At 39.4% G+C, this 70168-nt stretch overlaps 6 protein-coding genes across 10 annotated transcripts in view; all 6 read right to left on the bottom strand.

Annotated features, from left to right (window-relative positions):
• Nucleotides 1-4475: 4475 nt before the first annotated feature.
• etnk1 (ethanolamine kinase 1) lies at nt 4476-18448 on the bottom strand. 2 transcript variants are annotated; one of them, XR_006376777.1, is made up of 9 exons: nt 18153-18448; nt 16445-16704; nt 15448-15588; nt 13657-13799; nt 8766-8849; nt 8520-8680; nt 8084-8143; nt 7608-7681; nt 7288-7357 (listed from the first exon to the last, which is right to left on the bottom strand). XR_006376777.1 is itself a non-coding variant. In XM_044185551.1 (8 exons), exons 1-8 carry the CDS (start codon nt 18297-18299, stop codon nt 7285-7287), a joined length of 1083 nt encoding a protein of 360 aa, XP_044041486.1. In that variant the 5' UTR covers nt 18300-18446; the 3' UTR covers nt 4476-7284. The 2 variants fall into 2 exon arrangements, 1 of the variants encoding a protein (XP_044041486.1); XM_044185551.1 differs by lacking the exon at nt 8084-8143 and having other exon boundaries at nt 4476-7357; nt 18153-18446.
• A 2073-nt stretch (nt 18449-20521) lies between these two features.
• pyroxd1 (pyridine nucleotide-disulphide oxidoreductase domain 1) lies at nt 20522-26909 on the bottom strand. The gene is made up of 13 exons (XM_044186665.1): nt 26562-26909; nt 26342-26422; nt 25990-26109; nt 25306-25434; nt 24766-24839; nt 23861-24057; nt 23633-23730; nt 23357-23459; nt 23134-23246; nt 22556-22678; nt 21768-21905; nt 21493-21582; nt 20522-21039 (listed from the first exon to the last, which is right to left on the bottom strand). The coding sequence occupies exons 1-13, from the start codon at nt 26637-26639 to the stop codon at nt 20881-20883; spliced, it is 1503 nt and encodes a 500-aa protein (XP_044042600.1). The 5' UTR covers nt 26640-26909; the 3' UTR covers nt 20522-20880.
• A 3142-nt stretch (nt 26910-30051) lies between these two features.
• Nucleotides 30052-32752, bottom strand: LOC122871332 (islet amyloid polypeptide). 2 transcript variants are annotated; one of them, XM_044186331.1, is made up of 4 exons: nt 32616-32752; nt 31375-31470; nt 30706-30846; nt 30052-30597 (listed from the first exon to the last, which is right to left on the bottom strand). In XM_044186331.1, exons 2-4 carry the CDS (start codon nt 31452-31454, stop codon nt 30423-30425), a joined length of 396 nt encoding a protein of 131 aa, XP_044042266.1. In that variant the 5' UTR covers nt 31455-31470; nt 32616-32752; the 3' UTR covers nt 30052-30422. The 2 variants fall into 2 exon arrangements, with proteins under 2 accessions (XP_044042266.1, XP_044042267.1); XM_044186332.1 differs by having other exon boundaries at nt 31375-31476; nt 32616-32668.
• A 3386-nt stretch (nt 32753-36138) lies between these two features.
• Nucleotides 36139-48639, bottom strand: LOC122871495 (solute carrier organic anion transporter family member 1C1-like). 2 transcript variants are annotated; one of them, XM_044186681.1, is made up of 16 exons: nt 48492-48639; nt 48080-48232; nt 46888-47032; nt 45074-45215; nt 44805-44937; nt 44575-44702; nt 42624-42770; nt 42243-42341; nt 41386-41619; nt 41063-41227; nt 39858-40053; nt 39527-39692; nt 38586-38770; nt 37923-37987; nt 37616-37733; nt 36139-37418 (listed from the first exon to the last, which is right to left on the bottom strand). In XM_044186681.1, the coding sequence occupies exons 3-16, from the start codon at nt 46987-46989 to the stop codon at nt 36851-36853; spliced, it is 2448 nt and encodes an 815-aa protein (XP_044042616.1). In that variant the 5' UTR covers nt 46990-47032; nt 48080-48232; nt 48492-48639; the 3' UTR covers nt 36139-36850. The 2 variants fall into 2 exon arrangements, with proteins under 2 accessions (XP_044042616.1, XP_044042615.1); XM_044186680.1 differs by having other exon boundaries at nt 46888-47037; nt 48492-48638.
• Nucleotides 48640-51522: 2883 nt separating this feature from the next.
• On the bottom strand, nt 51523-66046 carry LOC122871569 (solute carrier organic anion transporter family member 1C1-like). The gene is made up of 15 exons (XM_044186848.1): nt 65168-66046; nt 64631-64740; nt 63187-63328; nt 62274-62406; nt 61477-61601; nt 61142-61288; nt 60556-60654; nt 59894-60157; nt 58537-58701; nt 57195-57390; nt 56720-56885; nt 55690-55874; nt 55459-55523; nt 55195-55312; nt 51523-54701 (listed from the first exon to the last, which is right to left on the bottom strand). The coding sequence occupies exons 2-15, from the start codon at nt 64679-64681 to the stop codon at nt 54488-54490; spliced, it is 2070 nt and encodes a 689-aa protein (XP_044042783.1). The 5' UTR covers nt 64682-64740; nt 65168-66046; the 3' UTR covers nt 51523-54487.
• A 468-nt stretch (nt 66047-66514) lies between these two features.
• Nucleotides 66515-70168, bottom strand: part of LOC122871567 (mucin-2-like) — an 18202-nt gene continuing 14548 nt past the window's right edge. For both annotated transcript variants that reach the window (XM_044186845.1, XM_044186846.1), the window contains 11 exons: nt 69734-69962; nt 69171-69337; nt 68896-68965; nt 68675-68784; nt 68471-68502; nt 68230-68383; nt 68054-68091; nt 67803-67910; nt 67511-67550; nt 67216-67324; nt 66515-67057 (listed from right to left, as the gene is read on the bottom strand). In XM_044186845.1, the coding sequence (XP_044042780.1) occupies nt 66889-67057; nt 67216-67324; nt 67511-67550; nt 67803-67910; nt 68054-68091; nt 68230-68383; nt 68471-68502; nt 68675-68784; nt 68896-68965; nt 69171-69337; nt 69734-69962 (1226 nt within the window). In that variant the 3' untranslated portion in view covers nt 66515-66888. The remainder of the gene's footprint in view (nt 67058-67215; nt 67325-67510; nt 67551-67802; nt 67911-68053; nt 68092-68229; nt 68384-68470; nt 68503-68674; nt 68785-68895; nt 68966-69170; nt 69338-69733; nt 69963-70168) is intronic.

Below are 70168 nucleotides of genomic sequence, written 5' to 3'. Positions count from 1 at the left end.
AGTTCCTGGTAATAAAAGTTCCTGGGACTTTTGGTCAAAACGGCCTATTTCCAAGTCAAAGCTATAAGCCACTGTTTTTCAAAAAGAAATTCAAGCCAAAATGTGGGAAACTGGAAGGTAATTTCTCACAACTTATTCCTGTTTTTAAGATGTTTCCAGCATCCTCAAAGACTCCTCTATCCTGCCAGAACCATAAATATTCAGTCCAGTGCAGAAGATTTATCCACTTTCCCTATGCAACTTCATTCCTTCAAACAAAGATGGCAGCCAGAGGTGACACACACCTATTTGCCTTTCTTGTTGTTAAAAAGCATCACCAAAACTGTAAGTTTTCTTATCAGGCTTATTTATCTTGTTTTCTATCACGTGTTTGTGAATAATATCGTCTTCATATTTTGGGTGGCAACAGTGATGAGTGGATACAGTAAGGCACACATTCTGATCAGAGAGCCAATGTCGGTGCAAATACACCAATACACCTTCAACCACTCCTGCCTTGCTTCATTATTAAATATTCACATTCTACTGTGCCTCTCCTTCCACTTAAGAGAGACCTGAGAGTCATCAAAATATCCAAAACAACAAAAGAAAAAAGGTTTTCACCTCCTGCAGCGGTGAAATGGTATCCAAGCTAATAGGCTAATTATGACTAAGAAACAAATCAGATATGAGACAAATGGCAGTCTTTTAACAGCTTTGACTGTTTGAGCAAAACAGTAAGTAGTAGCCTATAATGACATGAGGTGGGTGTAGCGGAGGTGTGCCGGTGTGTCGGTGTGTGTATCATTATGTGTGTCAGTTGGGGGTGCAAGAAAGCAGCAGCGAGCGGAGCGGATACAAGCTGCACACAATTAACAGAAACATAAATATCTCGCCGTGCTTAAGCAAGCCATTAATCAGATATAAATAGAGCGAAGGAGCCCTTTGTGATTAATGAGGTGAGACTCGCTGCTAATTACTGTTTCCCTCTCCTCTGGTGATTAGGTTGCAGCTTTGAATAGGATGAACAAGACTGCCCTGAGCCCCCCCCAGACACACACACACACAAACACCTAGCAATTGTTCTGTTTTGCTCTCTGCTCTTCTGTTTGATTGTAGTAGGATACCTGAGTGTGTCCGTGTGTGTTCCTGTCTTTCTCTTATGCTGAGTGGTGTGTTGTGGGCATTTGATTATGGGATGGCCAAGGTGAGACACTGACCTTGTATTTCTTTTCTTCTGATCTGCATATATGATATAAAATGCACAGGATTGACATCATAGGTATCAGTCAATCATAATGCTGGATATCAGTCTGGGTCTTGGGATGACCAATTAGAAGTCACAGGTACAAAGGGCACCCTTGGCCACCCCATAGACACGGCCCTGCTTATAGGACTTGAGCTTCTTATAGTTACAGTGTAGTATAGCATTCTCGAGGCAACACAAAGAAAACATTTCTAATAAGAAACCCATCAGGACCTTACTGTCCCTGTGTACGTCTGTGCAGATTTGGTTATACATGTGCAACTAATTAACAACTGAACTGTATCTTGTCAGGGACTGCAGCATTTTATTTTTTTCAGGAGATTTACCTAAAATAAGCAAACAAAACTCAGCTATCTGTTAAGTTTTAACCAGGGAAACTCAAATCAATCGGATGTTCTGCATCAATTCTGCAAATAGAAAACTTGAAACTGCTTTTTGTAATATTTGTAATATTTAATAAATTATTGGAGGCAGAGCTGGTGGAATAAGATTTTATTATTAGATGATGTTTAGTGGGGTTTTTTAGGCCAGTAAAATAATGGATTGTTTATCTTTGAATATGACAGTTAAGTGTAGTCTATTCATTGAAGCACAAGCAATTAAAGGTCCAGTGTGTACGATTTAGTGGCATCTAGCGGTATAATTGCAGATTGCAACCATTTGAATACTGCTCACATCACCCTCCCCTTCCCAAGCGTGTAGGAGAATCTACGGTGGCTGCGAAACTCGCGAAAAATGTGAACAGCCCTATCTAGAGCCAGTGTTTGGTTTGTCCATCCTGGGCTACTATAGAAATATGGTTGTGCAACACGGCGGCCTCCGTGTAAGGGCACCCGCTCCCTCTGTAGATAAAAACGGCTTATTCTAAGGTAATGAAAACACAACGATTCTTATTTTCAGGTGATTATACACATGAAAACATACTATACAAATATTATATTCAATTTCTGCCAATAGCTCTGCCTAAATGTTACAGACTAGACCTTTAAGTGCAGTCAATTCATTGAAGCACAAGCAATTTATAAATTAGTATTTTGGTATATTTACCAATTAAAGTTTCTCAAATTTTCATATTTGCTTCCATATTTTTGCATATTATAATACAATTATTAATTTGGTGGCTGGTACGACTATGTAAGCAATTTCAAGTAATCTGTACTAGCCAATTTATCTATAAACTGTTTAAATGTGATATTTGGATGTATGAATCTGCATTATAGCCTGGCCAATACAATTTTTGAGGCCAGTACCTATAATGATATATCGGCCCATATTAATTTTCTTTACACAACCCATGACATAAATACAAATTTTTTACAAGGTTCCCTTAAATTAGTTATAGTCGGACTCTAATCTGCATTCTTATTTTTTACATGCATACTGCTTTCTTCTATAAGCCTGATTTGACGTCTTTTTGTGTCCATCGCCTTTCTTGCCATCCAGCTGTCCAAATCCAGCTTGTTAGAGGTTTGCATGATAGAGCGCATGGAGGCAGCAGGTCGGAGTCCCAGCAGGGAGCTGCTGTGGTCCTGGACCCAGCAGAACCCAAGAGTGCAAGTCCAAGTTCAAGGTCACCCTAACCCTGAACTATAACAAGTGTAATGCTATTTCTTCAAATATTGTAGACAACTAGCTTACCTACTACAAATGTATGGCTACTTTGGCCTTAGAGGTCAGCTAGGCTAGCTATTAGGCATATGGCTAGATACCGTAAGTTGGTAGCAAGAGCATAGTTGGCTTCACAATGGCTTCAAAGTCACTTAGTGCCATGCCACTGTTTACTGGGGTTTTTTATAATGCTTTAAACCCAAAGAGAGGCTAGGGGAAAGAAATCAGGCTCTCTTCATTGAGGTTTAACTCAGCCAAAGAGATTGTTCTGCCTGCAGAGAAATGAGATTGTTCTGCCTGCCTGAAATGTTTGTTGCTAAAATTCCACTCCACGGGGACTTTGCCTTATGAGTTTGGTGAAATGACAACTCTGATGGATGTGCATCACAGCTGTGTCAGCACTTCTCCCCTTCTCCCAGGCCTCAGCCTCTGACTACCGACAAGGCTTACTTCCCCGCTCCCCGTCACACACACTCTGAGCTCTGGTGATATACAAGTGTAATCCATTACTACACACTTACACCAATTGTCTTCAGTTGGAAGTGGCTGCTATGACCTTTTTATGGGAAATGAAAATAAGTGGAGGCGCAGAACAGCCAATATTGGATTCTGTTGTTAATTAATGTGTGTATTATCCCGGTGGATGAAGCCGAGGGGAGGAAGTTAATTGAATTACAGTCAGCGAGTTGGATAATGCACTGTTGTAATTGTTCGACTGTATAAGACAGTGCTCACATTAGGAAGAAGAAAGGCAGGCATGATTTGCTTCTAGAGAATGGTAAGAAATTACTTGTTTAGTTTTGGGGTGTGAGGTATGAATGGGTTTCTAATTTAACTTGTGGGATGGCAAACTGTAAACATGACACAAGCCTGTCTTTGCACTCTTTATTTATATACAACATTTTTGCAGCACACAGACAAACTAACGCATCACTCTATCCCATCTTATTGTAGTTTTCTCTGACTAATAGGCCTAACGAATAATGTTTTGTCTGACATCAGGCTCGAGCCCCCTAGAGCTCACCTAGTCACTTTTTGAATTCTTTCCATATTGCCTTTATTCAGACTTATTTTTTACATCCAGGCTGCATAACCAAATTTGGTCCTCCACAATGCCCCAGGGCTCAATGTTGCAAAGCAGTCTAAGCCTATTTCAATGTGATGTTTTCTTCAGCAAATTCAGTATTTTCTTATTTGCTTTGAATAGAGAGGTTTAATACAAGACATATTAATGAGCTGCCTTTATTTTAAATATAGAAATCTATGTTAATAAGCATTAATATCACAAATAATAAATGTCGAATAGGATTATTTTTGTACCATGTGGTGAGTTTTCTGCCAGGTCTGTACACATTCTAATTTCTTTCTATGGGATGTGCTGCCATCTTGTGGTCATCTTTGGTACAGCAAAATACAAATCATCATACAATGTATTCTCAGTCCCAATTGTTTTCCCAATTGTTTTCCCAATTCTGTCTGGTATTTAATGAAATTGTCTCTCTGCCAAAAAAAAAAAAGAAGGATCACTTGGATTTTAACTATGATTTGAACTGGTAAACGTAGCAGCAAAGACAGAGAACTCTTAGTTTAACACCTAGAGACACAAGATGAAAAGACGACACAGGGTATATAGACTTTATTTTTCAAAGCATGTTTACAGTATTGAAAAAGTCATTTTTTAAATGTTTTACCCTAGGCAACTATTCACTTTAATGCGACTTTTAGAAAACAAAAAAATAAAAAGAACTCCCGCTATGTACATTCATTCACATTTGAGAACAAGCAAAGATATTATCAAATTTGTTTACTGTACATATAAACATATGCTAAAGTGGCCAGAGAGATTTAACGACAGACTTTATACAATGTTAAATACAAACGCACACCTGTAAAATGTAGAGGTTCATATTATTAGTACTAAGATGACATATGTATGATGTACAGTGAAAATGTATTCATTTTCACATGGATGGGGAAATAAAGCCTGTAGCAAATATTTCAGCAGTAAAATTTGTAACATTTTGAAATTTCTGATTATGTGGCAGTCGAATTCGACAAACTGCATGATTTTCTGCATGTTATGTGTAAGCGTGGTCTGACAGTGTACTAACCGGACACCCAACAGAAAACAATCTTACACAGACTCTTAACATGTTCCCCCAACACAATTCAACCGGTAACTTAATCAGAACCATTCAGCATCAAATATACTTTTGTGGAAGATTTTCACATATAAGCCAACGTACATACATTTCAAACATTAGGCCTGACTCAAACTACTTCTTAATTCACCAGCATGAAAGACACGCAACACTGAATTAAAGACAGAAGTGAAGTAACAGGCCTCACCTTCAAACTTCAAAACTACTCCTTAGCTACCTACTACTGTGCGGGAGTGTTAACATGGAGTGGACAATCCAGTCTTGTCTCTGGTCTCTTCATGGAGCTTTGCAAACTTGTTACAGCAGAGACCATGTGGGCAAACATGTCATTTGCAAACTGTTTTGGAGTAAACAATAAAACTAGTTTCACCACATTTTACATGTGACGTTCATGTTTAAATTGCTCAGGAGGCTGAAAATCAAGTGCTCTTCTGAAACTATAAATTGTGTCATTCTTTTCTCAATATGCTGTATTTGCCCAAGAGTCATCTGTTGCTGCATCAGCAAACATCCCCACACTCAAAGACCTCAGCTTCAACATTTCCATTTAAATAAGTATAAAAAGTCTATATAACTGTTATTCTAATTCTCTTTGTGCTACATGGAAAATGATACTGTGTGCATTATGTACAAGCAAAAAACAATTGTCAGCACTTTGGTGAAGACTTGTTAAAAGTAACGAAGAGATGAACTTGCTTTAGTTTTTAAACATTAACATGAAGGTCAAAGGATGAATATCAAGACATTACTGACAGCAGATGGTGCTCTTGCTCCTCAGGTCCCACTAACAGCTGACTTTCATTACATTATTATTATTTTTTTTAAACTAAACAAAGATGTGTCTTACTTAGCCAAGTTGGGACAACCAACTCCACTTTCGACAAAATTCCACTTTTCTACAGACCTTCATTTCAACATTGGGCGCTAAAAATGATGAATGCCAACAGTGGCTCAGCAATCCGACAGTCCGCAAGGCACACACAATTACACTTATCTTAATAACACACATGTGAATGAAAACTGGTCTATAAGTATATAAAATGGCCAGTCATTAGTTCATTGGGTATGAACAGCAGTGTTTTGTAATATTAAAGATGATTCCAAAACTTTCCCTGACATGGAGCAGACAATGTAAAGTCGATGTCACAGTGAATTAAGCCCCCAACACTGCTGACTTACCATGTGAACTACAACCAAATTTCCTGTCTACCATTATGAACATGGAATGTTCAAATTACAGTGAGTTGCAAGCTTCTCCCCAGTTAATATGTAGACAAAAACCAAGTGTCAAAACAAACATGAAATGTACATTACAGTGAAAATCTCCCTCAAGTCAAAAAACTGCTAAGTACAGTATAACTATTTAACTCAAGGGAGAGGTTAGATGTAAACACAAAATGCTCTCCTACAGCTCGATGTTTCTACCTTCAGTCTAGAAAGCCAAAACACACAAGCCGTCACCAAACTACACGGCAACAATGACTACATGACTATTCCAGCGCACCACCCATGCTGGAGAAAGTATGGGTGAAAACAAGAGTCACAAGGCAGGCCACAGATTTTTTTTTGCAAGGGATTAAGGGACAGCACTGGCCTTTCCTTGTTTGCATTTCTTTTTTGTTTTCTTTTTTTTTTTCATCTTGGTTCCTCGGCAAACAAAGCAGGCTTTGTATTGCTTCCATGTGGTTATAAATTTGGTTGTTAGCTGGGCTGGCTCTCGAAGGTTTTTCCCCATGAATGTACATATGAGGAAGGTATCTCCTGGCAATCAGATTAGTGTTTGGGCCACCTGTCAGTCATGTAGGTGGTTACTATGTATCGGTTGTGAAGGAGGTGACATTCCACCTACGTCGTATTTATAGTGATTTGAGCTATAAGAAAAGCTGCTTACAAATACAATACACTGATATCATGTTAATATCCTAATTGATATTAGAATAACTGAAATGACCACAATAAATTTAGCTATGTGGGCTTCACATTATAACAGGTCTTAGGTCTCTACGTCACACCCACCCACAGTACAAATGCTTTGGGTTACCTCCTGGTTAAAGGTGTGACAGCAGATGATAGATAAGATTGTGGTCCATTAAATCTATAGAGATAAAGGACATGTAGGGGGACCTGTAGGCACTGAACAGGACACTCTCAGTTTGGCTCTTCCCTACATACACCCCAAGAGGGCGCTCTACAGTCATCATGTGAGGCGCAGAGGAGGTTGGAAGGGAGGAAGAGCAGGAGGAAGAGAAGATGAGGGGGTGGGGTCTTTTATTTGGGTAAGTTCAGCACAGACACCTCCGGTTTCATTTTGAAGTACTGGTTGAAGCGCAGAACTGCATATCTGAGAGTAGAGACACACAGAGAGAAGAGCAGAGTCAGTGATAAGATAAAAATGTACATGACATGTTAGCTAGATTGATACCAGTGCAAAAATATCAGACTTAAACACACTGTGCACTGAGATGACAAATAAAATCAATCTGGATGCTTCACATTTTGTTCTTAAACATATGATTACATAACTGAAATCTGCTGGGCAGAGCAAAATAACATAGCTCATGATAAAGTGAGTCATTTCAAGATGGACATACCCTAAGAAATCAAAGTCGATGGTGGAGAACTTGGCCTGAATCAGAGCCCAGAGACCCCAGAAGAAATGAGATGCCTAGACACAGAGGAGAAAGAGAACAACACAGAGAAACAAAGGATTAGCATGTACTCACTGTCTAAAAGTAAATGTAATTTCTAATTATCTAATACAGCTCACTCAAGCATGTATAAAGCCAGCAGAAGCCTGAAATAGCTGACACAGAAACACAATTGCCTCACTTGCCCAGCCTCCACACTGCCCCCATTTCCTCTTGACAGTAAACAAGACAAAGTGGCTCAGGGGAGAGCGCTGAGCCTCACAGGGGTTACCAGTTGTCATTAAGAGGGCTTTGCATATGGTGGCAAGCACATCACAAATATCTTTCTCTCATATTCAGAGCAGGTAGCGCAGGTTTATAGTCCACATCGCTCCGTACTCTGTTTAACCCACATCACACTATAATCCATGTTTGCTGACCCAAACACCTGGCAGCAGGCCTGGAAAATCCACTCAGAACCCCAGGACGCTTACTGTGCTCTACAAGTGAGAAAAGTAAATTCTTTAGTTTTGACTGATATTGGGAAAGCGCATGGTACAGCAGTTGTAGAGAAGGAATGACTAAGACAGTCATGGGCACATACTTGTCCTTGACCATATAGTGTATGTCAAGGCTAATATATAACTTAATTATTAACAATATCTTCCTTTCTCAAAATCATACGTGGCAACTGATAACAAGATCAGCAAAAATAACCAGGAGAACCCTTTAACCCATTATCATGCAGCCATATCAGAACACGTCACCATCTTGGTCTTGAAAACTCGAGACTTGACCATAAAGACTAGTCTGGTGCAGATATGCTCTACTATAATCTAATGTGGTTCATAGTGCATGTGCAATACAAATGCTTACCAGGGCAAATCGGTTGACTTGGACATAAAGAATCTCCACCTCGCTGTCAGTCACTTCACTGCTCTGGTCTTTGTGCTCCTTATAGGCCTCCAGGTAGGAGCGGATCCACTGCAGCTGAAAGGACCGATCGGGGTAGTGACTATAATCCACCTCATTCAGGCCTACAACACATAAAACACACAAGTGAAACACTCATTTTATACACACATCTTTTTATACATACCAAGTAGTACAAGTTATACTTACCAGCAAACTCATTGAAATGGTTCCCAATGTCGTAGGCTTGGTAATTGTACCCAGCATACTCGTAGTCAATGAACTTTACATTGCCTGGAAAGAGAAGCAACATTGTTTAGACAGAGATACAGGTAGCAGACATAAAATGATTATGCTGTGTTTTCCCTTTGGCTACTCAGAATGTCAAGGCTTTGCATTTCATACTGTAACTTTCTTCCTGTCTGACTGGACTGGCTGGCTAGTTAGCCGATAGTGGGGCAGGGAGTAAGAGCTTGCATTTTGAGTATATTAGACTGTAGAGGGAAACTTTAGCACAGAAAATGAAATAAAGGGAATTAATAGACACATTTAGCCATAGGAAATATGTTTCTGAAAATAACTGCTAACAAACACTTCCTACACATGCACTATAATGCTGTTTAGGACAAATACAATCATGCTGTTAAGATTTCAATATATATACAGAAATAAGCTATTGTTGAGTAAATGTGGGAAATTTTAGGGCTTTTATGTTGTCTTTGCCATTTTGCACATCTTCATGGAGGTTGAGCTGTCAATCTCCAATGATAATGATACAGATTAGATGTACCAGTAACTGAGTAATCAGCCTTTTTCTACTAGACCACAGAATAGGCAGCCGGGATTCATTAGCAGAGATGAAAACGTGCAAAATCCTGACGCAACACATGGAACACATACAAAAATCTAGGGGGGAAAAAATGAGTGCATCTGGCTTTTCAGAGAATGTTTGTTTTGGATACATGCACAGAATAAAAAAGGAAAAATGGCCATGTCAAAGTTATGTTTTGAAAAGATGGGGGGCAAAGGGAAGAGGAAGTAGAGGGACAAAGGGAGGAACATAGTAAAATACTAAGAGACACTAAAGTGGTCAGTATAAAAGCACAGTGAGCTGCCAAAGCAAATGTACAACAACACACTGTTTGATTCATGCTCTCTCAGAAAACTTTGTCATCGCTGCTGAGAGCCAACTGGAGTTACAGCTCTTACGACACACACATGCAAATTTAAAACGTTTTTAGGGGGTCTCATATCTTGAAGTCAACCCACAGTCAGAGTTCTAGCTAAAGGTTTGAATGCTTAAGTTTGCAAAATACATTCTCTGCATCTACATCTAAAGTAGTGTCTTTTTTACTGCACATGAAATATGGGTGAAAATGGCTGAAGATTACAGCTGATCGTTTGCGTGTGATTTTAAATTTGATGTTAGAGCATGGAGAGGAAGGGTTAAAGAATGTGTTGCTGTCTGACTGCATTTGTCGGCCACTGAAAATATGAGATGTCTGCGTTAACAATGAACAAAGAGGGAAACATTCAGTGATGAAGTGGTTGATCTCAAAATACAAACCCTTACTTACAAGCCTGGTTGTTACAGAGACAAAAAAAATAATTTTGAATAAACACATTTAATTAAATGTCTCTACTCATAAAATCTTTTAGGGTTTTTTTGGCCTTGGCTAATTTCTTTGCCTTGACTAATTTCTTTGCCTTAACATGGAACATTAGTTTTTGAGGTGGTGCTGGACTACAGAGAAAGACACTTTGAGGTGGGTTACCAGCCGGCGTGTAGGTCCTAGCGGGACACAACTGAACACCTCCAGGCAGTGGCTATAGCCCCCCTGTGCAGCAGATGAAAAGGTTGGGGCAAACACATCTTTCACACATGCTCACTCTCACACTGACATATTTTGTCTTTTATCCATTCTTGCTCCCAAGCAGAGTCGAAACATCAGGCCCTGCTGCCAAACTCCCATTCCTTTTCTTTTCCCCCTCACACATGCAACCTCACTTCCCCTTCTCACAACACTCCCCTCCAATGCTCCCTTCCCATTGGTCCGCTGTGAACCCAATTGCGTGACACCTTTGCTGCGTCTGCAAATGACAGAATCTCTGAGAGGCTTCCTGTTGGCTGCTGAGCTGCAGATTTTGTGGCCGTTGGGACAGAATAAAATGTGTGCAGATTTTTTTTTTCTTTGCAAACATCTGAGTAAAGTGAGAGGGGCGGGGAAACAGCCTGTGTTGGAGGCTGAGAGACAAAGTAAAGAGAGACAAAAAGAGAGAAGAAAAGTAATACAGCACTAGTTGAGAGTATTTTTTTTTTAAACTTGTAACAATTTCTTTGGAAAACTGACAAAACATTTTGAGCTTCTACCACTTCTGTTCATGGTTTTATCAATACAGGAAGTGGTAGCTTTGCTGTCGCATTTGGCAGACAAGTGGTTTCAATTCAGCAACTACAGCTGAGTGACAGGAAACAGCGAGGTAGCTGTTTGGTTTCTTTTCATGCCAATCTGTGTTTCAATTCAACAAAAGGCTGTAAGTGCAGGGTAAGTTAGGGACTGAGTTTACTCCAACAATGGTTTAGACAGCTTGAGTGAGTCAGGTCAAAAATGTGATAATTATGGCTTGGAGCTGAAGTCCCTGGACTCTATTGTGGTGTCCATTCCATTGTAGTTGTCATGTGTAGGTGTGGTCTAGTTGTGTTTGCATTTTTAAAACATATGTGTTTACACTAGAGGTACTGGGATAAGAGAACATTCTTTCTTTTCTGGCTTTTAATCAGTAATACTTCAGAAGTACTGATAGCCTCAGTCTTACTTATTGAAGCCTGAAACATGATTCTGCAAGACTGCAAATGTGCATGGATGTTGTGCAGAGACTTTTACAAGAGATCAATGCTATACATTAACTTAATACTAGCGTGTGCACTCTGGGCAATGTTGCATTTGTCACAACTGAATGTACAAGAATTTAAGGGAGTTCCATGCTGGGCGTTGGCACAATCCCAGTGGTACTGGCTAACTTTCCTTGATGAACCAATCAGCACTTGTTTGATATGCAGCATCACAAATTCAAATGAGATGAGCCTTCTCCTCTGCGAGTTACCCAGAAACTCTTTTTCTGCATGCTTAGGCAAAGGTATTTCCCCGCATTTTCTGCAGAAGCATGTTTCAGTTTTAAAAGGATAACGTTGATGATATTCTATAATATTGTTAATGTCTACAAAATCCCATGAAATGACCAAAACCAACAATGCGTTAGTCTGTCTCTCGAATTTCCACCTTCCCCAGCCTGTCTGTGGTTATCAGCCCTAAGTCCATTCATTCCTTCTGAAAACAAATCTCTATATAAAATAAATTAATTAATTAAAAAAAAAAAAGAGGGGGGGGGGAAATCACAAACAATGACACCCCCCCCCCTTTTTTTAAAGGCTCAGTTATTTCCTAAAAAATCTGGGCACTGTAGTTTTTAGCAAATGTTACTCAAACAGGAGTAAACAGTGAATTTATTGAGGAATATTTCCAGCTGCCGATTAATACATGTTTGGTGCACTAATGAGTATTTATAGTAGTAGGACAATGTATATGGTGTTGTGGCTCACCTGTTGTGTTTTTACTAGTTTATGGACAACAATGGAGCTCTATGGCACGGAGGAATAAGCTATATACAGGGTTTCGGCTAAACAGGCAATACTTGTTAGTCGGATCAATTCATTGGTGGTTTTAATCTTTTCATGGGGTTTGTTGACAATAAGAAAAACAAAGAATATCACCAGACATATCCTTTCACGAATAGGGTCTGACCAGTGATCTATATTGATGCTATGAAATGGAAATTGCGGTATAAGGAGCAGCGACGGAAAGTAGCTTTACATTTTAGGCATTTGGCTGGTGCTCAGAGTGACTTAGAGCAAGTGCAAACTATAAAAACATTTGTGTAATAACCAGCATCGTAAGTAGCCTAGCTACTGTCAGGGACAACTGGTGGGCAAGTAGCATTGGAAGGTAATAGGTAGGTACGTGGCTCCTACTGCTGCCATGAACTCATCCCGATTAGCCTGAGCAGTGGGCAGACTACACGAGGGCCCTCAGAGCCGACTGTGCGTGAGGTTTGTCTCTCTCCATTGCCTCCCCAGGGCAGGGCGGCGCAGGGCAGCCACAGCCTCGGCTGTCATTCCTAGGGGAGAAAGGCTAGACACAAGGAGCTGTGAGAAGGGCCCCGCCCCTCGTCGCAAATCGACGAGGGGGCTGACAGCTCTTAAACACCCCCACCCCACCTCCCACATACATAAAAACCCCTGTACTTTGCCCGCCCCCCCGCTTATTCTTTCTCACCAGTTTACCCCGCCAATCCTCTGCTACAAAGACAATGAATAGAACAGTTTCACTGACTGGTACAGTCTCATTGACCAGTACAATTAAAGTCGCTCAGTGCAAAAGTATGCTAGTAAGTTTGCCTGAGGACAGGTTGCTTGACATTTATATCATAAAAAAACAGCAACATTGCTAAAGCACCATGACATGTGCTGTCAACAAAACTGAGACTTGGTATGCGGTATGATGTAATGGCATTGTTCGTTCAGGCTGATAACAGTGGTTTACGGCTTTCATCACAGAATTAGAACGACAGATAAGACTAAATTTTTGTGAAAAGAATGAAATCCAAATTAGAAACGGCTTGACACTGCACTTCTGAACAAGGCCAACAGTCCATTTTACATGGGCCTCCTAGGATTTAATCTGATAGATAGAATCTGCGACAGATGAGTTGCCTTATTACGTAACTGCCCAATTTATTCACCCTCCAATCTCTATCAATCAACACACCACTTTAATTTGTGTTGCGTGTGCCCTATTTCAAATGAGGATTCCATCTAGAGCAAAACAGAGCATCCAAATAACAGGATTGTCTTTTCTGACCGTTCTAATTCTACACCTGCAGCCCAATGCAAACACTGACAATGAGTGAAGCATGTGACTAGCGTTGAGGAAGTGCAGTTAATGCAATCCTACCTGAGCGCAGGGGCCAATGCAGTTCACACTACAACACAATTCAGTCACACAGTAATGTCTATGACTACACTTGTGCAGTTTATACTCACCTGCCTCCTGGTTATAAATGATGTTTTTGCAGAGCAGGTCGTTGTGGCAGAGAACTACGGGGGAGCCCAGCACAGACAAGCTCTGCTGGAGCCACACCAGCTCTTCTCGGAGGCACTGTAAGCTGGGCACCTCCGTACTCAACCTGGAGGGGGCAGAGAGTCAAGGAGGGTGAATACTATACACTGAAAGGGGTAGGAGCATTAAGAGTATTAATAGAAGAACAGAAGGCAGTTAAGTCTTGAAGGGAACCTGAAAGTAGACTTAGAAATAGAGGTGAAAAAAGAACAAAAAATAAGAAGCACGAAAAGAGAAGTGATTAATTCAATTGTGCAATCACAACGATAACGAATCCACAACAAAGAAACCACATGATCTGGGTACAGAGCCTCTTATTTATGCAAAATTCAGTCCCTTTAACTGCAAATAAACATACAACACACTTCTCAACGATGCCTCACATGACACCAGCTGTCTCACAAAAACCTAAATGGGAACATTTCAGAAAACAATGATAAGCTCAATTAAAAAGGGTCAACTGAAACCTCCCAATTTACCACTAGAATAAAAGATTTTGTGACTTTACGTAAAGCAACTACAACAAACTTATATTTTGTGTTGATTTTGGTGGCCCCTGTGGACATTTGTTTTGGAAGAGAAAGAAAGACAACTTATTTTTAATACTTTTTTTCTTTTTTCAAACACAGCTGTTTGCAGGACCTTATGTAACCTACATATTTAGATGCCGTATAAGAAATCAAGTAATACAATTTACAATACTGATACAAACCTTTAGGACAATAAGAGTCACTGTGCTAGTGTAATATTAATGACACAAAGCAGCAACAAGTATAAACCAACAATCTGTGACTGGCCTTGTTAATGATAGTTTTTTTGTTTGTTTTGGATAAATTTACTTTAAATATATTTTTAGGGTGCTGCTCTTTTGTTTCATGATGTTTAGAGAGATGTTATCCGTTGGGAATGCCATATCTGTGAAGTGAAGTCATACCTGCTGAGATTATGAAAGGAATTCCATGTACTTCCTCAGGCATGTGAGAAATGTACAACTGATAATGAATACTTGTGTGTTGTGCCATTACACATGGGGTTGTTTGGATAATTTGTGACTCACTGATAAGAGAGGTGGGGGGTGGTGGTGTCATAGTTCCACGTGGAGATAACGGAGAACAGAAATATACAAGAAGCAAAGCCATATAGTTTTTTTTTACTATTCAGCCTTCATAAAAAGGTCTTAAAACATCTAAAAATGAAGTATTTATGATACAAGTTCCTAAAATCTATTTATTACAGGGCTTACTTTTTCTTTGTACTTCATGTCCACTTAAATGCAGAAGAGGATTAATAATAAACTTTGACAATATATTAATCTCACACTGTCCTTCAAGTTACTTTATACTCCCAATTTATATTTTCAAATCAGTGTACTGATTTTGAAAGGCTGGTTCTTGCTTAGTTTTTTAGCTTGATTTTTAATTTGGCTTTTTAATCAGTGGTGAATTCTAGTCACAGTACTATTATGCAATCTTTACTGGTCTAAATATAGGCTATTTAAAACCTGCAGATAACCTGTAGGTCAGTCATGAACTGTGTGAATTCTTTGAAAACACTTTCAGTCACTCTCAGCCAGAACTGTGAGAATGAAACTGAATTAGGCTTTCAAACGTTCATTAATGTATCGAAACATTTAAAGGGCAAAAGTCTGACAGTTTATCAGCCACATCTAAGGGTCTGGCAGTTTTCAATAATCATAATCTTCTATATGGTCTCACCTAGCGTTCTGCTCAGGGTCCTTTAAGTACTTGGGGATGAGAGCAAAGTACTTGCCCATCTTCAGCCACAGGTCAGACTGGGGCACCCAGCCATTGTGGGCATGGATGGCATGGTACTTGGCCAGCTGCCTGGCAATGAGCCTGCAAGGTAGAAGAGACAGAAAATTGGAGGATTTCCAGTCCAGCAATTTAGTTGTTAAATTATTTATATGTTTTCATAAATGGAAAGATATATACATTATTCTTGTCAAAAAGTAAATAAAATCCTATAAAATAAAATATGAGACAAGATTCAGGTTACAGAAACAAATCTGTTATTAGGATACACTTAGACCTAATAATGTTTTAATGTAACTTATTTTGTTTGATTCATTGTATTATAAAATCTGAGCAAATTTCTATATTTTAAGATAGTTCACTACAGTTCATCTACCACATGTCCTCTGTATATCAAATACATTTGAGCATTTATAGTCTTTACAGACTTTTTACATGGTCAAGCTCAACTTTAGCTTTAGTTTTCAAACCAGATACAAGAATTACCTGACCAGGTAAATTACTATTTTGGTGAAACTATAAGAGAGCTTAATGTTTTATACTTCTAGATGAAATCAGTGGACTTTATCATTTCCACTTGGTTGCAGTTTAAGAAACATTCTCCTTAGATGGGAATACATTTTGGCGAAACCTTTAAAGCAATGGGTATGACTGATTTTTAATGAATTTTGACAGTTGATACTGCTCCACCATTGGGAGAATCATTCCATACTGTGTATATGAGGGTTGGATGGAGGGAAGAAAGGGAAAAAGAAAAGGAACTGGCCCTTCAAGTTTGGTAACCTAACATATGCAAATAAACGCAGTTCAAAGCATTTAAATGGCTAATATATGAGGGAATTTGAGTGCCTGCTGGCCTCAGGATCGTAGGCGTTGGCAGGTGACAAACTCTTAAGTCAGATGACTTTGTGAACACACAAAGCATTTTTTTTTTTTTTACCTGTAAACGGGCTGGCTGCGAATGTGCTCAGGCTCCAGGGCAGTTCCTTGCAGAAATTCATAACACAGGCCATTGTTGAAGGTACAGTATAGGCGTGGGGCACAGCGGTGTGCATGTAGTACCCTGAAACTTTTCACCTCATTTTCCCGGTCAACCAACAGTTCTGTTTTGTTGCCATAAATACGGACCAGAACCACATTCTGCATGACTGCACCCACATAGCAGCCCAGCAGCTTATTGGTTATTCCATCTGTGAAAAACTGCAGAGACAAATAGAGGAAAGTGTGGAGAACAGGTGAATCAGAGAAAAATCATAATTTTTGCCTTTGCTTCAACAATCTAGCTTGATGCCTACAAGTAAGATGACGATGGGACATCCTCCACATTATACTATTTAAGTACTGTGCCTGAAAACCTACATTGAGTATTACATAAGTTCTGAGAGGAGTCAGGATCTGGCAAACTACACGAAAGAGAAGAGGAATGAATGTAGCCATGAAAAATTAGGGATTGCCCGGGTTGATTTAAGCTGAACTGTGTCTGCTGTGAAGTTAGGAACATTTCTGGAGAGAGCTGGGGGGTGCCAACATACCAGCCCTAACTGCTCACTCTATACGGGATTGACTGAGAAAAACAGGAATGTCAAGAATTTTATTTTGCATGAGGAAGCAATGACAGGCATTTGCTGAGTTCCCACTTTGCTCTCATTGATGAATATAGGCAAGGGTGGCAGAGCATGTGATCAGCTCCCATCCTCCCTGTGTTTACCAAGTGGAGCCACACCCCCAGTCTGTTTCTGCAAGGGAAAATGATTCTCTTTCAGCCCAGACTTTAATGTTGAGCACGTTTCATCATGCTTCTCTGGGATAATCTAATGTATAGGGGATAATGTTGCCTTTTAAAACTAGTCTTGTTTGACTTCGGCAGATAGGACACTTGTAATTGATTAGATTAAATCACATATGCAAAAATTAAATGCAAATAGTCTATAATCATGTTCTATTTATCATCTGTGTTTCTTCCAGAAGTTGTGTCTTATCCCCCCTCCCGAATTCCAGACACTCAGTCAATGGGGCGCAGTATGACGACAATTTTGGGCTAAACTGACAAATACACGTCTCCTCGATCTGTATAACAACCTCCAAGCAAAATTTCCGCTTTGATCTTAATTACCTCTCAAACAGTTCGGGTCCTACATAACATTTACAATTATTATAGGCTATATAACGTTAGTATTTAACTTTGGTATTACGTCGATGAAGTAACACAGATTAACAGGATCAGATGGATTTGCAGGGCTGCGCCAAAAGCGACGAGAAACTCCCACCGTTTGATCATGACTCGAGATGACGCAGATGCTATTTGCAAAGGCAAAACATTAACCCTAAGGGGGGAAAATTACCGCAGTATCTTCGTAGCTGTAACGTTAATATAGCAAGGAAATTATCTACCACGGTGACATTAACATACTTCTTGGCATTCCAGCTGCAAGTGGCGTCATTGTAATTGCTGGTTTCGTGTGTCATTTGCTCCTTGAATAAATTAGCTAACGTTAGGCTAGTATTATGGGAGCTAGCTAACATCAGTTGTCGCGATTTTAAATATTTTAAAACTACAAAGAAATGAATATACACGCTGTGGGGGAATGTTGGGATATGTCATACCAAGCAGACCAACAGTTAAATGTTTAAAATGAAATAAACGGCACCTTCACTTTGACCTCTGATGGTTTCCAGCTCGGTCTCAGCTCCTTGATAAGATTCAGTGCACCGGATCTGTAGTCGCTCTCGTCAACTGTCACATCTATTTTGGGCACAGCTGGAGCCTCGTCGGGTACGTGAATGTAGTTGGCCATGGCAAAATCTTTATTTCTTGGAATATCTTTAACTCTGACGATTAGTATTCTGTACGCTACGGCAGAGTGCGCAATCTATGAAAATGTGTGAGCAGTTGCGGGTATGTAAGCCTGGAGAAGTCGGTGTGCGGCAACGCCTCTCAAAAAATCCCACCCACCCGAAAAAAAAAGTTCTCCCGATGCATGCTGGTAGTCGAATGACTCTCTAGAAGCGCATGTTCGAAACATCAGCGTGTACCGTCGGCGGAGCTTAATCATTAACAATATCTTTATGCGTGAAGAAATGTTTTAAAATCATGTTAATGTAATGCTTGACATCAAAGGCAAACAAAATACGTAAAGTCATAAGACACATACGAGACAAAATCAAAGATATGACTCAAACTTCTCACTGGTAAATCAAGTCGGTGGTCCTCGGTGACTACATACAAGCGTACACTCCCTCTGCCACGTCACATCCGTAATCTTCTTGAATGAAACAAGCTTTGTGTCAAGACTGAGCGTTTTAAATTTCAGAGCTGTGAAGGCAAGTAGCCCGACATAGTGAGGGTAAATCCTGCTTTGTAGTCTCATATATACACACGCCTGGTATGTTAACTATAAAGGAGAAACGAGAAAGTTTATGCTTTTGTGAACACAAAATGTATTCCTGTTTCTAGCAGTGGTTGTTGGCCTCATAATCAGCAGAGTTAAAGATATACCCAGCCTTATTTACGTTTATATAGTAGCAACATAGAGGAAAAACCTAAACTTTTATTTTATAGATATGAACTGAATGACATACAGTATAAGATCATGTAATTCTTTATCAAGAAGAGAAACCGAGTTTTTGTGGGCTCATCATTATGACCACTGTATCTGGGTTTCTGCTGTCTATAACATATATAGTCCCAGTAAAAATGAAAAAGTAATGTACCTGGGACTGACTGATCAATATACTAATATATGCTTGTCAGTCAGTGTGCTAAATTCTTACAATCTTAGATTCTTACAATTCAAACCAATATACTTTACAACAAGGATTTAGGCCCATTGCAACTTGCAAAACCTGGTGGTTTCAAAAAGTCCACCTAAGGAAACACTCCCCTAGACCCCTCCATAGCAGAGACTTAGCCCCTCTAAATATACAAATCTAAATATACTTTATATCAACAGGGTGTACACCCCTGGTGTATTTCCATGACGATGTCTGTTCTACGCTGGCAACCAATTCATGCCAGATCTGACTTGTTGCTTGGTAACATCTTGTATAAACATTACAATGGATCTCATTGCACCAATTGTCCCACCCTCCATTCTAGCAGCCTCCATATCCAAAAGAGACTTGAATTTTATCTTGATACGGGTGCCACACAATAGGTTGACTCACCTTGTAAACAATGCCCTGCTTTCCACCCACACAGGTAAACACTTCGTCCTGGCCAGGGAGAGCTTATCAGCAGCTCTTTAGGATATGTGTGCTTTTTATTCATGTTTATTGCCCTTATTTCTTCAGTCTCTTTTGGAGACTTATTTCCACAGAAATTAATTAATAAGGGGAAAGAACTGGAACACGTACCCATTTCCTCCTCACTACTGGTAGGCTTATTACACAATTATTGTTGCCTTATACACGTTGATCTCGTTTTACACAATGCTCGGTGAGTAAAAACACAAGGTTGCCATATCAACCTTTATCAGCCAATGGGAGCAGATAAATTAATGTGGGCAGGTTCCTGTTGGTGAACCACTGACCCAAATAACAGTAACCTCCAGTATGAAACACAAACCTACAGGCAAACCAACAAGTGGAACACTACGTAAACTTCTTTTAGTCATTTAAATTCTCCTTGCGGAGATAACTCTTTCCACTTTACTTCTAATGTTTCTTGTCCTTTCAAACGTGGTTTTTCAGGGGATTTTCGAATAGCAACATCCCCAAGAGCAACACATCCAAGGAACAATAGACAGCATTGTGTGAGCTTGATAATGTCTATTGTTATAACGCCTGCGGAGGCACAGGAGGGGCCGTATTTGCTGTTTAGGCAGAAATTTGATCAAGAGTCACTAAGACAACATAGCAACAAACGGAATGTATTGTATTGCTGAACATATCTCATTCTTCAGAGTAAAAACGTGTCAGTGTCTCATTGAACGTTATGAAGTGATGGATTTGCATTCACACTACAACTAAATGAAAAAGCCTGTTCTAAACATACCACTTACATACTAATTTAGTGCACTTGGTTTTGAAAATAATTTATTTTAAATCAAAAATATTTTCTTAAATTTACAAGTGCATTAATAGGAACCAGGATTATCGCTCCATTATCAGACAGCTGTTTCTCATTGCCAAAACAAAAATCCAACACACCCATTTGCTTGGACATGATAGAATGCACAAATCCAAACTGAAGCAGTTCCCTACTTGCACACATGCTTCCAATAAAAATATTTGAAACTGAATGCACGATTCCTTCTCATGCCATTAGACATTCTTCAGGCACGAGTATCCTTAAATTCATATGCATCAGTGCCGTGTGCCTTGTGTGATTTGTGAATTTGCAGTGTTCAACATTCTCCTAAATCACACCCTTTATGCTTAATCAAAGTAGTCCTCTATATCAATGTTGGGGTTGAGCAGCTCCTCTCCATATGGGGTCAGATCCATCTGGTTGAGGATCAGGTTCTCAAAGGTCTCCTCCAGGTCGGTTTCTCCGATCAGCACCGCTCCCACCATCCTACCTCCAATGAGAATGACCTGGAACAGGAATATAGTGGTAATATGAGTGAAAATGAAGCTAGAAGTGATGATTTCTCCATGATGACACATGAAAAACATCAGGACATGCTATCCCTTTCTACAATTTTAACAAATAACCAGCTGACCCTGTTTTGCTTCTGGCATCACCAGCATTAGATCGTACACACAGAAAAACAGTGGTTCCTTTCACACAGCTACAAAAATTCAAAATTTTCAGATGCCATTGGCACTACAAGAATGTCTAACAGCATCCAAACAACTTGAGATTTTGATACAGATAACATGAAAGGCACGATGTACTAAATTTGTGTGTAAAACAACAAATCCTTTTTTATCTAAGTGTATTGATGTTGGGGAATGAGAAACATAAACTAGACTGGTGCTGTTAAAAAACACTGGCTACATTAACACACACGAGTATTAACACATTGTTACTCTCTTCAGTATCACCTTGACATACTCCTGGCCTTTAGTACAGCGTAACAGCAGCTCATGGTCGGACCCCAGCCCCTGCCCATTAAACTTCCCCAGCAGGACCACCTGTGGAATGACCAGCAAAGAGGAAGTTGTTTAAATGTGCAGTATGAATGAGCCTAGAGGTAGAGAGAAGAGGACATGAAGTAGCACTGTGAAATGACCTTGAAGGGTCTTGAAAGTAATGGAAAACGGTTATAATGTGCATAGTAAATGATTAACATATTGGTTAGCAGTAAAATGTCATGCACCTTGTAGTTGAAGAATTTGGTAATGTGCGAGAAGAGTTCGAAGCAGAAGTCCAGTTCTATCGGTTCTGAAAGGACGTGTGCCGCCATGCAGCGGCCGGCGTACCAGCCCATCTGCCGGGCCTGCGTCCACAAACGCATCTGCACACAACACACAACACACAGAGTGTGATTCAAATTTATGGGGGAAATATAACAGTGTTTTTCAGCTTCTATATAGACTCTTCTAAAACCTAACAATGTGTCACAGGAGCAGAGGAATATATGTACTTTTTAGCTCTCCTTTGGCCAGGAGAACTGAAACACTAGGTTGATGACCTAGATGTGTGTTTCCATACCCTTTTTCAATGTTATCCTGCTGTAAATTCAAGTACTTTGTTTAAATTTAAAAACAGACTCATTAACTCATATCAAGGGTATCGAGTTTGTCTTTAGTAAAAGGTTTACAGTGCATGTTTAATGATTGATGACACTCAGTAAAAGCAACTAATGCTTTTAATAATTTACATTCGTAGAGCTGTTAATAATAAGAAGAATTGGATTTAATCAAATCAAACTGAGGGGAGTATGTGAGAATTGACGATGCATATAATGTTGGCTTTGTTAAAAGAAATCAATAAAAAACATTTTTAGACGGCATCTTTACACCTCTCGTAGTTATTCAGACATGGAACATACCATCATTTAGTCTGAAGGTAAATAATCAGGCACTATTGTTCTACTGTATGTTGTCCTGTGTACTGTCATGGCATTCTACACAGGTTGAGGAAAGGATTTGTTAGTTAGTTTACCTGCTGCCACAGTGGGCTGTGTTCCCAGCATGCAGTGCACACGTCTCCTGCGGCATACACATCTGGCTCTGATGTCATCATGTGGTCATCTACCTGCAGGCCACCATCATCTGCCAGTGCAAACTAAATACGTAAAAACCGGAGTGATCATCTTTAGGAACCAATATACAGTATGATTAATAGTTTATGCTCATGAAGGGGAGATATGCAAACTGTTTGGTGTGAAATTTACACTTATTCCAATGAGGTGGCTCTACATGGGGAGTGATAAAAGCTCATCTGTTCTTTAGCGACATCTGGAGGCACTCATACCCAACTGCTGAGAGCTTTGCATTTCCTGCTTCTGTTTTACTGTTTACCAGTAGTGCACTGGTTGACTTTAACCTTTACCAGCAACCAGGTAAAGGTTAAAGTCAACCGGTTAAAGTTAAAGAATGTCTACTAGGCAACTTACAAAAAGGCAGATAAGATAGCAGCAAAATCTCATATTAATGGCATTATATAACATCAAAAGAAGCAGACTCGCAGTGTTGCCCCACTTAAAAGAGCACAAGAGAGCTTATTTCTCCTTTACTTACCTTGTTGCCATGGAGAAATGGCTCAGTGTTTGGCACGACACCGGTGGCACTGACAACAAAATCACAGCCAAACGTCTTGCCATTGGTCAGCTGGATGTAAACTGGCCAGGATCCTACCGAGGGGAGAGAAAAGCTTAGCAGAATGAAAAGTTGGAAGGGAAAAAAGGGAGGGAGGAAAGGATCAGTCGAGAGTTCACATCCCAGCAGCAAATCTAGTTCTCACCATTCTCAGGTCTGAGTGTTTGCTGTGGGGAACTGAGCAGCTCCTCAGATGTGAAGATCTTTTCCACCTCACACTGGTATTCCAATGAAACTCTGCGGGGCACCTGAGGACACACCAGCAGGGAGAAGAGACCCAGGAGAAGATGGGGGTGGTATAACATAACAGAAGGTCAAGACAGACACTTTATTTATTTACAGAAAGTGATATCCACACAAACATACTTCCCAAGCTGACCTCCATGCTTTAGGATTAGCATTCAGTAACACACTATCTCACCTGCTCTGCTCCTCGTAGAACTATTCCTTCATGCCAGTCTGGTCCGAGGGCACTGCCAGACTCTGTGGGAGTAGAACCATGCCCTCGTGCGTTTCTATCTGGAAATAGACACACACAAATCTAAGCAAAAAAACAAGAACAAGGTAATGCTGGGACAGATTCTACTGCAGCATAAGAGAAGAAGAGAAATTCACTTGGCAGGCATTTGAATAAACTTAAAATGAGGACCTGCTGTGAAGGTCTGGGACGTTCCAGGTGCTGGTTCCTCGGTGGTGTAGCGAGTTCTCTTACAGGGAGCAGCGGTGTCTGGTTTGTCAGCCTCCAGTGACGGGATGAGGAACTGTGCCGCCCCGGCGTCGAAGAAGGTGTTTCCTATGGCCTTGTCCTTCACAGCCCAGATCACCTCACAGCCCTCCACCTCAAACCTATACAGAAGAGATTTTCAAAAACACTGAATGAGCGGACAGTGTGAATAATCTCTGAACATGGTGGTAATGTTATGTGAAGGGGTTTCATACAGGCTCAATGATCTTCAGATGGGAAAACATACACATTCTAATTTCGATAAAAAATTGTGTCAAAGGAATAAAAACACAATCACACATTTGCAAATACTACATACAGATAATACTACATTTATGTAGTATGTAATTTTTGTGAAGCCTTGTTGTATTTATTATGATGGATTCTATTTATTTGTTGTTGTTGATTTTTCACTTGCCATTTAAATGTATCCCTACAGGTTCATCTACAAATGTAACCTGCAATATTTGGGAATGTATCTTTTTGAGAATGCAGTTTCGCATTTGGGGCTCTAAGCATTCATTTTATAGTAATTTACCCATTTAATGTAAGCAATGATTGTTACTATACAGAGTGTTTTACTCTTCTAGCTCCATGTATGATATTGGAGACTGTCATATAGTAAATTGATGTTTTGTATTTATGCCTTCCTATTGCACGTGGGGAATGTGATTGGTTGCAGACTTACAGCAACTCCCTATTTAAAAAGCCTTCTCATTGTCACAAACCATTTGCCTGATGAAGGTATAGCACCAAAAGGTCACAAATGAATGTATTATTGCAAGTCAGACAGTGTTGCGGGAGTTTATTTGCAACTATAGTTTACTTACACTAATTCCAGGGCAATCCCTCCGTTACCAACAACAACGATTCTCTTTGCCTTGGATAACCGCCTCTGAAACTCCTGAAACACAAATACAGGGAAAACTGTTGAGCATTAACATTTGTTTTAAATCCCAGACTAAGGAGGTTATGTTTTCAGTCCAATTGTTTTGACTGTCTGTAGATTACCATGTCTAGACAATTTCTATTTTAAAATTTGAGAACCGTATGCACTCTGTTATTGCCTTCATTAATGCAACAAGATATTGTAGCAGTTCAAATGTTACCGGATGCACGTTTTTACACAGAGCCAAGGCCCAGTGCTGTGGAATTGAATTCTACCTTAGCAGGAAAATCACATTCAAAGGAATAAGAGGAAGAAAGAAAATGGTGCACAGCACAAAACACAAACAGAATATAATAGGAAGATGTACTTTTTCTCGGGACAAATTGCTACTGTAAAAAGGTCTCATCAGTTCAGTGCCTGAAGGAATTTCAAACCTGCTTGTCAATAACAATACAAACATCCAGAGTGATGGGGTTTTTACCTGGGCACTGTCTGTGTCCCGTATCCCCAGCACATAAGGGTTGTCCTGGGTTAGGAGCTTGGGTCTGCCCCCACTGCAGATACACAGCTTTTCATAACCAAAAACCCGGCCATCTGCAGTTTCCACAGACTGAGATTAGAAAGAAGAATGGGAAATAGTGATTCAGTTTCACATCAAGCTTTGAGTTTTGTTTCTCTCTTATCAGTTTGGGAAAGTAATTTTCCTTTGCACAAGCTGGGGTTGGGTTTTAGACATAAAACTGTAAAACTGTCTGCCACATTTTTAGTCCAGTCACAGTCCTATTACACTGTACTTAGACCACATGCTGTAACCACATGTCCACAAGGTGGCGATAGTAGACAGATAATAGTCACCAAGAAGCCTTTGTTGAGATATGTTGCAGGAAATCACTGTTTGGATTTTTTTATTGCGATTATAACATTATAATCAGTAAACAACTAATGGGGAATAACAGCATGTATGGCTTATATTACTTACAGTTACTTACAGTTGTTAGTTATTTACACATTTTACCAGCTGTCACAATTTCTTTTTAAATCTAGAATACCAAACCAGAAAACAACATGTTATGTAAATACAGTATAATAAATACAAAATTATTGCATTTATACACACCATTACAATCTATACGTTTCTATTACACTCTGCAAAATAGCTACTTACATGTGATTGTGTGTGAAGTGATTTGACAGCAGAGTGGATGACAGTCAGGTTTGGAAATTTCTCCTCCAAAACACTGGATGGTCGCTCCTCCACATCAAACTCTTCCAGTGTTTTGGACACCTTGCCAAGGAAAACAAAGGAAAAGGATGCCGATTGTTCAGTGCAAATTGAGTAGAATGACAGGTGATTGACAAATGAATACAAACCAGGATATGTCCAATAAAAACAAAATAAGTTTTAATATCTGATGTTGTCATCATTTGGTGGATGAGTCAAAGAACATGCGTCCATGCATTTTTTGTATATGTATAATAATGTTCCCCCTGAACACCATCATCATCATCATCCTGACCTGTTTATAGTTGGTCACTGCCTTGATATGGGGACCTGCTGTAATCAGAGCCACGTCAGCTGACGGAATCTGGGATGACAGCTGTCAATGAAGAATTAGATTAATGTTAAGTAGCTACATGACATGCATCACAGTAGTACAGCCTCTGTACATAGGTTAATAGATATATTCTACGTAACTTAGACTTTACTTTTTTTTAAACTTATCAATTCATGTTCACCTGCTCAACACATGTCACACCCGCGATGCCACCTCCCACGATCACAAACCTAAATGTTTTCTCTTTTATAGCTGCCATTCCTTACAAAAACTGCTAAGCTAACGGTATCTAGCTAAAACTAGCTCAATAGCATTTTTCCAACATTGTGGTTTAACAGTCAAAACGGTTGCCATATTCTATTTCTCTCTCGGCATGGACACGTTGATAAACATTTAAGACCCAACTGGTAATTGGTAAGAGTATTAAAATGCTCTTAGAAAGTTCTTGTGATAGCTGGCTGCCCAAAATTGTCTTTAGCACATGACAAAAGTGCACTGAAGCAACGTAACTTCCGTGTTTACAATTAACTACGGCAAGCAGCAGGAAAAGTTAATAAAGCGCACGCACTGAGGGACGCGCTTACTAAGGAGAGGTATTGGATTACGAGCCACACGCGTTGTTGACGCCTTATGTCTATGGAAACAAGAATATCTCATAGTGACGATAATATATAAGTATGCTTGTGTACTTTATTTATTTTACATTTTTAACATTTAATATGAAGGTCTTTGTTTTCAAAGGGCACAATGAGCATGCTTCATGCTCATTGTATATTCTGGTATATACATATAGGATACCCTAAATATTCTGCCTTTTTATAGTTGGATGTTAGTCCTGTAAAGACATGGAAATATCACAACCAAGCAGGTTCAATTTTATTTGATTGTGTGTGTGTGTGTGTGTGTGTGTGTTTGTGTGTGTGTGTGTGTGTGTGTGTAAGGTAAGACAAAGGAGTATTTGATGTTACTATCATTCATGCTAGGAGTAAGAAGGAAAATATTAAGATTATAAAACAAAATTATAGTATTATTAACAACATACTTTACAGTCTACAACAAAAGCAAGTATCCTCTCCAATTAATTTTGAGTACAAACAAGATAAAAAATTGTCAAAACAATACAATAGGCCTTTTCACAGAAGATATTTTGATGTCACAGAAGGAAAAGTACAGGTGTAAATAATAAAAGGAATGATGGCTGAATTCTATTTAGCTAGTTCTGTTTCGGGATCCTGCTATTGTGCATGCTGGCTCACTCTCACAATGTCATAGCCTACTGGGACACTTAAATAGAACGGAGCCGTTAATGAAACTAATAACACCTGTGCGTTTCCTACTATGACAAGTCATAGTCAGTCAGTATGACAAGTGTTAAAAAGGCCTTTCAAATAAAGGTAAATCTATATGAAATCACATGTAAGTGATGTAAGACATTTGTCAAAGAGCCCATTTGTTTATGTGCATCTATTGATGGGCCGAGTATGTGCTGTATATTCAGTCTGTTAGAGTAACAGCAAAATAAAAGGATATTATGCTATTGCTAGTATCAGAAAATATTAAGAACTTAAGTCTTAGTGTCTAGTTCTAGTCGCTTTGGTGGTACTTCTAGTCCCTTGAGTTTATACCTGGATCACAATTGTATCTTTAATGTCAGAGGTTCATGTGGTCACCGGGTCGTGAATCAGATCTGAAATTCCATCAAAACATTCATCAGCCATCATTACTGCAGTGATAAACAACTCACCACCAGATAGCAGCTGAAGTACGGTGCCATTTGTGATTTTACATGAAGTAATTGACAGATCTTGACACGATCCCGGTTCTCTGTCAGGGTGTTTGGCAGATAATGGCTGCATTGTTTTTGGATTCATCAGCAAAAGCCGGCACTTGTTCTATTTTTGAAAAACCTTTTATGCCGGTGCTAACCATGCATGGGAGTATTGATGTCAGCGTCTGAGATGATCAGGTCACTGGTAATCAAACACAGGTTAATGCTGTGCGTCATACTTCCCCTCTTGATTTTCATTACGTTACCCTGAATGAACCCTGCAGGAAGACAACACATGACTATATGGAATACAGTACTTTGATCACAGTTCTGTCATATAAAGAATTTGGACAAATGGTGTTTGGTATTCACTGTATGCAACGATATCTATATTTTTCATCGATAAAAAGTGCTCGTAAATGTTTACTTTAAAGCCAACCAAATGCCACAAAACACCCATTAAATTGTTAACATAATGCATAGAGTAGATACTTGCAGTACAATTAATGTAACCAGGAGTTAAACTGAGATTTGTAAGGGGGAGCCCCGGAACATGGAGGTTGACAGCCTCCATGTTCACTGAAATTTCACAATAAAATACCATACAACTTTATTGTCCACCATAGAGGAAATTTGTCTTTAACTAAACCTTTGAACAACACAACATTAAGACATAGGACATAAGAGACACCATAGAAGTATCACTGATCTAAATTGTGGCTTACTCTCCACCAATAGAAGGGTATCAACTCATAACTCCATGTGAACATCATCTAATCTCCCTTATCTCAATTACAATATGACTAAAAAATTAGCTATTGTACTTCATGATAAATATTAATGTAACAGTGATCAAAAGCCGATTATATTACTGTCTGCCCCAAAATGACATGAATTCTCACAAATATGTACAGGTAAATAATTTGCAACATATTTAATCCAGGAAAATGTAGTTTTCACAAAGTTAATTTAGAGCAATAGATTGAAATTTTGCTTATTTGCCCCCACCCCCTTCTTCTACTGCCAGCAGCAACTGTTAGCTTAGCTTAGCTTAGCTTAGCACAAAGACTGGAATCGGGGAAACAGATAGCCTGGCTCTGTCTATAGGTTACAAAATCCACCTTAAACACCATAAAAAGCTCACTAAATAAACACATTATATCTTGTTAATTTAATTTGTACAAAAACTGAAGTGTGAAAATTACAATTTGCTTGGCTGGGGGCGGGGGGGACTTCCTAGCTAGCTCTTTCCCCATTTCCAGTCTTTATCCTAAACTAAGCTAACTGCCTGCTGGTTTCAGCTACATATTTACAATAGTAGGCTACAGACACCATAGTGGTGTCTCATCTCTCTCAGCAAGAAAGCGAATAAGCGTATTTCCCAAAATGTTCAATTATTCCTTGAAAAGGTTGTGACATAAAATGGCATAAAAGAAAAGACTAAACAGTTGGATTCAGTAAGTTTAGGCTACCAGTATATACACCAAATTTCTGTGTGTCTTTAAGGCTTCCTTGCTCCCAGGCAGTGACTCGGGCACGCAATGGTCTATAGGTCAACTCTAAACACTGGTCGCTTACAGGGAGTGAGGCGTTCATCTTAGGTTACTCCCAGCACATGACACTATAGCGTCTCATTGATGCAGTTAATCTTAATCTGATCTACTGGATGTCTCCCTTACCTACAGAGAAACATGATGAAACTGCTTTTGTTCATTCTGGAGTTTGTGTGGGACATGGGGAAGCAAGTTGGGAGCTGGTTACCAAAGTGTAATACTTTCAATTATTTTAATGGATATCTCATGTAGGACTACTAGCTGATGATATGCTAACAGCTTATAGCTCCTGCATGCAGTGGTCATGATAGGCAATAATGTGGCTTAAAACGCATGAAGATTTTTAAAAATATATTTCCACAATTTTATTATCAAAACCAACAGATATAACATTTATTTCGTATGGCTTTACATCTGTTTTCTTTTATTTATTGTTTTATTACTTACTTTACGTGTTTTTATATTCACATCATGCCATTGTGGAACAGCATTAACAGAGCCACAACACACACAAAACCTGGAGAAAAAAACCCACATAATGACTTTGATGGTTTAAATTAAAGGCACTGTTTCTTAAAGTTTAGAAAATCAACAAGAAAACTGTTCATCATCGTTACCATCACTGTCATCATTATTAACGTCATTCTCACAATCATTGTTACATAAGATGTCTGGTTATATCAGAGCACTGGGAGCGCTGGTGGAGCTTAAGCCGTCGATACTAGAGAGGCAGGTAGCTGGGAGGCTGCAGTAGGTCCCTCTTGCCGTAGGTGGAAGATCCCACGTTGGTCGGTGCGTAGACGGTACCAATAGTGTTACTGGAGCGGACCAGGAAGTCTGCTAGCCTTTGGGTGACGCAGGTGGCTGTGTTGCACTTCCTTTTCTCTATGTGGTGACTGGGAGGATAAAAGAAATTACAGAAACTGACAGTAACACTTATAGATTGAATGTTTGTCATGTAATGAGAATTGAATGCAGCTGCTGATTCCTGTAAATGCCGTCACCTGTTCATGGCTGTGAGCTCCCTCTGCGGCTGTGTACCCATGAGGCCGAGGAATGGGTTGGAGATCAGTACGGGAGCTAACCAGCCGCCACTGTCTGGGAGAGCACTTTCCTGCTCGCTGGATGAGCTGGGACTGAAGTACCTGAATCACAGAGGGAAAAGGGCCAAACCGTTTCACACTGATAGCCGATGATGCCCTCTTAAAAACATCCACTAGTCGCGAGAGCAAGAAGAAAAAGTGGCCACTTAGCTCCCCCCGAGTTGCACAATGAAGCACTTTCCCACAGATGAGCACAATTGGCTTCCACCTCCAGAGTTATCAGTGACCCGCTGCTCCTTACACAGAACATTGCAGCCTTTCTTATGTCACAATTTCCATGATATTCAGCTGCTTGTGTGCTGACCTGCAGGTTAAACTCCTATATTGGTTTCCTGCTTGTTAAGACAATAGTCATTTAAGCTGGTGTGGTGTGATCTGATATGATCAACATGTCAGCAAAGTGAATTGTTCGCCACTGTTTAAACTTTGCACCTAATCTTAGACAAATATATATATATATATATATATATATATATATATATATATATATATATTTTTTATATAGATATATTTCACAAGTCACAGGCATACAAAAGAGGTCATTGCTCTGCTTGTAGTATACACACTTACTTGTGGCTTGGGGCAGCGGTGACGCAGCGCAGCAATGCAAGCAGCATGAGAAGAAGCACAGGCACCCTCAGGTGATACATAGTGTAAGGTGATTACCTGGATCAACACAGTAGAAACAGCAACGTTTGATTTATTGTTACGGATGGCTAAGACAAACCAGTGAATGCAGAATTTGTTGTAATTAACATTGATTTAACTATCAAGACAAGGCCAAAAGAAAGCAGCACAGAAATGTACCAATTTATGTACATTATCAGTAGGCCTACATAATGTCCGAATTTAACACATACAGCCAAGCATAAAAAGAAGAAGAAGAAAGAAGAAAAAAAGTGAATTCTATACAATCTATAATTTACCTACAGTCTGATTTAAAACTGCTCAGTGATTTTGTGACAGTAATCCACCAGCACCTACCAAACATTAACCATGCTCTGAATATTCTTTTTTCCTGTTGCGTAGCTTAAGAGTTACAAATGAGGGTTGCAACTAACAAATATTTTCATTATCGATTAATCTGATAATTATTTTTTTGATTAATTCATTAATATTATCTATAAAATGTCAGAAAATGTAAAAAACAAAAAGTGATGTCTTCAAAATGCTTCTTTTGTCCAACCAACAGTCCAAAATACAAACATATTCAAATCATTATCACACAAGACAAAAAGTAGCAAATCCTCACAATTGAGAAGCTGGAAACAAAGAATATTTGGCATGTTTGCTTGAAAAATGACATCTGTTATCAAAATAATTGGCTACTAATTTTCTGTCGATTGATTGTTTCTAGATACATTTCTTTCTCTCCATTTGACATCATATATACCGCATACTGTATACAGTATATTCTGTGTGCATGATTTGTAGTGCTTTTTTAAAGCGTCTGTACATCATACTTCTGAGAAAAACATATTTATATTTGTATAAATTTGATGGCTTTTGATGCTTCCTTACGTTAAATAGAAACCCCCCAATTTTTTCTATATCATTTTATAGACATATTTGGTGTCTTTGGAAACCCTTTGGATCTTAAATTGAAAACATACAGTAGTTCTGTTCTTTTGAACAACACACAACATGAAGATCTAAAACAAAAATCTGAAAAGAGGTAGAGATTTATCCTATTCAAACCTACACAGAAACTATTGTTATGCAATACAAAATTTGTATATATACACAAGACTCAGACAAAGGTCCTGTATAAAAGACAAACTAAGCCCTTAAGAGAGAGACAGAGTACTTACTTTCTGTTGTGTTAGCCAGTTGCCAGCAGATCCCAGTCACAGTCCAGGGTTTGTCAGACTGTCACACAAACCGACGGCAACAGTTATAGGCTCATCGCTCAAACCACTTGTGACATCAGCTCTCTCCAAATATAGCCTTGCATTTTCATTTACACAGATTGGGTAGGACAAGTGGGGTTGAGTCCAAGAGGGTCTTATATATGTCATACGCACTCTCAGCTGTACCTTAATGTACACATGTACAGTCTGAAACCTGTGCACGTGCAGAAAAATGCAAATTTTCACAGCACACACACACATAAACTCACACACACACACATCTTTGTACGTCACCATCCTCAACATCACCTTCGTCATCATTGTGATCAGCATCCGTGAAGGGACTGACCCGCCATAAACGCTCAACAGGGAGAGGAATGCTGTCAAAGTGGAAAGCTGTCTTCCTATTTACCTTGAGACACGTAATGAAGTTTTAGGTCATCAAACTCTGGCCCTGCTGCCTCCCTCTGGGCCTCATTGACAATGAATAATAAATGTAAAGATGAATTATCATTAATAATGAATGGCATCTCATTATTTTGATGAGACACGTCCCAAACAACTGAGAAAGTACAGACGCTCTGTGTCTGCTGGATGTTTAAATGGGCAACTGTTTGCCAACAAGTTAGCTATATCAACTTAGAAGGTGATGCCAGTGTTTGTGTTTACAAGCTTGTTTATGCTGCTCCCATGTGGTAAAAACAAAACAACAACCCCAAACTGTCATCAGACTTTGATTCAAATATTACTAAACTCTCATTGTTGCATAGAAATATGACATCAACTTTTTGCAGCTAAGCCACGCCCACCTCAAATCGGTGATGAAAAAATTTAAGGGAAAAAAACACAAATATAGAAATTTCTCATGTGAAATAACCAAGTCTGTTCTAATTTTAGAAGTGGTGCATTCAAACAGGACCCCTCTGATGACAAAAATGGTTTACACTCTACTGAGCCTTTAACTCTCACTTTGTGGTAGATCTTTAGCTGGAAAAATCCTCTGATGCACGGGAGCTGGTGTGTTTTCATCTGAAAAAGGGCTTGGTTTGGATTCAACAGAAAATGACTGTGTACTTGAGATTCACTGTAGGGACAGTGATAGCCACTATGGCTGAAAGAAAAGCGCTCATAAAAATGTAATTATCAGATAATGCAAAACAAGAACACATAAAATTTAAAATGATTACCATGACCATGTTTCTGACGAACGTTTGTCCATAGAGATCATCCCACAGTCTCAGTGGAGAGATGCCACCACAGGCTGCAGGCTGCTGGTAAGTGCTGGTGGTTTTCACCACAGCTTTGAGCTAACACAGAGATATAGTGCTGTCCTAATGGACATGTAACACCCCCAAACCCACCAAGGTCTAACAAACACCTCCCTGTGTTTCCTGTAAGCTTCCCAAGAAAACCTGAAGTAACTGCAGACAAAGTTAGAGCGACATTTATTTTTCTGATTTTCTACTTTTACATGAATTATATAGTTATATCCACAGTCTCATAATCATCTTAGTAAGCTTAACTTGACAGTTCATGCACTATTACTTATTATTTATATTATTACATTGTATTATTATACCGTGCATACAAACAATGCAACTATTTCAATGTGATAGTCTAAAAACAATTGATTAATTTGGCCATGTACAACATTTTTGTCAATGCCTGTTAATGCAGTCATATCCTGTTTAAGTGGCAAACTCTGGTTGATAAAAAATATATAATTTGATTGAAAATATAATATTATACTTATAATATATATATTTAACTACTCTAGTGGATGTGAGGGGGGTGTTTATAAAGGTTAATATGCATCTTGAAAGAAAGGACAGGGGGAGGGAAAGACAGAGGAAAGAAAAAGGAGAGTAAAGGAGAGAAAAAGAAAGAAGAAAGTGGGTGGAATGTGTAGGATATTAAGTCTATTTTTATAAACTATAGTCTGGGGAAACATGTCTCTTATATCATTCTGTTGTCTTGTCCCTTGGATTGCTTTGGTAATTGTGAGGAGCCAGATGTTACATGGGTGGCAGCTCAATTTCTAACAAAGCCACTGATACCACAACTAACCCTCACTTTACAGAAAGCTGAGTGAACCTTCACATCTGAAATTGGTTTTATGCCCTACTTATTTCATACTTTGAAGGTGCTCCTCTATATAGCCGCTTTGTTTCCATTTTCACATTCAGTGCGGAGATTTGGGCTTGACAGCTCCAACACACAAGCTCAATATGGCTTTATTAGTATTCCTCTAGCAATGGACATAAGAGGGATTAAAAGTCACCAGGTAATGATTAGTAGATAAGTAGCTAGTGCCTGTAAAGGTAATGGTGCTGTGGCCTCTGGTAATGACTGTTCACATAGAGAGCATCCACACCTTTTCTGTGTTTATTGTTAACTGTGTCCACTATTGCACGATGTAATACTTAAATGAAAGATACTATGCATGTGCAATACAGTGGTGGAAGATGTAATCAGATCCTTTACTTATGAAAAAGTAGTAATACTTGGAAATACCCAAGTAAAATACAAGTACCTCAAAATTGTATATGAGATATGTAGTTGAAGCGCTTTGAGTAGTCAGAATGACTAGAAAGGCGCTATGTAAGTACAGTCCATTTACCATTTGTACTTAAGTACAGTACTTGAGTAAATGCACATTCCACCACTGGTGCAATACCTACGCACAATTGGAGGAACGCAACTCCAACCCACGGTCACAGAGATGTTGGTTGAATAACAGCCAAACTGTTTAGTCAACAGCGGAGCCCTCACACATGCAACCAGTGCGTATGGTCTCTTTCTGGCCCACAATGCATCCACTGACACAAATAAACAGTTCACGTCACCAACACCTACCTGTACTGGCAAAACAAATGCCAGTTGTTTGTTGATTAATTGCATGGAAATGAATGACTCCTGACAAATATTGCTCAAATATGCAGTTGTTCCTCCAGCCTAATTATAGCACTGATATCTCTCCTACATAAATGTATTAATAACATGTTATTGAACACTGGGCAGCTCATACATACAATAAGGCCTCTGGTGAGTTTCCTATTCATGAAGCAATACTTCAAGAGCTCGTTGAATCGTAGTTCTGTGATTCCACAAGTGTCGGTGTACACAACAGTAGTGGTTGAAAGAAATTAATTCATTAAAAGAGAGAGAAACTAAAGTGATCTTCAATTTTGTTCAATTTTACTGCTATCTGCAACTAAGACATAAGATGTCTTAGTTTGCTACCCAAACTTAAAGCTGCTATAATCAATATTTTTTATTATAACAATGGATCAATAAACCACGTGTAATGTGAAAGGCGTTGCTCGTAGTGACAAACCCACAGAGAATTATCAAAAGCAAACCAAAGCTTAAAGGTGAGTGAATATTGGACTGCCGTTCATCAGGTGGCCAGAGACACAACTCCAAATGAATGCTAATGTTGCATGATAGTGATAATGAGTCAGTATTGTATTGTATTTACAGCTTGTTGCGCTGCCCCCAAGTGGCCAAAAAATTTTATTACTGCAGGTTTAATTAACAATGACTGCAATGAATACACTGAATTAATACATTTGAAAATTGTATTTTCAATTTGCACTGTTAGGACATAATTATCCACGTATGAGGAAGGAACCTAACAGGAACATCATTTTCACATTATTCGTGTCCACGCATGATATTGTGTTAACATTGGTTTCATATATGTTTTTTGAGACTGTACATAGATCAGATCTACAAAATTTTATGTGACAATAATATCACACATTCAATGATTCATTTATTGACATAAAAATATTCATTTTGGCCAAGACGTTCACTCTATAATGTTCTTCAGTCTGGGCCTTGCAGGGCTGCTGTGTGATCATGTGCATACATGGGTCAATAGTTTGAATTGTCGGTCACTGTGCACATCAAGTGCTATATCATAGTATCATAGTACCGTTTCTATAGCTGTGGAAATGGGACCGCTGGTAGCCCTTTTCCTCTCCAGGACTAAGTTTAATGTACCAGTTCTTTCCTGTAATAAAAGATGGAGAAAATACTGTTAGCATAGAGAAGGCTATAGCCAAGATGAAAACGCAATCCCTCTTGACAATCCAAGTAAATGAGGCTTTTGGTCAAACTCAGTAACACTTCTAGAATGGTCCCACTTGGCCTTGTTTGACCTTGCGTTTTAGAAAACATTGGTGAACACTTTAGTTTTTTGGGCCGTCAGTTTCTTTGCTGTGTGTTGTTTCTTTTGCTAACTCGTTCTTGTCATCTGTGTGATGGTCCAGCCTCTCTTTTTCCACCTGTGCACTCGTCTCTTTGCGAAACTCAATATATTCGTCTTTCACTTCCTCCTCTGACTTCAGCCCGTCCGTCTCTATCTTTGCTTCCTCTCTTGGAAAAGGAGTAAACTCAACAGTGGTCTCTGTCACAGATTTCAGCTGTTGCCTCTCCTGGATGTTATTTGTGGAGATGAGTCTGCCATCTTGGGGGAGCTGCTCTGTTCTTTGAACCTCTCCTCTCTCCTCCAGCTCTGTTGCGATCCTTACACAAACTATGGGAGCATGAGGCAGTTTGGGTGTTTCAGGAGCGTTAGGCGGGTCCTCAGTGGGATTTGACGGGGCTTGAAGTTCAATTTCCTTTGAAGCTTTTGTACGCTGCGTCTCTGTTTTTCGTTCCGTTTTCCGAAACTGTCGTCTAAGGAGGATGATGACGGCAATGATGAAGAAATACGAGGAACCACTGAGACAAGTGATCAGACCCAGGAAGATGATTCTGGCAATAGAGAGAAAAGATGGACAGAAGGCAATAAAGGGCAGAAATCTTTATTGCTATGTTGTCTAAAATGATGGAGAAAAAAAATCCATGTAATAATAATTCAGCTATATACAGTCATAATAATACTCAACACTTCTGAGCAAATTCATATTAGAAGTCATGTTCTATTTCCACATTTGTAGTCCATGGCGTACCTGTACATAGCAGAGTCATAAATGCGACATGCCCCTCTGCCCCCACACTTCTTGATTGACCACTTCAGGCAAGTTGAATCAATCAGGGCTCCAAAATACACTGGTGCAGGAATTCCACCTGCAGACAAAGAATCACCCAGATATATACTGTTACAACGTTGCAATGGAAAGAAATATTGTGTCTCTCAATCATATATCTCATGTTGTCTTATTTTGACTCCCATATACTGAAAAAAAAGCAAAACCTCAAAAAGTACAAAAAAAAAAAAAAAGTACTTCTAATGCAACTGAAAGTAATGAAGCTTACCAAGAGTCCTAGTTACCAAGGCTTGGATACCCAGCGCAAGGGATTTGAGCTCTGGTGAGATGCATCTGTAATTACAAAACAACACTAGGTCACTTTTATAGATTGTTTTGTAGAAAGTTGCTATACCAGTCAGTGCCTTTAAAGGAATATTTTGACAATTTGGGTTATATGCTTATTTGCTCTCTTGCTGAGAGTTAGATGACAAGATTGATACCACTCTCATGTTTGTACGCTAAATATGAAGCTACAGCCAGCAACTGGTTAGCTTAGCTTAGCACAAAGACTGAAAGGAAACAGTTAACCTGGCTCTGTCCAACGCTAACAAAATCCACATATCAACACCTCTAAAGTTTACTAATTAACATATTATATCTTTGTTTAATCTACACAAAAACCCACTGTGCTAAGCTAAGCTAACCAGCTGTAGCTTCATATTTACCGTACAGACATGAGAGTGGTATCAGTCTTATGCGTATTCCCAAAATGTTGAACAATTTCTTTAAAATGCACAAGACTGACTGGTAAAATTCAGTATTTTGTGTAGTTATCAAAATGATGATGTTTGTGATTTCACTTAGGCTCAGATCCTAAGAATAATATACAGTAACACATAATATTCACAGTTATCATTATTTCCTTCTTCTCAGGAATGGGTGCACAAACCGTATGATGACCATGTAGCCAGGTGTGGCTCCCAGAGAGTTGATAAAGGAGCTGAGAACAGACACAGCCATGTAGGAGGTGAAACTGCGGCTGCAGTCCTTGGCATGAGGACACTGTCCCAGCCTCACAGACGTACTGCTGCCTGCTGGGTAGGAGGCGGACACACAGCTGCAGTTGTGAAAGACCTGGTAAAGAGAGAGAAACTGCAATGTACTGTAGTGGGAAGACTTACTGGAAATTATGAGAAGCACCACCCAATTACAAATTGAAGAAAAAGTCTCTAATTACAGTCAGTCAATCTGCTGTAAGTAAGTTATTTCCCCACAGTTACTTCTTGATGGTGAAATAGCAGATTAATGATTTTGGATAAATGGGTTGCAGAAAAAAATGGGAGAAAGAATTGAGGAAAATAGAAAATAAAGTGAACTTCATTCACTGAATGAAGACTGTGAGATGCAGTTGAAAGCTCTGAAGGCTAATAAGTGGACCTTTGAGCTTAGATTATTTTGTGGCATACTCTGTACTGACCTTACTTTGGGTTGAAACACAATGCATGCTTTCCAAGAAATCTAATAAACTTTCATAAAATGATAAATGGTATCAATAAATTAGCTGACAAATGTGATAATATATATACAGTATATATATATAACATACATTAAAACAAATGAACAAATGTTGTGGGCTGCATGGTACTGCTGATAAACATGTCTAATCATAATGATGCTGCTCAAATGCTTTCAAGGGTGATCATTTGAAAATGTCTGATTTATAAAGAGTTCATATTTTAAAGTGGCTGATAACGTTTTGAATGTGAGGCCTCAACACCAAGTAGTCAAGTAACTCTGGACTCATGAGACCCAAATATCATCCTCTAACTGGCTGATAAGCAGGTTTACTGTGAACACTGTATGTTTGTGCATTCACGTGTGCAGCCCTACTGTGTTCTTGCCGTATCCGCTGGAGCTGAGGCAGCCAGCCATACATGGAGAGATGTAGGTGATGCCGCTGTCTGAGCACACGGGGTCCCACTCCTCTGCTGAACATGAGCAGTCTCTGTTACACTCTGAGAAGAGCAAATCCCTGTTGTATGATACACTCTGCGTCCTGCAGGGCAAAGAGGGTTTATATTTTATATTTGCTGCAGGTTGTGCCGTTAAAAAAATTGGCACTTTTGTATTTTGGGGCTGTAAAAACAGTTCTGAGGGTACAGTATATTCATTTGTTAAAGCTGTGGTCATCCTCATGAACCGTTCATGTCTCAGCACTGACCCGTTGTATGAGATGGTGAGCCCAGCCACGGGAATGTTATCACACTTGGTGCCAAACTGCAGCAGCAGGAGGAGGTATGCCATGAAGGATGTGGCAAAGGAGAGCTGAGCTCCAGACACCAAACTCAGTTTATACCTCTTCATCAGCAGCCCTCCCAGGAAGATCCCCACTGCAACCGCTGGCAGGTTCAACACACCTAGAAAAAAAACATAAGGGGTGTGTTTCTCTATGAGTCTTAAAGCTTTGAACAGAAGTGCTGCAGAGATGTAAGTGTAATCAAATAATAATCAAAGAGCACTCTGATTATTTTGTTAACTTACAGAATTTGTGCACATTTCTTTATCTATTTAAATATAATCAAACATTTAGCCTTGTTTAATCTGTACAGAAACTGAAATATAAAAAAATGACAAGCTAGCTGTTTCCAGTCTTTATGCTAAGCTACACTAACTGTCTCTTGGCTCTAGCTCCATATTTAGCATACAGATGTGACATCTCATCTAACTTTCAGAAAAAAACCCACTAAGCGCATCCCCTAAAATGTCGACATATTCCTTTAAACAATTCCAATTCAACACTGAAGCTAGCAAGCCAACTGTTTGAGAATTTAATGATGGTGCGTGGCCAAGGTCAGGATTGTGCGGTTTGAATCAGAGGAGGTCTCTTCCTTTGTTTCTCTGTCCTTTCTGGGGCATTTTCCTTCTGTTACTGTCTCCCTAGTTCACCACAGCTCTGTCTACATGCAGTTACAGCTCTACCATTAGTTGACTGAGTGTAACTCTATCTTTGCAGTATATCATAAAGTGAAACTATGTATCTGTTGCAACAAGAAAGAACACATTCTTCTTCTTCTTACAAATAAAAGCTTGAATTCATAACCAATAAAATGCACTCTTGCTCCATTCAGTACTGCCACTTTAGCCTTACTTGGTCTGTATGACCAGTAGCTTATGGTGGCTAATGTTAGCTAATGTTAGCTAACTTAAGATAGGCTAGATATTGATGTGTAACTGACATTACTGAGTCAGTTTGCTGACTTTATGACTCTTCTCTACTTTTGCTTCTGTTACACTACATTTTAGCATTTACCATTATCCCATATCACTTTTACTGTTATTCAGCAATAGCCTCGCTACGCGAAGAGGAGAGATGTAAATGTAGGAGGTTTTCTCATAGCAACGATATTAATGCAATTAATTTTTTACCTATGAGGAAGTTGGCTCTGGATGCAGACTGTCCAAACTGTTGTTCCATGTATTTGGCTTTGAAGGTGAACAGGCCGATGAAAGAGTTGAACTTCAGGATGCTCCCACAAAGGAGCAGAAAGTAGGCAGGAGTTCCCAACAGACGCTTCAACGACGGAAGAAACCCTGTGGAAGGACATCAAGTAAAAATACAAGCAATGACCATAAACGTGCACACATAGTGTAATTTAGTCAAATATCTGTATTAAATATGGAAAGTTGAACTGGAAATGCAATAAAGTGCCATCAGTGTTCCATTATGGGAAGAAGAGGATTGTCTCAACCTTTAGCGATGTCAGTCAGCTTGAGGTTATGATTGTTGTTGAGGGCATCCTGTGTCCCATCAAGGGTCTCCACGGCGGGAGTTTTCTTGCCCTCATCTCCTCCCTGCTTTGGCAGCGAGCGGGGCAGGAACCAGAAGGGAACACTGGAGATGAGCAGGAAGGCGGAGGACACCAGGAAGCCCATCCACCAGGCGCCCACCCAGCGGGCATCTTTAGGAGTGATGGTCACACTTTCTGGATGGCAGAAAAGAGTGAGTGCAGTTTCAATCTGCAGAGTTCAGCTTGTCACTTCCTCTGTGTGAAGTGACCAGATTGGACACCAGATTTGATTTGGGAAAAACAGGCTAATTGCATCTTAATTATCAGAGATGGGACAATCAACTCTCTGGTCTGCACACTTTAGGTGGACTGATTGAGTTTGTTTGACAAATAAATTATTGATTTTGCCTCACAGGGACACTCAGAAAAGGCCTCACTAACCTGTTCTGACAGGTGTGCAGCCTAGTTTTATAGCAGCATGTCAGACCTTTGCACCATGAGCAGCAGCATGAGTCAAAATCAGTCTGAACCAAAGCTCCAGCCAGAGTCACCATGCCTCTTCTGTCAAAATATGAAATTCTAGCCAAAAAGCCTTGTCCAAGCTGTCATGTTCCGTTCAGTACAGTTCTAGCCTAGCTAACAGTGGCAGTTTTACCTCTCTAAATTCATTGTAATTTTTGAAACAATTACTTCTTGATTTCGAGTACAAGAGCAGTAGGCTGTAGCAAGTCAACTAATTAAGCTGACGTTAGAGTGAAGACTAACCATAACTGATGATACAGTACATACTTCTTCCAAAACAAATGCATTACACTTACCCATATCAACATATCCAATGTCGACATATAGTTTGGCACAATAGGAGCCAAGGAGGAAACCAAACATGGGGCCCAGGAGAGTAATGGTCTGGAGACAAGCTGCAAATCCCAAAATAATCAAAAGATTAACATTTTGTACGATGTGGTCTAGAGGAGAGGGGGCAAAAACAGAAACTGAACCCCAGTGGGAATACATTTGATAAAATAAGAGTTTAGAAGATAGGTTTAACCTATCAAATGAATACACATGACTGGAAAATACCTTAAATCAGAGTACACTGCTGAATGAATATAAAGGAGAACTGATGGACATATTGTACTCATTAAATGTGTATAGACATTTGGACCACTGGAAACCCAAAATGAGCAATCATATGTTACCTATATAGAAGGGGGAGTTTTCTGCTTTAGCAAAGTCGTCGATGTAGGAGATGCCCAGAGGTGTGACCGGGGTTTCTCCAATCCCCCGCAGAGCGTTCCCGAGGAACACATAGATCCACATGTTGGAACCAGACTCTCTCACACAGGCTCCATAAAGACACACAAAGATCTGATAAACAATTATTTCCATGGACACTGCTTCATACTATCTCTGATGTATTACTATCACTTAAGTTTTTACATGGAGTTCAAAGTTGTGTGTGTGTGTGTGTTTTTGTGCGTGTGTCTGTATGTATTGTCTGCATCATTCAGATTCTTATAATTTTGTATCTAAAAGAAGACTTTCATGCATGTGTATCAAAAGCTGAATTTAAAAAAACATCAAACTTTGTATGGAGCCCCCTCACATTCACGTTATTGAGAAAGAGAAAATAAAGTCTGCTACCTCAATCATGTGGACTACCTCAAACCAGATGTATGAATACAATGTGGTGTTCATTCAATATCAGTTCAATAGGATGTGGCTTTAAGCTTGCATACCACTGCTTTGTATGTGACTTCCATATTGTGTTTCTTTCTAAATACATCTCATCAAGATCGCTGAACAGGATCAATACATTGCATTCTGTGGGTATATGACATGTTTTTGTGAGAAGAAGAATTAATTATGGCTCAACAATAGAAAGACTGACGCATTTCAACTGCAGCCCATCTCGGGTAACTAGAACTCATTGGAACAAGAGCTGCTCCTCAGAACATTGAAGAATACATAAACAGATATGTGTCCAAGCTGAATTCATTATCATGAATATTGCAGATGTCTGCTTTCGCAGTGATGCTACAAGACCTGATGGTCACACATATTATTCTGTCTCTTTTCTCTTTCTTTTCTGCTTTCTGCGGCTGTGCAGTTGTCAAGCAGTATGTACACAGCACGGGAGGTGAGCGGCATTGAAAGTCAGACCAGCATCAGTGCATTCCAGGGATGGTTGAAAGAAAGCCAGTGAGTTGTTAAGGGTTTTAACCAGGTTTCATGTTAAGGCAGACTTTTTGTATATGCTACTGTTGTGGTTTCTTGTCCACTGACTATAGCAAAGGCATCTAGTATAGTTTGTCCTGATTGCAGGTTGTTGATTTCAACTCCATGGGTAGAGAGGTTTGTCAGCTGACTTTTCCACCCACATGACCAATGCTGTACAGTTGCATGTTTTATTGTTAGGTTTGTAATTCACATCTTCTTCAGCTTCAAGATACAAGCTCAGATACATAACAAGAGTATACAGCCATGCTAGCAGCATTTCACAAATGTCAACCTTGTGGTGGAACTAGAGAAAAAGTTAGGGGATTACCAAAGTCGGTAGGATTCAAGGGCGCAGCACAAAATTCTGGTCCCTGTACATAGGCATTCTCTATGGGCTCCACGGCTATTAGTATCTTTGTGGGCCCTCCTCACATGAGGGCCCTGGTAGGATTCATCGTCTCGGAACCATAAATGTCTGTAAAAAAAAAATGTATTGCTGATCCATGTAGCTCAGATATTTCACTTGATGAGTGAAAACTTTGACTAGCTGCTGGCACTAGAGGGAAAGTCAGGGGATCACCAACGTTTGTAGGATTCGTCCTTTAGGCACCATCGATCTCCGTATAAACTTTCATGGCAATCCATTCAATTGTTGTTGAGATATTTCAGTCTACACCAAAGTAGTGGACCGACCGAGACAGTGTGTCCTCACACCCAAGGGTACCTATATACTGACTGTTAGCTAAAGCTGCACAAGGTAAATTTGCACTTTGACCAAATGGCACAGCAAACATTTAATATGTAAAGTGTAAAATGAGTGTCTTTCCTTGCATAAAGCTCTAGATTAACAGAAATCCAAGTTACTGATATGTCAGTGGAAATCATTTTGAAGCCACCCATTTGATCCCAGCATGTAGCCCACAGTCTTACCTTTGTTGTCCTCCACAGAAGGCTCTATCTGAATTTCAGGTACATCTTCTGTTTTCAGAGGATCCACACAGGCAGCGATGTTCACACTGTCGTTCTGGAAAGCCTGAATGACTGTGTCATACTTGTAGCTGTAGTGAAAACCAGCGGTGCCAAAATGAGACATCAAACAAGATCACTTGGAGGTCTTTTTTCAATTTCCTTTCTAAAATCGGGTGTTTGTTGTCATTTACCGTCCCATGAAGAAGTGTGTCAGGCCAGTGAGAAAGGCCCCTACTGCCATGAGGAAGCAGCCCACAGCAATGAGTCTGGGCCGATGTAGCTTGGCCCCAAAATGGCTGACCACAGCAAGAAACAACAAGTTGCCTACCTCCAAGAAAGAGAAACCAAGAGAGCAGAAGAACAAATCAGCTATAGAGTCAAACTGAAAAAGGTATCAGGAACAAAAGTAAGACCTGATCAGAAGCACAAAAGATTAGGTTTAAAGACAGATAGACCGTACCCATCTCAAAACTGCCATCTATAAGTCCAATATGCGTGCTGGAGAGGTCAAAACGTCTCTCAATCTGAGTGATGGAGCTCTTCATGTAGGTTCCTGTCAGAGCCTTGGAGAAACAGGCGAAGGACAGCGCCACAATAAACAACTAGAAGACACAAGGGGAAATATAAGTCATTAGAATGAGCTAACAATTCATATATTTTACAGCCAATGCTGTGAATGAAACGGTTTCTATCATTTTCTAATAAATGTCTGTCGAGTACACGTTGCAGCAGGAAATTAATCATCTAAAATCTTTAAACCTGCAATAAGTGATGTTTTTGGCCACTTGGGGGCAGCAGAAACAACACAATACTGACACATCATCACCTTTTCAGTTGTCTATTTAGACATACATCAGTTACGTAACATCATTCATTTGATAGTCGTATTATGGTCGCCTGGCGAATGTAAATCCAATATTCACTCTCTTTTAGCTTTGCTTTTGGTCTCTACTAACTCCTGAGAGAAATATCTGGCTCTTTAGCTGCTAAATGCTCCTCTATGTTCACCAGCTAGTCCCTAACTGTGTCTCTGTGTTTGGTGCTGAGCAGGTAGTGGATTAGCGGATTGGTTTTTAGAGCTTTTTCGCTGAAAACAGCTGCGTGCTGCGGTGGTCGCCATGAGAGCGGTGAGAGTGAAGCAAAACAGTAAAGTTGTGGGCCGGACAGCTGAAAAGCCGAGAGGAGCTGCAGATTCAGGTGACAATTCGCTGTAGGTTCATCACTACGAGCGACCCCTTTCACATTGTCAAATTGTTTTCACATTGTCATTTGATACATTATTAATTGCCAATAAATGTATGTTACCAGTTTGAAGACCTACTAATGTAAATTTGTACAACATTAAATTTGACTTACTCACCCACTCTGTATGCTGCTTACATATGCTTTTAAATGGTTTCTGCCTCCTCCATTGCAGCCTCCACAGTCCTTGGTTTTGCTCTGTGTGTGGGCACCCTGAGTCTCTTTATTACAAAGTTAATTCCCATCAGGGATTATTGTAGTTCTCCTGCTATGTACAGTATTTCCTCTATTATGCATTGCTGCTACAGAGGGTTTCATCCACAGTGTAAGTATAATTTAATGTACTCCACGTCCTTGTCTGATTTAGAATAAGGGTAAGTCATATAATGGGTCTATATTTTTGAGATATTGTTTAGCTCAAGAAGAAAAAAATGCCCAGATAAAGCTGCCTATACAGTTTTGTTACCTTATTGTCAAGGTTTATTTATTCTGAAAATTTGCTTTTCAACCCAATATCTACAGACTGAGCTAAGTTAGCCCGTGAGGAAAAAGTCTTGGATGAAAGATGTGTGTAGATGTGTTTTTGGAGTAATGCTCCATTAACTTTGCACATGCTGATGTAGTGCCGCAATCAGACAAAGCTGAGCTAGGGACTGATACTGAAGTGTTTGACAAAAGTTGATATGCTGGTCTAGAGTAGAAATGTGGCCTGCCGAGATTTTCGAAACAACATAAGATCCGCTCTTGGCTTGATTCTACCTACTTTGAGGGAAGGCATATCTCTGAAAATGTTCAATTGACCAAAAACTAATCTCACATTTTAAGCATTTATCCATTCATCCATTATCTATACAAGCTTATCAAACCCCTGCTGTGAGGGAACAACTGCACCACTGCGCTGCCTTTTAGGCTTTTAGCTGATATTTTTATCTAGACAATTTACTCCGAGTGCATCAACAGAATGAACTTCAGCCCATGAAGAAAAACAGAGTCAACCAGCAGCGAAGTGTTGATTACAGATAGCTTTAGTACTTTGAGAGTGGAGATGCCAGGGTGTTTTTGGCTCTTCTGGTCAGGGTCACACAGAGCCTGCTGGCTGGTCATCTTGTCTCTGTCCTCTTTTGCTTCTTCCATTCTACACCGAACGTTTGTCTGCCGGTCTATCTACCTGCTCTCACTGCACTGCAAGAAAAGCAGACATAGACAATATATAGACAATAAAAGAAGGAAGGTCAGGCTAAAGATAAGAAAAAGGTGTTTTGACTCCTTAATAGTATTAATACATATTTCGTCCCCCAAGGAACAAAACAGCTTATATTACCTCCAGTTGTGAAGTGAAGGGTAGACCTAATCAAAACGAATAGTACAACATTTTGGGAAATAAGCTTATTCCCTTTCTTGCTGAGAGTTAGACGGGAAGATCGATACCACTCTCATGTCTGTATGGTAAATATGTAGTAAGAGCCAGCAGCTGGTTAGCCTAGCTTAGCATAAAGACTGGAAACAGGGGGAAACAGGGGGAAACAGCGGGAAACAGTTAGCCTGGCTCTGTGCGAAGGTAACAAAATCTGCCTACCAGCACCTCGAAAGCTCGGTTATGAACACCTTATTTGTTTCTAGTCTTTATTCTAAGCTAACCGGCTGCTAGCTGTAGCTACATATTTAACTACAGATACGAGAGTGGTATCAGTCTTCTCATGTAACTCTGCAAGAATGCAAATAAGTATATTTCCCAAAATGTCAAACTATTCTTTTAAACTTGATTTTCCCACTCATTTCATACAACTGATATATACATTTTGTATATTTAGATATATTTATAGTACACATCATATTAAATACAAATGTTAATTTTCTTAAAATATAACAGATTTTTACAAAAACTGGCAGTTGTTTACATAATAATCATCTTCACATAGACATCATAGTTTACCAAGCTTTTCATTCATCACTACAGCAATAATCTACTGCATAATAATCAAAGTATTGAAGCTTACAATAGTGAACAGTTTCAAGGACTTCAGATTCTCAGTAATTAGCATGTCTGATTAAATTTAAATTGCATAAACATTGTAATGCTTGAAAAAGATATATTTCAACAATCAGTATCCACTTATTTGGAGTTCTATGATGTCAAGTGCAAAGTCCTGGTGCAAAGCCAATTCTGCCAGTTCAGCCTCACATGTCTGAATTTGTGAAGCAATGAAAACAGAGGAGCTGTTACCTGTGCAAACTCCACCAGCGTCTTCTCCCCACAATCCTCTCAGCTCAGTAAACGTCAGGAGCTGCAGGTTGAATCCATATCAGAGAGGAAAATGGTTTCTGATGACAACTCATTTGTCCTCTGGAAGACTTGCGCAAAGAGGGGGGGGGGGACCTGTCATAAAGTAACACAATCAACCAGTTAGTATGTTTTTCTCCTCATAACTCCAATAATCCCCCTCAGGTTCAGCCTGGTTAATACTCCCACCCAAAGCGCAGCTCGCCTTTAAAGTCTGATCCATTCTTGGCCAGCAAGCAATGGTATTATCAAGGAATTTCTGGAAATTTAAATATTTCAAATTTAGTTGTATTTAGAGCAATAGACAGCCAAGTCACTACTGCTAAGCAACAACTGAGGAAATTTAATAAAATACCTAGTGCATTTCCAGGCCTAGGGGACTGGGGTCTCCCCTCTCCTCTTTTTCTTCTGCTCCTCTTTAAGCAGCCATGTATCTGTCCTCTTACTGAGAGGAGGAAAACCTGCTCTCCCCAAGCTCCTATTCTCCTGTCTGAGGGCAGAGCAGTTACTTGGAACAAGGAGGACAAAAGGCCTCACACATTTTTATTCCACACACATGCCAGCCAGTCCAGGAGGGGGACAGCAACAAGAGAACAGGGGGGGAAGATGGAAGGGAAACAGATTAGTAATTCCAAACCAGGCCCATTGGACTTTTTTTCCTCCCAAGAAAAAAATATCAGATGCTTGTTGCTTTAAGCAGGAATTTAAAAAGAGGTGTATAAAATGTAAGTTTTTGATTCTGAAAGTTTCAGATGAAGGTCCAAATTGCCTTTCATATATCTACTGATAACACGTCAATCGATCACACTCATTCATTTGGTTTGCTGGATCGCTTTCATGAAAACATGGAACAGTGTGTCTCAGCGTAAACATGTTTCAGGGAATGCTTCTATTACTCCAGTGACCGGTGGGGGGTTCGGGCAGCCAGGAAGCAGGTCACGCAAGCAGCTTTGGTCCCTCACAAATTCCAAGGATTAAGATTAAGACTTCACATTCCTGCACAGCAACAGTGCTGTGTGTGTTTACTGCTTTCCCTTTCTGAAAAACTATACTTAGCTCCAGAATTTTGCATTGTCTTTTGTCAATGTATTTAGTTTCAGGTACATTCAGACAGGAATGCAGTTTGTTACTGCATCAGGGCAACCATCAGCTACTGTACCTGCTGAAAATGAGTACATAGATACTTGTGTTTTCCAATGAGATGTTAACATGACTTTTTAAATTCTACATTACTAATTAATTTATTTTTTCCTAGGCTTTGGTTTGCACTAATAGACACAGTGAGATACCCTCAGTGGCATTGCAGTTCCTTCCAGTGGATATATTGTTGTATAGAGTGCTGCCTGCTGGTGAAACCTAACACTGCACATTCTCTCAGGTTCATGAGCAACAAGGCATGGAGGGAAAATAATATAACGGGGATGAATAGAATTAAGGGTATAAATACAGAGGATATTATATAATTTCACATCAAAGGATGAAATATGAAAGTTACCAACTTTCTAAATTGTATCAACTCTAAAGTAAAGCATTATCTGTGTATTGGTGTAGTAATAAAAGGGTTTAACAATCATACAATATTGTAATCACTGGTCATAACGGTTACAATAAATTACCTAACATGGTAAAAAGGTTAAAAAAAACACACGTTAAACCGTCACTTTTTGTCCAAAACAAGAAAAACGTATCTGGTGAGGCACAAAGTAAACACAGAGGAGTCAAAGTTTGATAGACCAGATTACATAATAACAACCTTCAACTTTAAGCAAACCAGACTGATATATATCGATGCACATGTGCAAAGTGAAAGATTAGGTAAAGTTGTAGTTTACAGATATTGATTACAGGTACAGATTACTCAGAAAAATAGAGAAGGAATGATGAGTAAGTTTACCTGATCTGGCTGTGGGGAGGTTGTGGAGGCTGCAAGCACAGTGAAAAAATTAAATAATAAAGCCAAACACTTCAGAAACTCTAAAATTAAATCCCTGATTCAAGAGACTTAATTTTTATTTTAAAATTAAATAAACCACTGACTGAGGTTATGAGGGAACACAGCCTATGCTCTGCAGCACATGTCTTTCCTGTCCTCATAGTGTCATCATTTACTTTTTCACTTTTAGGGAAAGAGGGATTTTGAGGTTAAAGTTTCCAGCAAAAAAAACCAACAACATTTCCTTTACTTCAGAAGAGGAATTGCAAATTAACTAACATTGTCTGTCAAATCAGCGGGTACACAACTGGTGACTGGACTGCCATTGTTAAGATTATTGACCCCTGTATTATTGGTGCTATTGAGCCTGTTCATGCTCATGGGTTTTCTATAGCCATATAGTTTATTTTCTCTCTTTGTTTCTTTTGGGGATGACATTACATGGGGTTTCTTTTTTTGTGTGCTATCTGTCCTTATGTTTTTAGCTGTGCTAGCGGCATGAATTTGGTGATCCCCTGACTTTTCCTCTAGCGCTACCATGTTGACATTTTTGTTTTATAGTGAATATCTTTACAACTAGCAAATGTTAGCATGCTATCTAGCTAAACTAAGATGGAGAACATGGTAAACATTATGCCTGCTAAACATCTGCACATTAGCATTGTCATTGTGAGCATGTTGACCCTAGCATGGCATAGCTCACCGTGCCTAAATACAGCTTCACAGTGCTGCTAGCTGTAAACTCTTAGTCTTGTTATCAATTGCTTAGGCAAAAGTAGGTCCTACTAACTCTGTGAACACAGCACTGACATATTGTCACCTTTTAAGTTAATATGGCGAACTTGTTAGCGAACAGTTGCCTATTACACATCCAGAAGATATGGAGCAACATTCATTTGTAGTCGTGTCTCTGGCCACCTGATCAATGTAATCCAATATCCAAAAATTACTAATTTTTTTAGCTCTGTTTTTGCTCTCCACTAATTCCAGAGTAGTATTTGGCTCCTTAGCTGCTAAATGTTCCACTATGCTCACTAGCTAGTAACTAACTTTGTCTGTTTGGTGCTGGGTACATAGCCTACAGTGGGTTTTTTAGGCTTTTTGCTAAAACAGATACTTAGCCAAAAACTACACTGTGAGAGCAGTGAGACTTAACCAGAACAGTAAAGTTGTGGGCCAGAAAACCAAAACAATGAGCTGAAAGATACTAAAAAGCTTAGTTGACTTGAGAGTAACTAGAAGTAAGTAGATATGTGATCTGCTGTTAATATTACATTGTTAATTAGAGCTGCTTTAAGAGGACCATAACATGTTTACAGTGGGACACGGTGAGCAAATGGAAAAGGTATTACTTAAAAAAATTTGTTATAAAGTTAAAGAGGAGAGACTTTTGTTGCATCCATGACAACATTCGAATTGTAGCCTTTGCAGAACATGGGACGGGCTGAAAACATTTTATGAAAATGTGTCTTTATTGCTTACAGATATGCTTTGAGGACATTCAACAAAATTGTAAAAAAAAAAAAGAAGAAGAAAAAAAGGAAGAAATATATGGACACAATATAAACATATCTAACTCGATATATATATTCTGAATATTAACAGTAATTATACATATTAATTGATTGATTTTAATCAACAACTACAGTGTATAACAGAATAAAACTTCAATAAAACAATCATGTTTGAGTTACAGTCCACTCACTGTTTTCCACTGTCCAAACTATAGTGAACTTTGGCAGACTAACACTGGTGAGTCAGAAGATTATATGAATGTTCATGACCTTAAAGGTTTGTGTAAAATGATGTAACAAGAAATGTGCGCAATGTCAGACATGTGAAATATCCAGGCATGTCAAATGTTGCTGGGGAATATTGCTAACAGTCAGAGTAAAGGTTATCAGGCTGACATGTAACCTGTTTCATGAAAGATTTTTTAGCATGAAATCCACCTATCTCTCTTGTTCCCTGTTCCACATATACGTCATAAAAATGTTCATCAGAGAAACTAGTTTGCAAAGTAATAAACTGGAAACATGACTGATCTCCTAGAACAGAAAACCACTCTCTCTGAAAGGCAAGTAATTCTTCCCAGTCAATTTGAGTGACATAGATGTAGTGTCTCAAAGCACAAAAAAATGCAACTCAAATTTGTATATAAAGTTTTCCCTTTTTAAGGTGAATTCACATTTTTAGAAGATCCCTTCGACTGTCTTTATTTTTAGAAGACAATAATGTATGTGATGCTGGGCCACAACTACAGTAACTTACAGTATGTATATGATAAAATGTCTAACATTATTTATTCAAAACTGATTCAAAATCTCTTACAGGAATAGTTCCACATTTTAGGAAATACACATATAGTTAGATGAGAAGATTGACACAACTCTCGTGTTTGCACTGTAAATTTGAAGCATAGACTGTATATAAAGATGGACGACACATCTCCACATCTCCACGTCCTCCCACTCTACAAAAGTGAAGCCAAAATATCCCGGATACAAGAGCTGCCATCTTGTGCTTTTGATGTCATTTGCAACCAGAGTCTGTGCAGTTGTGATCGGAGTTGGTCCCGCACATACACACAGCCGACTTAATCGCAAGCCGGCCTCAGCTGTCAGTCATGACATGAAACCCCCTTTTTATAGCATCAAATAACTAATTAAAACCAAACTTATTAGAAAAATGGGAAAAATGTATTTGACGTGTACTTTGAGTTTGGCTCATGTCCCATCCGCTAACATGGAGGGGGCTGGGTTCATGACCTATACTGCAGCCAGCTACCAGGGGGCGATCGAGATGTTTTGGCTTCACTTTTGGGGAGCTGTCATGTCGTCTATCTTTATATACAGTCTATGATTAGAAGCTACTGCCAGCAGCCGGTTAGCCTAACTTAGCACAAAGACTGGGAACAGAGGGAAGCAGCTAGCCTGGCTCTGTCCAAAGCCTACAAGCATCTCTCAAGCTTATTAATTAACACGTTATATCTCATTTATTTAAACCATAGTCTTTGCTGGTTGCCAGGCAACCTCACCGTGACAACAAGACTCGAGGAAGTCACTGCTCCGAGCCAAGAAAAAGTCTTGCACATAACCCTTGTAAAAACAGTTCCACTATACTGTGCTAGTAGGCGGACTCTGTTACCTACAGAGCCAGGCTAGCTGTTTCCCCCTGTTTCCAGTCTTTGTGTTAAGCTAAGCTAGCCAGTTGCTGACTGTAGCTTAATATTTAGTGTACAAACATGAGTGATATCGATCTTCTCATCTAAGTCTGGAAAAGGAAGCAAATAAGTGCATTTGCCAATATGCCGAACTTTACCTTTAAGTTGTTCATATTTGGCATCAGCCTCAGAGCAAGCAGGTATGGTTGGACCAGCAAACTACTAAAAAAGGTGCAAGCACAAAAAATTTACTTGCACCTCACAAAAATGGCATTGTGCGCCTCCACCTTTTCAAAGCTCTGAATAGGCCGTGCAGCTATCACAGACTCCACCAACACTTAATCTGTCAATCCACAGCAGAGACTTTCGTAGGAAGAAGCAAAGCACTTACTCTGCAGCCATCCAGTAGGTACCATCTATCTTATAATTTGGTAAGTTGGCCTCTCTTGCAACAAAAATAGTCACTCATTTAGGAAGTCAAATCTATGACAGTCCTAATTATACCAGCTATAGTCAGACAAAAGTGCAGTACTGACTTTCTAACTATCCCTTCAGGAATCCTAATCTGATTTCCTCCTTGTGTATTTAAATTGGTTCATTTACTGGGCAAGTTTAAGCTCACACTTATGTTGTTAACTTTTTTACTAATCTCTAACACACCCTAAACCTTAAACTCAGCCACCCTCACTGTCCTCATTACAATACTGTTCAATGAAGACAGTGAGGTAGGCTTTATAATCTCACAACTCTCACTCTCACTGAAAACATGAAAGAAAACATTGTCAATAACTAAACAATACTTCATGTTACTAAGTGGTGCCACTGCATCTTAGGCCACAAACACTTACGTTGTCTTGTACTAGTATTTAAAACTATACACTGTACATATATTGTACATATACTGTATATTTGCCAAACTGTCACTGCACATAAATCACTTTGAATGTAAAATTGTAGGATGAGACATCACTATCATTACCTGACCTAATGCTATTCAAGTATAAACAGTGGATGGTTGTTCATATTAAAACTAAGCTCTAGTCAGGATCTTTCACCTTTGACGTGAAAATACAGCAGCTGTTGTTTTCGGTACAATATCTGTGTAAAAAAGAGGTCTACTGCTCGAAGGCCAAAGAGCACTGACACTGTACCATTACCACATTTGGTCCAGTATGGATGCAGCACAGTACGTAGGCAATGGAAAATATGTGTCGCTCATTTGCATTATACAATGGTGTTGCCTTCCCCAAACACCTTAAATAGTGCTCTCCTTGTCCATGTCTTCTTTGTTTTTGGCAATGTTGATGTTGGCGTGTCCATTGCTCACGCTGTTACCCTCCAGTCCATTTTCTTTGGCCTGATTCCTCAGTGCTAACTTCTTCTGTCTCTTTACAATTTTGAGGTAGAGGCCTCCCCACAGCATGTTGGATAGGAAGTAGAGTCCAGTAATCAACCCCATGAATGTTATTCTGTAAATAAAGTACAGTGGAACAAGTTAAGTTTTTTTTTTTTTTTTTTTACTTCATTTAAGTGCATTCATTGGAATTTTGAATCTGAGTTCTGAACAAAAGAAACCTATTCTATTAAGTGAAAATTGTGAATTGTGTAAAAAGTGTAAAAATCCAGTAGAAACGTTATAAATCCAATGGATATGTTTATGTTTTAAAGCACCTTAAAGCTCACTAATTAGTTATATCACCAAGGGGAAGGTTGTGGTTTAACGGGGGGTTATGCGTGGGACTGGTTCTTGGCCGGGAGCAGTGACTTCCTGGAAATAGTCCCGCACACAACTCTCTGTAAAAACCACAACTTGTAGTTTTTACACTTTGGATTTCGTATGGATTAAACAAACAAGATATAACGTGTTAATTCATGAGCTTTAGAGGTACTCATTTGTTTTACCTTCAGACCAGGCTAGCTGTTTCACCCTGTTTATAGTCTTTATGCTAAGCTAAGCTGTACCTAAAAGCATTAGCATCATAGAGTCTACATGCTCCACGGCCTCCACACTGCTTGGTACCCCACTTCAAACAGGTTCGGTCAATCATTGCTCCAAAATATATAGGAGGAGGTATCCCACCTGAAAACACACAGTCACACATATTTACATATAAAAGGAGCCAAAATTTTTCAATAATTTACTAATCATTGCTGTCAGTATAAGTGAGTGAGTTAAATAATGCCATTAACAGTAAACAAAACAATAACAAAATACTTGGTACTCACCCAGAGTCCTTACTATCAGTGTTTGCATACCCAAAGCCAGTGACTTCAGGTCTTGCTGTATGGACCTGGAAGATTAAACATTATCATATCAGCATTTTAGCTTTAAGAATACACAAGCTGCAATTTTACCTACAATAGTGTTACAGGAGCAGTTCACTACATATGCCAAAAATCTATAAGACACTGCAAGGCATCGTTATACCCAGTCGTAAAAGCTTTTGTGTCTCTGACCTGAGCAGTACGATGTATCCTGGCGTGCCCCCACAGGCAGAAATGAAGGACCCCACTACAGACAAAGCCATGAAGATTTTGAATATGCGATCACAGTCGCTCTTCCTGGGGCACTGGCCCAGCACTGCAGACATGTTCATGCCCGGAGTCATCATCTCCCCAATGCAGGTACAGTTATGAAACACCTAAAGAAACACAAGAGATGTGAATAACTACCTTTCACTGTGGGCTGTAGGTGGGTTGTGCGGTTTTTCACATTCGCTGCTTAGAGAAGAGTTTGGTTTCCAAAATTCAAGTACTAATTATCCATTTACATTTGTCTGATATGGGTTGATGAGCACATTTATGCTCCCAAAGGGCCAAACCTCTTGATTTTAATGACCCAATGGCATTCACTCTCATGCCACCCTCTGGAAAAACTACTGGTGAGGGTCTAGGAATAGCAAAATTTTCAGTACGGTATGTTACAGTATGTCTTCCATCCAGCGATTTGATATTGTGAGGTGTAATGAACATGATAGCCTCTAGAAGCCATCAGTGGGAGTATCAGTTTGTGATGTTCACAAGCTATGGTTTGATAATGTAATGCAATTAATTTTGGGGATAGTTAGTTTCCTTAGCCGTCCACAGAATATGCCAATCAAAGCTGGGCTTATGGCATATACTTTACAGAAATATAAATAGATATCCAGTCTAAACATGTGTCAGACAACTGTCTGGTTACATTGCGTTCTGGTCTTCTGAAGCCACAGTCAGAGCAGGAAATGGTATTGTATCTTTTTCCTGTATGATTACTGCAAAATGATCACATTATATGACTTTGCAAGACTTACAACAGAAAGATAATGCTGCCAACCTCCACTCTGCAGGAAATGTGATCTTTTGTCTTCAACACTTGGCAATTATCCACAAGAATGATAAAAGAAAAGAACATTTTTTTCTCTCCTGAATTTCTGTTTAATCTTCATTGCGTTTCAGCAAGAAGTTAAATGAAAAGACATGTATGAAGAAACGCAAGTTGTCGTCTTACAATTTCTTTGCCGGTGCCGGTGGAGGTCTGGCAGCCAGCCAGGCAGGGCGAGGCATACGTCATTCCGTTGTAGGCGCATACTGGGTCCCAATGCTTCATTGAGCAGGAGCAGCCCATGTTGCACTGGGACAGCAAAGCCTGTTGGCTGTAGTACACTTGAGGAGCCCTGATGCGCACAGACATGAACAGACACACAATGAGTAAGGGACATTGGTCCAGTAAGGCATAAATCAATTTCCATGGAGATCATTCTTAACTCATGATGGAGTCAAAAACATTTCAGCTGCAGACTTTTGCGATAATTAGGCCTATGTGTTTCTCATGTTTTTTTTTTTTGGGGTATCTGTACTCTGCAGAAATACTGAAAACAAAACCAAACAAACAACAAAAAAACAAAACAAAGACTGAGTGATAGGAAGCTTGCCCTTCACTAACTTCTATTTTTGTATAAAAGGATGGTTTGCATGCCACTTACCCCTGATATGAGACGGTAAGACCTCCCACCTCTGCATTATCACAGTGGATGAAGATCTGAATGGCAAGCAGACAAAAGGACCCGACGGAGGCAGCGATTGACACCCTGGCTGCTCCGATGACACCCAGCTTGAAACGCTTCAGCACAAAACCTCCGGTGATGATGCCCAAAGCTACTGCTGGCAGGTTCAGTATACCTGGATGGATGAATAAATGGATTAATGAATGGATGGGTGAAATGGAGCAATACACTGGAAATACTATAAAATTAAAATGTCCCACTGATCACAAAATTGAAGGGTACAAATATAAAGGGAATTGGGGAATTGTGAGAATGTCAAGGATGCCTTTGAAGGTATGTTGCTAACAGTTATGTTAGCTTAGGTCCCAACTTTTTTTGTCTGATGTAACCCACAGCCCTGCCAGATGAACTCAAGTAACCCTTCATCAATCTCACCTGTCATATTACAAATTCATTTGAAATCATTTTAACTATATGTTATTTAACACTATTAATTACATAAAGTGGATTATGTTACAATATTTTTTGTAACAGTATCCATCAACTGCTAAGTTTGCATTAATACTGACATTAATAGTGACAAAAACTGGACGTTTCAGCCATCTTTCCTTACTTTTAGCCAACAGTTTCAACCATTTATCTATAACCATTTATTTGTTACTTTTAGCAAACTATTCAACTGTTTTCCATTACTTTGAGCTAATTATTCTAACCATCCAATACTTTTATCTATAGATTTTAACTATTTGCCCATTACTTTTAGCTAACCATTTTAACCATTTATTCAATACTTTGAACTATTTATCCATTACTTTTAGCTATCTGTTCACCATTTATTCAAGCACTCTTACTTGCAACACTGTTCAGGTGTTACAGCTGAGCCAATACTTTTAATTGTATTCTTTGTTAAATTAGCTGAGCTCCTCCACAATCTTTCCTCGTATCCCACGGAATACAAGTACCCCTTGTTGGGAATCAATAATTTAGGTAAATTATTGTATGCAGGCTCATTTGCAACATCTATCACTACCTCCATGGTGCATTCATGTGCTGGTAAGAGACTCTGTGTCTGACATAGCCAACCAACCAACCAATGTTGTGAGAAAGTCAAGTTAAAAAAAGGTTCTGTTGTTGTTCTAATCTAAACGTTTCATAATAGTAGGTGATATTCCAACAATAACACTGTCAGCTAGCCATGCTGATAAACTGCTTACATTTCAAGTCAACTTTATCTTTCGCAATCACACTTCCCTTCAATAACATCATTGTTTCAGTTGCCTTGGGCTACAAAGTGCAGTGGGGGTCAGTTATTGCTCTGTACCTATGAGGAAAATGGCCTTGGAGGCTGATTGGCCATAGATTTGCTCCAAGAACTTTGGCTTGAAGGTGATCATGCCCATGAAGCCGTTGACAGCCACCAGGTAGGTGAGGATCATCAGCGAGAAGATGCTGTTCCTGAAGAGTCTCCTCAGAGATGGAATGAAATCTGGTGAAGAACAAAGCGCAAAGAGAGATTATAGCAGGATGGTTTTATTGAGATACTGTTAATAATGGTAATGTTGAAAACCTTTCTCTTTTATATATATTATATATATATACATACATATATCTATACATATTAAAAACGCAAATGTTTATGACACATATTTTTAGTAAGGCATGCACCAATATTACCTAAACTAGCGTACATTTTCTACTTTAACTGCCACACTAATTTTCCTGGCATATTATGCATGTTGTCTACCTGTTGAAACTCAGCAACATAGATTCATTTTACACATATTAAACAGCATTATTACTTTACCTCTATATTGTTCATATTTTTTTGTTTTACATTTATTTTTTATTGTCTGTTATTTTAAACAGTTTAAACTGTTGGGTTTTTTTTGTTCTCTTTTGCTGCTTTTTGGAAATATTATCACTTTCAAATAATAATTTACAAAAGTGAACGTTGACTGGGCCTTAGCTTAAAGGAGCATCTCAGACCAAAAGAAATGGGTGCTACGGCCCACCAGACTCCTTTGAGAAAAACAGTAATTTTACCTCGCAGATCATTGTAAAACACACTTCATTCAGACTTGACAGAAACAAAAACTCATCAAAAGCATCTTTGTTAGTATTTCCACCGTTCCAAACAATCACTCTGGTTTGGTCAGAGTAAATCAGCCATTATATCGCTCTCCTCAAAGCCAAACGTTTCACACGGAGGGACGCACATGCACTGACATATACGTGCAGCCGGACTGGCTACCAAACCAAAGAACAGAAGGGAGTGTGGCGTCATTCTCTGCTCAGGACGCCATTACTCCACTATATCTTTACATAGCAAATAGTTGTTGCTGCTATACTAAAGTTCAGAATTGTGTATACAGAACCTTTAAGTAACAGTTTCCTGGGCTATACGTGGTTAATGATTAAACATAGAGTGACATTTCTTGGTGTTTTACATCTTAGATGTTTAAGCCTTTTTGAAGAGATGTTATTTGAGCTTTGTGGTAATCTAGACACTTAATTGTTCTAAATTGGGTGTAATTGTGGACATATAAGCACAAAACTAAAACATTAAAAAACTACTCAAAAGCTTTAATGTTTCTGTCAAGTCTTATGTGATGACCCGTCCTTAAACGGATCACAGTGCTTGATAGCGTTTTTTACTGATGCAAAAGCTTGGATGATACCTTTAGCCAGCTCCTGGAATGTAACTGCCTTCTCCTTCTCCTCATTATCCTGGTTTTCCTCTGGCAGGAAATTCTCCTGCTCTGCCACTGTGGAGAGCTCTGTGCCTTTACTCTGGCTGCTCTGCTCTTGCCCCTGCTTGGGCAAAGACTTGGGCAGGAACCAGAATGGGATACTGGACAGCAGGATCACGGTGCCAGTCACTATGAAGCCCAGCCACCAGGCCCCCACCCAGCGGGAGTCCTTATGGTTGATGGTGATGCTGTCTGGGAAAGGGAAGATCAGCAAAGGCAGCAGATTATGAAGGGGATTGTGTTTCCTCTTGTGGATCCTCTTGTTCAGCTCTAACAGCTCTAATCCATGCAGTAAATAGTAAACTAGTCCTACTCTGACGACAGGATATTAACTCCGACCTTGCCATATAGGTGCAAAGAAGGAAGGGTTAACTGTTTTGCTGAAGGACATTTTGATGCCACATTTTGACAGAGGGGTTATGTGTAATGGGGCAGCCAATTACTCAATATTTGTCTTATCAATCAAGGGTAATATTGACTTAATGGGTAAGCAGTAATGAGACAAGAGAAGAAAAGTTCTAAAAACTACAAAAAAAATACAGTCTGCATGTTGTGCCACATTACCACATCTTGTACTTTAAGTCCCATACCTAAATCCACAGATCCAATATCCACGTAGATCTTGGCAAGGAAGGACCCGAGCATGAACCCAAACATAGGTCCTAAGATTCCCACTGTGTGGATGCAGGCTGGCGAATGGAGAAACAGAGAAAGAAAGGTTATGTCCTCTAGTACTGTGATATTAATCAAGTATTATCCAGATTATACAGGATAGGCACACAGAAAAGCAACAGAACACCAATAGCGAGACATTAAGCTAGCGGGCCGACAGTAAGAGTAAAAGATCAAAGTGATCTAAGAAGCTGTATGAAGAATAAAGTAGCTAAGCCTGGAAGCAGCGTACAGTAACTAATCCGAACAGGAAAGAGTATAAACTAACACAGATGTAAAGTGTGTAAAATGTCATAAAAACTAGCACTGATGGAGCGCCTTGGTGGCCATAGGGTTACAGTCGCTGGTTCGATTTAAGCCAGTGACCTTTGTTGCATGTCATACCCCTCTCTCTCACCGTTTCCTGTCTACCTCTTCACCTGGCAAAAAAATGCCCAAAACAATAATCTTTAAAAAAAATCAAAAATAATTAGCACTGACAGTAGGAAGTAAAAAGTAACTAACCCAAATAGAAAGGAGTGTTCTCTTCTCTGGAGAAGTCATCCAGGTAGGACACACCCAGAGGCATGATGGGAGTCTCTCCAATTCCACGCAGCATGTTTCCCAGGAACACATAGATCCACATGGAGGAGCCGGCTGCCTTCTCACAAGCTGAGGGAGGAAAACTTGAATCAAACTGGACATAATATTGAAAATATCTGAAAATGTCTGAAAATTCTTTCAAGAGCATTGCGCATCTTCCGCTTCTATGAAGTGATTTGGTATCATATCTAAAATGGACAAGTGACTCAAACCTCAAACCTGAGAGATCTAATGCAGTGAATGTGTTTGCCATATACCTGATCTGGCCTGTAAATCAGGTGTTTCATCTGCATCAGCCAGGCTGTGGTTGGACAGACAGGGCAGGGTGCTGTCAGTGCTGTTGGCGTCTGTACTGTGAGACACACTGGTCTCATATTTATACCTGGAAAATGTGGAGAATTATTACACGACGGTCCGTTTCAAACTGACACATCTACTGTACGTCTTTTTTCTGAAAATTACAACACATATAAATAGACTGCAATTTCAAGGCCTTGTCACTCAAGGCAAACATGCCAACAAACATACTGTATGTGTCTTTAAATCTTAATATCTCCTTAACACCAACTTTCAAAACTGTCAGTGAAGAAGGTAACTGCCTCAAGGCCCTAGACTCCCAGGGGCCACAAAAGCCTCAGAGTTACTGTCAGTTGTTTTTTAAGGAAGATCAACTAAGGCGGGTCATGCATTATTTCTTAATCTTCTGACCCTTTATTGTAGCGGGAACTTGTGTCCAAATTCAGTTTTAACACTTTTATTTGAACTTATATATTATTAAGTGAAATTTGCGATTTGTGATTTCACAATATTAAGTACCTCTTGTCGAGGCTTCAGTCTAATATATTGCACCCAGAGTAACAGAAGTTCTTTGACTATTCCTGTTGTGGTTCAATTAAATGCTAAGAGTTTCTCTGCATCCACAACAGCTCTGCCTCCCCGAACCATATAATGTGATTCTAATTAATTACGTGTATCATAACTGCAGGATATACCTTAACAAGGCCACATATACAACATTTGAATATTAAGAAGATAAAGGAAACTGTGAACTAACGGTCCCTGGAAGAAGTGAGGCAGGGCTATGAGGAAAGATCCAATAGCCATGATCAAACAGCCAATACCGATCAGCCTGGGACGATGGAGCTTAGCACCAAAGTAGCTCACAAAGGCTATTACCAACAGGTTGCCTGGGAGGGAGAAGAATTAAAAAATATCTTAATGAATGAATTATTGACTTAAAGGAATAGTTTGATATTTTGGAAAAAACACATATTCACTTTCTTGCAGAGAGTTAGGTGATTAGATAGATACCACTCTCATGTCTCTACGCTAAATATCAAGCTAGAGTCAGTAGACGGTTAGCGTGACTTAGCATAAAGACCGGAAACAGGGAAACAGCTAGCCTGGCTCTGTCCAAAAGTAAACAAAATCTGCTAACCAGCACCTCCAAAGCTCACTAATTAACATGTTACATCTCATTTGTTTAATCAACACAAACACCGAATTGTAAAAACTGGCAACCTCAAAGTGACGGCAAGACTTCAGGAAGTTTCTGCGCACGGCAAAGAAACAGTCGCCCTTAAAACCACAATGACATTTTTTCGCTTTGGTTTTTGTATGGATTAAACGAAGATATAACGTGTTAATTAGTGAGCTTTCACCCAGGCTAGTTGTTGCCACATGTTTCCAGTCTTTGTGCTAAGCTAAGCTAACTGTCCCCTTTAGCGTACAGAAATGAGAGTGGTATCAATCTTCTCATCTCACTCTCGACAAGAAAGCAAAAAGCATATTTACCCAAAATGTCAAACTTTTTCTTTAAGAGGGAGGATTGGTGCCTTCATCTACTACACAAATCCAATATTCATCTCTCAACATTTTCAACATATTCATTATTTAATATACCATGAAGTAGCTGAAAAGACTTTTAACATTATCATCCAAAATCTTTCTAAAAAAACTGCACATACCCATTTCAAAGCTGCCATCTATAACCCCAGTGAGGGAGCTGGGGATATCAAAGCGCCTCTCAATCTGAGTGATGGAGCTCTTCATATAGGCTCCACCAAAGGCCTTGGAAAAGTATACAAATGCCATAGAGGCCAGGAAGAGCTGGAAAGTCACAAACACAAACAACAAGCTGTTGGTTGAAACAAGAACACCTTTGATTTGATTTGATCAGGTTTACCTTGGTTTTTTACCTTGTAATACTTTCTCCTCAAAGACAGAGTGAGAGAATTAATCTACTTGTTTTGCAGTTCCAGTCATGCAATGAAAGGCTTTTGAATGAGGCTTATTCCAATACAAAGGATAAAATGATGTAATTGCAGCTTGCACAGATGTTAAGGGAAAGGGTGAATGACTGTAGTATCGCATAGACTACTCCCATGATAGATTAGTCTCACACCTAACACACATTTAAAGACCTACCATCCTTCACACCTGCTTTCAACCTTGATTGGATTAACATTAATTCACATATAACTTAGATTAGTTTAAATCAAACTGAATGCAAATATGTTTAAATCTAACTGTTTGTGATGGACAAAGAAAGGGGATTTTGGAATGACAATACACAAGTTGTCACAACATATTTTGTCAAATGTCTCAACCAAGTAAGCAGGTAAAGAAAAAATTGCTACAAGGACAAAAATCTTGTGGAAATTAAATGAATAAATAAACAATATTTAGTGAAACCTTCAATTTAAATCTTATGGGAACTAATTCAAGTCCCTTTCAGAGTTTGTTTGCTTCACCAGTTGAAATCCTACTTGTGTGTAGCCATATCCTTGCCACAAAGATAGTTAAAGATTAAAAGGGATTTACATTGGACTAGTCATAGACTATTCTGTGAATACGTTTAGAGAACTACAAATACTTGCCTAACAGTTAAAGGTCCACAGGTAAACAAAAAGTTTCACCAAAGTTCAACAGGTTTTTTACTTTTTAACAAGCAGAGAGGTTTCGCGCTTTACTGAGGGGGACTGGTGTCTTTTTGCAAGAAATCCAACAAATATTAGTCCCACTTTACTGATTGTCAGCCTTATCTCTATGCACTTGTCTCATAAAAAGATATCTTCCCAAACCATGAACAAGAAAAAAAAACAACACACTTTTCATCTCATTTGGTGTCAAAGTCTCAAAGTTGTATCTGTTAATGCTTTGCCTTTTACTGCCTCATCAGGTATAGCATTTGTAGGACACAGGTAATGCTGACATAGAAATGCCATACCAAGACAAATACATAGAGAAAAGGTTAAAGAAAAGCAGTTTTGAGATTTTACAAATTGGCACTATCACAGGTTTTTGAATGTCCTTTTGTGTTCACTAATGGAATTAAATGACCATAAATGACGCAGTTAGCGATGTCCCCTAACACTTTGTAATACAGGGAAAGGATAACATTTCACCGACCTTGAGCTTGGAGCAGCAAGCCTCACGTGTTTTTTTGGACTCTACACTCATGATGCTGCTGCGTGCTCAACAGATGCGAGGAAGCAGAAAAAAACACACCACCAACGGACCTGCAGAAAGACACCGAGATTATGAGCACATCAGAGTTTGGGGCAAATTATCTTAATTTCATCTGATTTATCAAAATAAAAAAAATGACCTTCTTTCTTTTTACCAATGTCCTCTATTTTGTGTTAAATAAAATGACAGGTGAATGATAAAGAGTTTATAGTGAGTGTGTGTAGCAGTGTAGTTTTATATTGACTGAATATAACAGAATAATAATAAGAAAACTGAGTCCCCAATCTGTCATACATACTGGTATATACATTAGCTTAGAATTTGAGATTTGTTACCAAATTCACTTTATCATAATACAGAAAACACATCAGTAATTTCCACTAAAGCACAAGTAAATGGTACAATTTTTCCACAGTGCATCTTAGAGAAGAATTTTGTGCAGACTTAGAAGTAGTTAAAACTGGAAAAAGTATTTACCTGAGAGGCAGCAGCTGTCCTACAAGGGATGGGAAGGATGTGGTAACGTAGCTGAAGTCGCGCTGTACCTGGCAGGACTTTGTGCTTAAAGCAAGAGTCTTATCACAAACAAACTATAACATTACCTGTAATCAGTAACCCACTCACTCATGTGCACTTGTTGATCATGTCAATAAAAAGCACACACAGACAAGCACACACACACACAAACCCAAATGTGACTGCTCTGGTTGGGTAAGGTCCAGCGGGATGCATGTCCGACCAGCACCGGAAAGGGTTCAGAGGTTCACTGAATGCAAACACACACAGACATTCTGCGCACACTCGCACATCCTCCTCTGTGAACATCATAAGCCTCCCAAGTATCCATCCTTTTGAACGCACAACAAACAGCAGCAGCGTGAAGCTGGCCAAAGCTTATTTTACAAGCCTGCTGTTTCTGTTAGTTTGCTGTTTTCAAAGAGTGAAATGCTTTCCTCTCCTGGAGAAATTCAGCTTTTGTAAGGCTGGGTGTTTCCTAGGCCTGATCAAAGTCTTCCTGTCCTATTGATAGCCCCTAACAATAGCTTTCTCACATCACATCACCTGATCAGACTTGTTGTATAGGGTATATTCAATAAAAATACGTCGGATTAGTTCCTGACATATTTAAAATTCAGCACACCAAAGAACTTTTGAAAAACATTTTGACCTTAGAGTTGCAGCAGTAATGTCAGCGCCACAAAATTACACCACGGCTGTTCCTGAACAACATGGGATTCCTTGTCAGCTGTGTTTCATATTTGTGTATTTCATAGTTTCATTGTAGTAATGACATAGAGATTATTTTAGCAAAGAAGAACTCCCTGTTAATCCACAGAACACATTGTCAGTAGTTTTCAGAGGGACTTTTCATTCCATAGAAAGTAGTTTCAGAGAAAACCATTTACAATGAAGTTTTTGGATTATTTAGAGTAACGATGATATTGATTCTGGAAAGAGTTGTGGCTGTGGTCATTTTTAAATGTCACTTTTTAATGCTATGAGCACCACAAGTACATTTCCTTTACCTTCATTGTATTGGGGTGGAGGCAGAAATCTCAGAGGCAGATACAGCATCTCAAAACCTGGGCAAATAAAAACCAAAACTACCAACATGATTAGATACCACTGTTGAGAAGTTGTATTCTGTCATTTGCATGAGACAACCCTTTGACTTCTGGAAGACTTGCTATTGGCATCGAAATGCGAGTGATCAAAGCCAGAGCAGTGTAGCTGCCAATATACTGTATACTTAGAAAAGGTGTCAACAGAGTAGATTTAAATTGGGCTTAATACTGAACCAAAAGAAGATACATGCTACAAACGTTGGAGATTAGTAAATGATTCACTTTATTTGACAGAAAACAGATTCAGTAATTGCTTTAAATAAAGAACAAAAAAGACGTTGAATGAGTCAATATTTTGCATCCATCCTCTTTGTTATAAACACTGTAGAGCTCTTTTCATTTTAAAACATATTTTACATACTTTTTATATATTTTTCATATTTTTGTAAATTTAAAATGAATTAGCTGTTTTTCTTTTCTCTTACTATGTTTATTGTTATGCAAAGGCAATAAACCTGATTCTGATTCTGGTTGTGATTAATAATCTATTGAATTTGAATACATTAGATTTTGATTTGGAAATCTAATGGATACATTACAAAATTGTTTATTCTTGGCTGCGGTCTGAGCTTTTCAGTGCAGTATTCCACAGGTTCTGCACTCACAGCTGGTGATATGCTTGTAAAAGTGGCGTCTGGTAGTGAGGTCGAAGCACTGCAGGGTCACAGATCTCCTCTCAGAGCGCCGCTCCTGACAGCATCGGTGCTTTTGCTCCACCTGCAGGTCACCGTGTAACACGAGCCTGTTGCAGTGAACCGAGGCACAGGAGGGGAGGAGGGCAGAGTGGGAACGGGTCAATTTTTGTTGAGTCACCTTTTAAACACTAAAAACCTCAAAATGTGTTAATTGGCTGTGTAATAACTATTGCTATTGATCAGTGACAGATATATTTCTTCTCACCTGGGCTCAGACACGCACTGGCCTTGACACACAGGGATCTGCATGGTGGTGGTACAGTTGTCCACGGTGATGCTAATATTAGTCACCTTCGGAGCACAGCTCTGGTTACCTGGAGTCAGGGGAAATTAATACGGGACGAAGCGTGATGAGTGTGAGCAAAACACCTTCAAAATTTGAAGATATTTTCCTCTTTATCGAGTCCCGCATTATTTAACTTTCGATGGTTGGAACCGAAATGTCAAAATTCTATGAACTCAATGTGACAAAGTCAGCAGATGTAAATGACTTAACTTACATGTAAAGCAGCAGTGTTGGTCATCCCAAATTCTGTCCTCCTGGTGAATAAATCGCAACAGCTCAAGGTCAAATATTTGTTCTATTTCTTTTCTTTAAACATTTAACTATGGCTTGGTTCCAGTGTATTAGCATAATGCACCCCCTGTAGGAAGAAACAATTTTTCTTTCTACGCAATACTTACGATATACTTTCATTATAAAACAATTCTTTAGCTGGTGGGAAATGCAGTAATACAAGAGTTATTACTGTAGAATGAAGCTTGTAAGATGTTACAGGGGGTGTGCAGTACCTCCTGACAGTTTTCTTTGGGACAGACTGTAGTCTCAGTCTGAATACCCTCTTTGCTGCAACTGAATGACATGCAGGGATGGGCGGTATCCTTCCATCTGTCTCCCACCTACATACGCAAAGACAGATATCACGACAAGACACTTTACAGTACAATGATTCATTTCAATCCAAAATGCACTTTTCCTCTGAGGGGGTGGAAACACTTTTCTTTGTCATGTAAAGTGTGTTATGAGATTGGACACAACATACCTTGTATGTTTTTTCATGATAACTGCATGTCTTCTCAACTGAAAAATAACACATGAAGTAATAAGTGCCTCAGTATAGAAGGCCAACTTTTTATTAGTATTCGTGTGAAGAAAGGAGAGTCTCTGAGATAGTTCTGAAACCATCATTTAAAAATATTATGAAGTGCCAGTGCTTACCACATGTCGCATCACCACAGCAAGACGTGTTTACCAATACAGTACTGGGGCTACAGGTAGGAGCTGGCTCACGAGGTTTAAGAGAACACTCCTCTGTCCGAGTCTGGTTGTTACATTTACACAGGTGACAGCCGGACTGCCACACCTCACCAAGCTGGAACACATGTATAGAAATACTTTTTAAAGTATTCTAAAGTCAGCTATATTACTATTTTTGCATTGATGAGACAAATATATTTACCAGTCTGGGCTCACCAAGTGGTCCTTTACAATCTGATGGACGAGAAAACAAACTCTACATTAACACTATTTATGGCGACATGTTGAAATGGATGTCTCCAGCATGCACATGTACTGTACTGCTTTGTCAGTACATCAAAAATCATTGAATACGATTTCAAACAAAGATTGTGTAGGTGTGTCTACTGTAGGCCATGTTACTCACAGGGACAGTCAGACACACAAATGTTTGAGTGAAGTCCTGCCCTTAACTGCCCGCTGGGACAAAAACAGCCTTTACTGTTCTTCTTGAGGGAGGCTCCTGGATAATGCACTCTGTGCAGCCAAACCAGAAGGGAAATAAAAAAAGGGGGAAATCTTTACAGGATAAACATTAGAACATTAGAAATAAATGGTATTTATTTGGTAAAAGTAAATTTTACAAACCCTCCATGGCAGACGTCATCAAGCTTGTCATGGCATTCTCTGTAAACCAATCCTTCTGGACATGTCACACCTGAAACATGAACAAGGACACTGATGTTATTAACGTAAGTATCAGTTTAAGGAGGAATTTATAATTGACATTTTTCACCAAAACATCAGTACAGTCAAGTCCATAAAACACAGAGAAGCTTGCAAATACATTAAGACAATAATTTGTCCCTGGTCTGACTGGCTCCGCATTGCAGAGTGTATGAAAAAGCATATAAGGGACTTACCACAGCTTCCTTTAGTCAGTGGTCTCCAGTCAATACAGAAACCAGCATTCCTGCATTCCTCAGCAGCTTGCTCTAGTGAAGAGCAAGGGCCACTCCTGCATGAATCAAACTCACAGTTCTTCTTTTTAAGGATCAGATTCACATACCTGCTGCAATTTAAAAAGACTCTGAGGAAACAGAATAGATTAGATTTTTAGTCAATAGTTAAAGAATACACTAATATACAACATACAACAACTCAAAACATACAGAGAGAGACAGACAGCCAAGGTTATACACCATCAAAATGAAAAATGATAGTTAAAGTGTTCCATGTGGTTGCTAGAGTGCTATGCACAGTTACTAGGTCACTACTAGGTGTATGGGGTGACTCTTGGTGGTTACTACTATGCGTCTACATTAGTCGCAAAGGAAGTTCTTAAGAAAAAGCATTACATTGCGCCTCGCTTTCATGACATACAGTGTGATCGTACTACACATTTACCAGCAAACACGCTAATTCCCAATTCTGCCACCAATTCCCTAACAAGGTGTGTGTGTGTGTGTGTGTCTATGGAGCTTACGGGTGGTGTAGCAGCTCACATAGTTGGCTTGCAGGGCAGGTGGTGGTGAGAGTGGGTGTGTTAGTGGGTACTGGAGTGGGCCCTGGGTGACAAGGTACGTCCCTTGGTGCAGAATCACAGGCTGGCTTCAGCGGGTTGGGGTACACCCAGTCATAGGCTGTCTTATCACAGCAGCTGTCGTCCTCGATCTGCCCTCCTTTACGGATACATGATCCAACGCCACATACACCTGGAGAGTAGATGGAGAGGTGAGCTTCAGCAAAGATGTGTGAACTGATATCTAATATACACATATACGCTGTAACTGACATAAACACCCATTCCATTCCAAATCTAAGTTATCGCCACACAGCTAGCTGGTCTTCTTTAGTTTTTTAGTGGTTTTTAGTCTAAGAGGAAACAACTCAATTGCTCCTGCATTAAGAATTTGATGTT

Source organism: Siniperca chuatsi, linkage group LG23 (genome assembly GCF_020085105.1).
Source record: "Siniperca chuatsi isolate FFG_IHB_CAS linkage group LG23, ASM2008510v1, whole genome shotgun sequence".
Lineage (NCBI taxonomy): Eukaryota > Metazoa > Chordata > Actinopteri > Centrarchiformes > Sinipercidae > Siniperca > Siniperca chuatsi.
Note: the sequence above shows the minus strand (reverse complement) of the source record. Positions and strands in the feature narration are given on the sequence as shown.

Excerpts from the sequence above, each read along its gene's own strand:
- etnk1 (XM_044185551.1), bottom strand. The coding sequence starts at position 18,299 with ATGGCCAACTACATTCACGTACCCGACGAGGCTCCAGCTGTGCCCAAA. Across the intron at positions 8,850-13,656 it reads CATTTATAACCAGGAGGCAG|GCAATGTAAAGTTCATTGAC; the intron begins GTGAGTATAAAC and ends TTCTCTTTCCAG. Across the intron at positions 7,682-8,519 it reads AAGTCAACCGATTTGCCCTG|GCATCTCATTTCTTCTGGGG; the intron begins GTAAGCATTTGT and ends CTCTGTGTCTAG.
- pyroxd1 (XM_044186665.1), bottom strand. The coding sequence starts at position 26,639 with ATGGCAGCTATAAAAGAGAAAACATTTAGGTTTGTGATCGTGGGAGGT. Across the intron at positions 24,840-25,305 it reads GGGACACAGACAGTGCCCAG|GAGTTTCAGAGGCGGTTATC; the intron begins GTAAAAACCCCA and ends TTTGTGTTTCAG. Across the intron at positions 21,583-21,767 it reads CCAAATTCTTCAACTACAAG|GTGGTCCTGCTGGGGAAGTT; the intron begins GTGCATGACATT and ends GTCATTCCACAG.
- LOC122871332 (XM_044186331.1), bottom strand. The coding sequence starts at position 31,454 with ATGTATCACCTGAGGGTGCCTGTGCTTCTTCTCATGCTGCTTGCATTG. Across the intron at positions 30,847-31,374 it reads ACCGCTGCCCCAAGCCACAA|GTACTTCAGTCCCAGCTCAT; the intron begins GTAAGTGTGTAT and ends TCTGTGATTCAG. Across the intron at positions 30,598-30,705 it reads GAGCTCACAGCCATGAACAG|TCACCACATAGAGAAAAGGA; the intron begins GTGACGGCATTT and ends TTATCCTCCCAG.
- LOC122871495 (XM_044186681.1), bottom strand. The coding sequence starts at position 46,989 with ATGGAAGAAGCAAAAGAGGACAGAGACAAGATGACCAGCCAGCAGGCT. Across the intron at positions 45,216-46,887 it reads CTGGCATCTCCACTCTCAAA|TTGTTTATTGTGGCGCTGTC; the intron begins GTACTAAAGCTA and ends TGTGTCTTCTAG. Across the intron at positions 44,703-44,804 it reads ACACACTTCTTCATGGGACG|CTACAAGTATGACACAGTCA; the intron begins GTAAATGACAAC and ends TTTTCACTACAG.
- LOC122871569 (XM_044186848.1), bottom strand. The coding sequence starts at position 64,681 with ATGAGTGTAGAGTCCAAAAAAACACGTGAGGCTTGCTGCTCCAAGCTC. Across the intron at positions 58,702-59,893 it reads ATTCCAGGAGCTGGCTAAAG|ATTTCATTCCATCTCTGAGG; the intron begins GTATCATCCAAG and ends GTTCTTCACCAG. Across the intron at positions 54,702-55,194 it reads TATGATGCTAATGCTTTTAG|AATAACATTCATGGGGTTGA; the intron begins GTACAGCTTAGC and ends CTTTATTTACAG.